The sequence below is a fragment of the Juglans microcarpa x Juglans regia genome, chromosome 3D (genome assembly GCF_004785595.1).
Source record: "Juglans microcarpa x Juglans regia isolate MS1-56 chromosome 3D, Jm3101_v1.0, whole genome shotgun sequence".
NCBI lineage: Eukaryota > Viridiplantae > Streptophyta > Magnoliopsida > Fagales > Juglandaceae > Juglans > Juglans microcarpa x Juglans regia.
In genome coordinates, this window is record NC_054598.1 from 11,702,700 (window position 1) to 11,774,467 (window position 71,768).

A 71,768-nucleotide genomic window follows, 5' to 3' on the forward strand; every position below is an offset into this window, starting at 1 on the left:
TTGCTGGATTTAGATCTTCTTTTGCTGGTTCTAATTTTTGATAATCCGGTAAAACGAGACCAAAATCTCAAGCAATTTCTGGAAGATTCAGTTAAAATAGCTCAGTTTGTTAATCCTGATTTAAAATTGAAAGGACTTTCTACGTCCTCTCAAGTTACCCCCGCTTATTATTCTACTAAGGATGCTGAAACATCCAAAGATAAATCCGTAAAGGAAGAAGCTGATAAAGAAGAAGATACTTCATCTTTATCTCTTACAGCTTCGAATATGGCTGCACCCATTGCACCTATTCATCACAGTCTTACTGTGATAATAGGCCTTTTGAATTTGATTTGGTTGCTCTTGTTAATGAATATAGTTCAAAAGAAAACCACGATAAGAGAAAAACTTATCATGCTTCTTTTTCTGGTTCTGAAAAATTGCGTGTTAAACGAAAATTGAAAGAAAATATGAATGACTTGCAAGGACATATCATTTTCTTCGATTTTGTTGAAAACTATTATGTTCTGAAAAATAGTTTGAATGTTGTTAAAACTGATTTTATCAAGGAAAAAGGTAAAATGGTGATTCAATCTAATCACCCACCTTTGGAGGCAATAGTTGTTTCTCATAAAGGATCTGAAGTAACTGGTTCCCCTTTCAAAGTTCCTGAAACTGTGTCCAAAGACCTAAAAGAAGACAAGATTTTAAAATAAACTAAAAAGATTATTCATCAGAATAATTTTGTAAATCTTGCTCTTCACACTATCGGACAACAGTTAAATAGAATTGAGGAAAAAACAGAAAAACCTGTTTTTACTTCAGTCCCTATTTCAAAAACAATTAAAATCCTTTTGTTTTATCAAAAGATCAGTCAAAGAAGGTTGCAAAACCTATTGAAAAACCTTTGATTATTTTACCACAAGATTGGCCGAAAATTGATTTTCAAAATCCACAGGCCAAGACACTGGATAAGATCAATCAAATGCTTGCTGATCTTAAGAAAGAGTAGCCTTCTACCAGTGCTTTAATCAGCAATGAAAAGGAACTGTTCTTATTGAAACCACGGACGAATCATCTGACAGTGATTCTTCTACTATCCAAAAGATTGATTTACTTGAAAAGAATTTTCAAGATTTTAATTTAAAATCTGAGATAGCTAGATTTTCTTCAAAATGACCCAAACCAATGAGTCTGACGAAGAACTGGTATTCCAGGCCTACTCCTCCTGATTTACAGTTTGAAGAAAAAGTTTTCCAAACCCAATCTTCTTACTTTACTGATAAAATTTACGAATGGAATATCGATGGATTATCTGAACAAGAAATCCTCAATTCCATGAGTAAAATGTCTTTAGTTGCCAATACTTATATCAACAACAATTGCTTCTGCAACGTGTAATAACCCCTTGGTTCTCAGTGGTGATGAATGGAATGGCTAAATGATTATTCAAAAGTGGTAGAGGACTACGGCAGGGGGACCCTTTGTCCCCATATATTTTCATTATCTTAGAAGAAGTTCTGACAAGATTATTGAAAAAGGAGTTTGATCGAGGTAAGATTGGTGCGTTTCGACAAGCCAGAGACACTCCACATATTTCTCATTTGCTATACGCTGATGATATTGTGATATTTTCTAATGGTAGCAGATCGTCTATAAGGAGGATTACGGAAGTCCTAAATATGTATGAGAAGTGGTCCGGACAGGTTGTGAGCAAGAGAAAATCGTGCATCTTTTTCTCTAAATTGATTTCGTCTCAACGAAGAAGGGCAGTGCTACGGCAGTCGAGTTTTAGCCAAGGTAACTTTCCTATTAAATATCTAGGAGCCCTTATTGTGTTTGGAAGAATGAAAATTATTTATTTTGAGGAACTTATTAGCAAAGTAAGGAATAAGATTGGAGTCTAGATGCATAAAATCCTCTCTAAAGGTGCTCGAGTTCTTCTTCTTCGACATGTACTTATGAGCTTACCGATGCACTTGTTAGCATGTTGTAGTATTCCAAAGGTAGTCATCTCTCACTTGAATCGGTTGCTGAGCACATTTTTTTGGGGCGTTTCTGACGGGAGAGAAAAGAAAAAATGGGTAGCTTGGGGGAAGATTTGTAGGCCTACGAAGGAATGGGGTATTGGTATTCAAAGCTTCTAGGAGGTGCAAAAATCTCCTCATATGAAATTAGCATGGAGTCTAATTTCAAGGAAGTCACTTTGGGCGCAATTCTTCAGAGCAAAGTATGTTAAATCAAGGCATGTGTCTTTGGTCGAAGCAAGCCGTGGTACTCATATCTGGAAGATGATTGCTTGGTGTATACCAGATGTCCTGCAGCACTCATGCTGGAGAATTAAGCAAGGTGATGTTTTCTTTTGGAAAGATAAATGGCTGAATTCTGGTGCTTTATGTGAGCAAATGAATATGGTAGGTAGTGCTAATCTGAAAGTGTTGGAAGTGTTGGTGGAGAGTGGATGGGATCAACAAAAAATTGTTCAGCTAGTTGGGGTGGAGAAATTGGAGGAAATATTGGAGATGTTGGGAAGGAAAAAGACAGGGGAGGATTTACTGATATGGGAAGAAACAAACTCTGGAAGGTTCAGCACTAAATCGGCATGGGACTGCATCAGAGTTAAAGCTCTGGAAGTGCCATGGTCAAAATGGGTGTGGCATGTTGCGGTGCCAAAAAAAATCTCAATTGTTATGTGGAAGGTGTTTAATGATTGTTTATGTGTGGATGATTGCTTGAGAAGATTAGGAATTTCCATTGTGTCAAAATGTGAATGCTGTGTTGAGGGGATGTATGAAGACTTTAATCATGTATTGGCCTCAGGTAGTTTTGCAAGAGCCATTTGGAAGAAATGTGCAGATCAGTTGGGTTTGCGATTGAGGTTCAGAAGCTGGCGGGAAATCGTGGAGCAATGGTTTCGCAGAGCAACAAGGAGCTCTCATGTGGGGTCTCTTATAGGTGTTTTGCCAATTATTGTAACATGGGAGTTGTGGAATTGGCGATGTGTTGCTAGAATGGAAGGGAGGTCTGTGTCTGTTAAAGGTACATGGCAATCAATTAAGTTTTGGTTGGGGCGTGCAGCATTGAAGCTGACAGAAGCCAAGAAGCTGTCTGTTGTAGATGAGACTGTTTTGAAGGGGCTGAATATTTGGGTTCGGTTGCTAAAGATTGTGAATGTACATTTGGTGAGTTGGTGTAAACCACAACCACGCTGGTATAAACTGAATGTAGATGGTTGTTGCATTGGAAATCCTGGAAGAATCTGGGCAGGTGGAATTTTGAGAAATCATAAAAGGGAGCTTTGTATGGCTTTTTCACACTCGCTTGGTCAAGGTACAAATAATTCTACAGAAATTCAATCTTTGTTGCATGGACTAGAGAGTTGTCAAAGGATGGGCATGAGTTGGCTGGAAATAGAGATGGACTCAAGGCTAGTTGTTGATTGGATTTCGCAAGCCAGATGTGGTGTCTGGAATTTAGAGGATTTTTGGGAGGAGATCATGCAAATTTTGGCTCAAATTAATTTTTCTATTCGGCATATATATAGAGAAGCGAATGCTGTGGCGGATTTTTTGACCAAAAAGGGTGCGGATGGAGTGTCCCAGGAATGGACGGATTATAGGGGCCTTCTTCATTATTTGAAGGGGCTCATGAAAATTGATAAGGTAGGACTTCTTTATGTAAGGGGAAAGTATGTTCGTAGTTGGGCTATTTGGGGAATTAGCTTCTTTGACAATTTATTGTTTGTAACTGTTGGATAATAAGGTTATTGTAATCAAGGTATTCCTCTGCCAAAAGTGTGGGTTATTCAATAAAGCTTGGACGTGACGTCGTCCTTTAATTAAAAAAAAAAAAAAAAACAACAACAATATCAGACAACCTGATATTGTCATAATTTTAACTAATGGTTTTTTCGGTGTTCTTCATAATTGGTGGGATAAACATCTCAATACTGAAACAAAAAAACCATTCAGAACGCTGTAAAGCGTAATGAAGAAGGGTTACCTATTTTTGATGAAATTGCAAGAATGAAATTTCCTGATGGTATTAATACTTTGATTTACACTATCATTAAACATTTTGTTGGAACAACTTCCAACATTACTAATCGTATTAATGATCAATTGAATAATTTATGCCGTCAAATGTTTGACTATAGATGGTATCAAGATGTTTTCATGTCCAGAGTAATGCTTAGAGACGATAGTCATAAGCCTTACTGGAAGGAAAAATTTATTGATGGATTACCCCGTTTATTTGCTCATAAAGTCAAACAAGAACTTACTGATATCTCGGGATTTCTTAATTATGAAAATTACACTTATGGTGATATTTTCAGTATAATTAAGAAACTTGGTATTAGTATGTGTAATGATAAAAAAAATGCTTCGTGAACATGAAGAATAGTAAGAAAGCCAAATATGAAATGCGAACATTTTGTGAACAATTTATCCTTCCTCCTATTGCTCCATCCAGAAGAAAGCAAAAATATTCCACTAGGTTTTCAAAATTTTCTAAACCTCACGGTGAGAAAATGAGAAAATCATGTGATGATTTTTACAAAAAATTCTTTAAATAATCTTTTCCTAAGAAAAAGAATTTTCAAAATTCTTCAAAAGGAACATGTTTTAATTGTGGTAAATCTAGGCATTTTGCAGATAAATATCCCAAGAATTCAAATAAGTTCAAAAAGAAGCTTAATCAGTTGAACATCAATGTCAATGATCAAGAAGAATTGTTTCGACTCCTAGAAACACAATCTTCATCATCATCTGACAATCATGAGTTTAGTTCTAGTGATTTAGAATATCACTCTAAAACTTAATCTCTTGATTCACCTGGTATTAACCTTGGTTACAATTGCAATGATTCTTGTTGCAAGTCTTTGAGTAAAACAATTAATATTTTAACCAAAGCTGAAGAACAAGAAAATCTTTTATTAATTTTGATTTCTCAAATTACAAATCCTAAGCTTAAAGAAGAATATCTTCATAAACTCAAGAAGACCATGGTTCGCCAAGAATTATAAACTTCTAAGCAAAGGATTAGTTTTCAAGATATTTTGGAAAGATTTCAAAAGAAAAAATACAAAGATGTCACTACCAATGATTTACAACATGAAATTAATTTTATAAAAAAAGAGATCATTGAACTTAAATCTAAGATCAATAATTTTAAATCTGAAAATGTTGTTTTAAGACAATAATTCTTATGTTTTAAAATTAACAAACAACCTGATTAGAATGTTTTTTATAATGAACAAATGAATGATTCTGATTCAAGCCAAAAGGAAAAGACTGTTGATAATCAGATATGCTTGATCTGTCATACTATTACTCCCAAATGGTTTTCAAGAGTTACTATTATTGTTTGTCATGAATTTCAATTTTCTGTTGTTGTCATGATTGATTCTAGATTGGATATGAATTTTATCTAGGAATGATTAATACCTAATAAATATTTTAAAAAATCTACTGAACGACTATTTTCGACAAATGGATCTCAGATGAAGATCAATTATGAGATTAACATTGTTCATGTTTGCCAGGATAATGTTTGTTTAAAAATTCCTTATGTATTTGTTAGAAATATGTCTGACAATGTGATTTTAGGAATACCATTTATTTCATCTTTATATCGATTTCTTTCTGACAATGATGGTATTACTACTGATCCTTTCAGAGAGAAAATCAAGTTTAAATTTGTTTCAATATTTGAAATTGATACTGATAAAAGTCTGAAATATTTGCTTTCTGCAAAACTGAGCATTTGAATTTCCTTCAACAGGAGATCAAATACAAAAAGATTTCAGAACAATTGTCTAGTACTTTACTTCAATCTAAAATTGATGATTTTAACGAACGTTTAATTTCTGATGTTTGTTCTGATTTACCCAATGCTTTTTTGTATAGGAAGAAACATGTTGTTACTCTTCCTTATATCAAAGATTTTAATGAAAAGAATATTCCAACCAAGGCTCGACTTATTCAAATGAATAGTGAGACTTTGAAATTTTGTAAAAAAAAAAAAAAGATCACTGATTTGCTTAATAAAAAATTAATTAGGCATAGTAAGTTTCTTTGGTCTTGTGCAGCTTTTTATGTTCAGAAAAATGTTGAGTTTGAGAGAGGAACTCCCTGCCTTGTCATTAATTACAAACCTTTGAACAAAATCTTAGAGTGGATTAAGTATCATATCTCCAATAAAAATTACTTGATTCATAGGTTAAGTTATGTTGTTGTCTTCTCCAACTTTGACCTAAAGTCAAGATTTTGACTAATCCAGATTGATGAATCAGATAGGTATAAGACTGCTTTTACTACTCCATTTGGTCATTACGAGTGGAATGTGATGCATTTTGGTCTAAAAAATGCCCTTAGTGAATTTCAAAACATCATAAATGATTTTTTCAATTCATTCACCCATTTCACCATTGTTTATATTGATGATGTACTAATATTCTCTAAGTCTATTAATGAACACTGAAAATATTTAAAGTCGTTTTTAGATATCATTAGACTAAATGGTCTTGTTGTTTCAGCCAAGAAAATTAAATTATTTCAAACCAAGATTCGATTCCTTAGTTATGACATCTCTGAAAGCAAAATTAGACCCATAAGTCGGGCTATTAAATTTGGTAACAAATTTTTCGATGACTTCCTTGATAAAAAAAGTTACAGCATTTTCTTGGTTTCCTCAATTTTGTTGCTGATTTCTACCAAGACATGAGGAAACAATGTTGCCCACTCTTTAAAAGGCTATACACTAATCCTCCTCCTTGGATAGAAATTCACACTAATTTGGTCAAACAAATCAAGACGCATGTCAAAACTCTTCTGTGTATTGGTATCTCTACTTCTGATTCTTTTAAAATTGTTGAAATATATGCCTCAGCATTGGTTATGGTAGTATTTTGAAACAAATTGTTTCACCAGACTCATCCGAACAAATTATTCACTTCCATTCTGGAGTCTGAAATTCTGCACAAGATAATTATAGTACTATTAAGAAAGAAATATTATCTATAGTACTATGTATTTCAAAATTTCAAAATGATTTACTTAATAAGAAATTCTTATTATGCATTAATTGCAAAAGTGATAAATATGTTTTAGAAAAATATGTTGAAAATATTGCATCAAAACATATTTTTGCCCAATGACAAGCTATTTTAAGTATTTTTTATTTTGATATTGAGTATATTAAAGGCACTGAAAATTTTATCTCTGATTTCCTTACCCGTGAATTCTTGCAGAAACCCAACTATGAGCAAGAAAAAGGACAAAGAAAAACAAACAGTTGCTCCACCTCCCATTCCTGATAAGAAACTTATCAATAATGAACCTGATTCACCCATTGAAATTGCCAATAGGTTTACTAACCTTGGCAAAATAATTCAACCTGCTTCATTCGCTTCAACTGTTTCAACCCCATATGATCCATATTCTAAAGTCATTGCTTTAGTATCTACTAATACTCAGTATTTGCTTCCAAAATAAAAAAACTAAGTATATTCGAAAACTCTATTCTTGGAATCTATTTTACATAGAATCCAATCATTCTACGTATGCAGATCCCTTCAAAATTGCTTCATCCTATTTTCTCTCTGGATTTCACTGGATCCCGGAGAATTCCACAAAAGCACTCTAATTTTATTCCAGTATTTTAATCCAGACTAGTTCTATTGTCATAAAGCATATTTATGACAAGACTGATAAATCAAAATTAATTTACCACAGTGCCTATATCCTTCAAGTCATTACAGAAGAAGAATGGGGCACCAACCCATTTACTTCTAGGAGACTTGCTAATTCTGAAATTGCTTACAATTATTATGACTATATTGATACTTGGTCCAGATTCATGTTGTTCCAGGTACTCGATATGAGTTATTCATTATTTTTTAATTTTGACAAAAAGTTCAAGGGAAAACTTCATCTCTGGTTTCTCAAATGGTGGAATCAGTTTAATCATATTCTTGAAAACTTCTCTGGCATGCTCCTAAGAGTATTCAAGTGCTTCACTAATGCTGTTGTTTCAAAATTGGACAGACATATGGCTAAGTTTCCCTACTCTCTCCATTTCTGCAAATGGCACAAGATCACTTGGATCGTGAAATGGATCTATGAAAGAAATGGTGATATATTGGTCCGATACTACTTTACAAAATAGTGGGATAGGTTCTCCTATACCCAAGATATCATTAATTATGTGATAAAGGATTTCCCGCAGACTGCTCCAAATCTGTAAAATAAAGAAGAATTCTTTGCAATCACTTATGGTTCTCTTACTTCAACTGGATATCCCCAAATCTAGGCCCCTGCTTCACCACCTACTTCACAGAAAGGAAAGGCAACTGCTTCTTCTACCAAAAGTAATAAATCTTCAAAGACCAAAAAGAAAAGTGATGTTCTTGATTGGCTTACTAAAAAGGATTTAATTCACTTATTCAAGAAGTCTTTAGAAAATGATAATTCTGAAGAAGAAAAATCAGAAGCATCATTTAAAGCTTCAGTTACTGACCCCTACAGTAATATTTTCGGACATGATTCTGAAGGAACCGCTTGGTTATCTGATGATGAATGATCTACAGACACTACAAGACAAAATAAAGACTGCCGTCTCACAGACTGACTAGTCCCATCTGTCAAGATTCCACCACTTTATGTCAACAGCAAGCGCTCACGCAAATTACGCTGACAACATAATGATGATCCTACTTTCACGTGAATAAATAGTATTATTTACTATTCACTTACGGCTTTTATGCTTGTACTGTTTCACTTTAATTATTGTAAACAGGAACTCCTTAGTCTATAAAATAAGAACCTTGCAAATGGAAGATGCAGGCTTTCTTACAGACCTCTCCCTCTTTCTCCCTAATTCACCTTCCTCTTCTTTCCTATCATCTGTATCCCCCTCCACTTGTTTCTCTTATAATCTGTAAGTAAGTTATTTTAACTTGTAATTTTGTAATTTTATATTTCAATGCAAATTGTTATTTTTGCATCAATTTATTTTTTGCATTCTGCATACATACATATGGTCGGTTTTACCGCCTGCTCTTAACTGTGCATACTCTTATTTATATATATCTATATATATATATATATAATCATAAAAGGAAGCCGGTTAATTAGATGTGGAGAAACGAAAATCCTCAGGAGTGTAAACTTTAAAATGTTGGTGGTGGACGACCTGACATGAACTATTGCCATGCATGCATGCTCAAGATCTTGATGTTTCTAAATTGGCCTCTAATGTAATATTAATTGGGATATTATTTGATTTCATTTTGAAGTAATTAAAAAAAAAAAGAAGAAGAAGAAGAAGAAGAAGATGTTAGACGCGTACTTGAGTAGTACTCTTCATAATAAAGATCCAGATGGCCGATCGAGCATATATAAAAATTATACAGACATATAGAATAAGTGGGTCTGAGGTGTTTAGTCACTACCCGGCCCTCTCATGTCTCTACTTACATGTTCCTTTCTTTGTTAGCAAATGAGCATTTTGCGCAATAGAATAACTCATGATCATCTCCATTAATGTGCAGATATATGGTGGAGGAAGATGGCTTTTTTACTTTTTTGTAGTCAAACAGCTTGTTACAAAAGCTCATATATATATATATATAATATATATATATATATATATATATATATATATTCACAAGCGTACATAGTTATGTTTTCTTCATCCCATTCCAATATATGAGTAGTGCCATTTGAAGGCATTTACATCACACACCATTTACATGACATAATTTGATATGTAAGTTTCAAATTTTAAAATTTATCTTCTAAATCAAGTTATGCCATATGGAATATAGTATGTGTTATAAATGCATTCAGATAAGATTATTCATTCAATAAAATCTGAAGAAATTCTGTCCACGAGGTAAATCAGGTATAAAGTTATATGGTCGATTTTCAAAATGCTAGAGCGACGATAATGTTCGCGTTGTATTGCGTTAACATTTTTTTTTTTTTGTTTTTTAGAATAAACAGAAGCAAATATAGAAAGTCATCAAGATCTAACATGTGTAGCAAATAGAATTACATAGCAGAAAGTCCAACAGCATCAACTACAAGACTACTCAAAATAAAATCCGGAGGTTTGTGCCACCATTGGAGAGTGCCATCCACAAAACACGCATGTCGCGCTAAGAGATGTGCTACCTCATTTCCTTGTCTACTAACATAAATAATATAAATATAATAGAAAGAAGATATATAGCAACATTTGAATCTCCTAGATCAAAGGACTATAACTGAACATGAGTTGTTATTGAGTGGAACAAATAGCCTTCATAATAACAAGCGAATCCCCCTCAAGAACCAAATTTGAAATCTCCACATGATAAATCATCCCTAGCCCCTCAAGGCAGCAAGGGCCTCGATATCATCCACTGCATAAATACCCTCTTCTTTCCTAGACATAGTCATGATCATATCACCTCTTGCAACTCTCAAGATTGCACCCACCCCAGATTGATTTAATGAACAGAAAGTAGCCCTATCAAAATTAAGCTTCCACATCCTGCATGGAGGAGATTGCCAGTAAGTGAACTCTCCTTTCTTGGCCTCTTTGCCCCCATCAAAATCTAGCAATCATACATTTAAGTTCTCTACAAAACCCTTTAGGTATCTTAAAATAGCTCGTAATGTATGTGAGAATGGCCTAAACTACAGCTTTAATAAGCATTTCACGTCCGGCTTGTGATAAAAGTTTTTCTTTTCACCCCTTCAATTTAGCCCAAGCTTTGTCTTTTATATGAAAGTATAGTATTTTGACCTGCCAACAGAGAAGGGTAAGCCAATATACTTAGCATGATGATGGATGGATTGCACATCCCAAATTTCCTTAATAGCATTCATTATCTCTTCATCTGTATTTCTTCTAAATAGTAGTTCAAGTTTCTCCCGATTTAACTGTTGTCCCGAGGCTGCCCCATAAACAAATAAGTTATCTTGAATGTTCACATTTACTGAAATAGAAGTTTGATAGAAAATAATAGTATCATCAGCAAAGAATAAGCGGTTAACATGAAGAGCATTATTGCATACACTAATTCCCCTAAAAAGATCCTTAGTTTCAGCTTGCTTTAACATTGAGGATAAAACCTCAACACATCATGTTAACAATTAATCACATATCTTTTGTCTCAACAGAATAAGATTTGGTTTGGATAGTGAGATGAGATGAAATAATCTGTGAATATTAAATAGTAGTGAAATAGTTTGAGTCAACATGTTTTATAGAATTTTGGAAAAAGAAAGAGAAAAGATTAGATAAAAATATTATTAAAATATTATTTTTGTTCTGGTATTTAAAAAAATTGAATTATTTTTTGTGTTTTGTTTGAAAGTTTGAAAAATTTTGTAATGATGAGTAGAGGAGTTAATATCGGTCTGGCCCAAACTGGGTGCCCAAGGCCCATCACCCATAAAGGGCTCAGAGGAGTCGTGTGACTTAACGAACACCTAGCCGATGACCTATTAGGAGGGGATAAATCTCACTTTATGGATATAGACCACGTGTGATTAGTTGATTTCAATACATTAGGGATAAATCCTATAATGGCTGAGTATAGTACAAAGTTAATCAGTTTATGGCATTCATCCTATATTTTCCATGCCTATATATATGAGCAACAAGTAACCTTCGATCTCTCTGATTTTATGCATTCTTGAGTTATTACTTCTCATTACTGACTTAAGCATCGAAGAGGTCACGGGCACACCATGCTGCCCATTCAACGATTTGCAGGTGAGCGATCAAGACCAATGGTGGGACACGTCCTTTACTGTGGGATCTTGTAATCTGTCATTTCAGTTTTTCATTGGACTTCAACGTGGCTCCCCTATGCCGACAGTGACACATTCTTAGGCAACTCATGAACCGGAAGTAGCACCTGCAGATATGGAAACACGGTTAGCAGCAACTGAAGAAAGCTGAAGATGGCATTAGACGCTTTGGAAAACCTAAGGAGAACGAAGAGCTAAAGCACCGTAACATTGAGCTCGGCGATACTACCATACCTAGTCACAACGAACAGGGAGAAAAAGAAGCACATAGCATCGGGGGAGTGAACGTAGAAGATGTGGAAAAAAGAAGCTACATGACGAGCTATGTAGTCTCGCCGGCAAATATGAAAAGATGGTGAAGAAGATGGGAGGATCTTCCTGGGTGGAATAACTATTGAGCCACACAAATTTGCCTTATAGTGCGGAAGTAATGGTCGTGCCGCCCCTGCCGAAGTTTAAAATACCCCAGATAAAGATGCATGATAGGTCCAAGGACACAGTAGATCACCTGGAGAACTTCAAGGTGCATATAACACTCCACTGTTTCCCAAGTGAAATTGCTTGCTGATATTTTCCCTTAACTCTGAGGGGAGTGGCGAGAGGATTGTTTGGAATGCTCTACCCGGGATTGATCGATAGCTTTGAAGAGCTGGCAAGGCAGTTCTTAACACAGTTTATGCCCAATTAGAGACACAGGAGCCTAGTAGCGTCCCTCCTAACCATAAGCAAAGGGAAGAAGAGAGTCTAAAGGCATACCTTACCTGCTTTAGTAAAGAAAGGATGAAGACAAACGACCAAGATGAGAAGATAACATTGGCCGCCCTGTTAAGCAGAATCTGGTCACACAGTGCTTTCATGGTTGAACTGGCAAGAAAGACTCCCTCGACCCTGAGGGAGTTCATGGATAAGGCAACAACTTCGTCAATGCCGAAGATACATTATAGGCTCTTGTAAAGCCAAGAAAAGGGAAGCTAAAGGTAGAATGCAAAAGCAATACGGGAGACAAAAAAGCTACATTGAACCACCAAGAGAAGAGGCACGAAAGGCAACAAGAGCATAGTACCCAACTCATCCACAATAATTTAAATGTACAAGAAAAAAAGGAGTTAGAAAGAGAACACCGACAGCCTAGAACCAGTAGGTGCTACTGCAAATTCCATCAAACAGGCTCACACTAGATAAAGGACTGCACAACTATGAAGAAGAGAGTGACCTAATTGGCGGGCACAGGAAGCTTGGGCGAATGGTGGCAGAGTGACCAAAACCCAAACGACGAAGCAGCCCGGATAGGCGGCGCCCACCAAAAGAGTATGCCTATAATAACGAAAGGGATAGGGTGCCTTAGAATAACGATAGGGACAGGACCCCCTACGCGAAATCAGGACAATAGCAAGTGGATTTGCTTGGGGTGGTGCATCCTTGTCTAGCAAAAAGGCACATACCCGAAGAGCAAGTTATGAAGAAGTTTATGTAGTGGATAGGTTGTCCAAACACCAAAAACTTGACTTCTCAGTAGCTATCACTTTTGAGGAAGAAGATTGTGAAGGAGTATTGTACCCTCATGATGATGCATTGGTGGTAACCTTCCTGGTCGCTAATTACACTACCAGGCACATACTCATTAACAATGGAAGCTCAGTAGATATATTATTTTGGGAGACTTTCGTAAAGATGGGTATAAACGCTACTAAACTAAGACCTTCGCCGACACCATTGAAGGGCTTCTCTAAAGATCTAATCCAACCAGTGGGTGTCATTACACTCCCCAGCATGGCAGAAAAAAGGATGCATATTGCGACCACCATGACCAATTTCTTAGTCGTGAAGGCGCCCTCTTCGTATAATGTTATACTAGGGCGATCAACATTGAACAATCTCAAGGCAATTACGTCAACGTACCATCTCAAGATGAAATTTCCAACTGAAAGCAGAGTAGGGAAGCACGAGGTGAACAAACCCTAGCACGAGTGTTATGTGCAAGAACTAAGGAGCAAAGGGGGAGAAGTATGCACTATTAGGGGCGACAACGACCAGGTGGCCAAGGAGGGAAATCAGAGCACGTTGCCCCCACCCCCACAATCCTTTTGGACAGGAACATGGAAGTGAGGGATGAGCAAAACCTATAGCAAGCAGAGGCGAATGAGCCCTTAGAGATTGTAACATTGTACCTAGATTGCCTCAACACAACGACACGGATTGGAACTAAGATCCCCCTAGAAGATTGAGAGGCCCTAAAGCAACTGTTAGTAAAGCACTGAGATGTGTTCGCCTAGAGCCACAAATATATGCTTGGAATTAACAACAACACTATCGAACACCGACTATACGTAGATCCCATGCACAAGAAGGCATGTCAAAAAAGAAGATTGTTTGGCATAGAGAAATACACAGCCATTGGCAAGAAAGTAGAACGCCTGCTCGTTGCAGGGTTCATCAAGGAAGCACATTACCCTAAATGGTTATCCAATGCCGTCTTGGTAAAAAAAAAAAAAAAAAAAGCAAACGAGAAGTGGAGAATATGTGCAAACTTCACTGACCTAAATAAAGCCTGCCCAAAAGACAGTTTCCCTCAACCACGAATTGATGTCATCGTAGACGCCACTGCAGAGCACAAGATGTTAAGTTTTATGGACGCCTACTCAGGCTACAATCAAATCCGAATGTACCCACCAGATAAAAAGAAAACCTCATTTATCACACACCGTGGGTTATATTGCTACCAAGTCATGCCATTTGGCCTGAAGAACGCAGGGGCAACCCATCAGAGGCTAGTCAACCAGATGTTTAAAAATCAAATAGGACGAACCATGGAGGTTTACTTGGATGACTTGTTAGTTAAAAGTAAAGAGCCCGCCCAACATCTAGCCAACTTAAAGTAGGCATTCACAGTGCTACGACAGTACAAAATGAAGCTGAACTCATCGAAGTGCGCATTTGGAGTAGGATCGGGAAAGTTTCTGGAGTTCATAGTGTCGAAAAGAGGAATTGATGCCTCCAAAGAAAAAATTGAAGCAATCATGAACATGGAGCCGCGAAAGAGCCTAATGACACACAACGGCTTGCGAGGAGAATAACAGCCTTAAACATGTTCGTATCCAAATCCACGGACAAATGCCTCTCCTTCTTTAGGGTATTGCAAAAAGTACACCTCTAGAAGTAGGAATATGACAAAGCTTTCCAAAAGCTGAAGCAGCATTTAACCAATCCGCACATTTAAGGCAATCTATAGAAGGAGAGACATTCTACACATAGTAGTCAACCAAGTGTTGGGAACATACGCCACCAAGGGAGAAAAACTAAAGAAATACCTGAGTTGAGTCTAGGAGGCGCGTGACCAATTTTTGTATTTTAATATATCACAGGTGCCCCGAGAAAGTAACGTAGTGGTGGATGTATAGCCTCAGAGATGGAGGATTTCTCCCTTCCTAGGAAGTCAAGAGAAGGATAATAGAAGTCCCAATAATAGAACCAAAAGTCTACATAATAAGCGACAACGAACCCAAGTGGGCAGGCGACATCATCAAGTATCTAGATATGGGAAAACTCCTCAAGGAGAAAAAGGAGGCAAGAAAGGTAAGAAGAAGCACGACTAGATTTGTAAAAATGGATGGGACCATCTACAAAAAGGGTTTCTCCACCCCCCATACTACAATGTATCTCAACGCAAAAAGCATAATATGTTCTGGCTAAGATGCATGAAGGGATATGTGGAAACCACTCCGAGGGAAAAACATTGGCTAGAAAGGTAGTAAGGTCAGGATTCTACTAGCCAAATACACTCAAGGTCATAAAAGAATTTGCCAAAACATGCGTCAAATGTCAAGCTTACGCACTAGTATCACATGCCCCCCAGAAGAGCTGACTTTCATGATCGCCCCATGGCCATTCGCCCAGTGTGGGGTTGACCTAGTTAGACCCCTCTGGGAAAAGGGGGGTTAAGTTCATGATCGTAGCAGTAGACTACTTCATGAAATGAGCGGAGGCTGAACCCTTGGTGACCATCATAACCAAAGCAGTGACGAAGTTCTTATGGAAGAATATCATTTGCCTGTACGAGATTCCACAAAGCATAGTCTCAGATAATGGGCAATAGTTAGATTTAGAACATTACCATGAGTGGTGCCTCGAGCTAAAGATTTAGGTCAAATATTCATCTCCAGGACACCCACAAGCGAATGGATAGGCAGAGGATACAAACAAAGCATTGCAAGGAATCTTAAAAAAAAAAAAAAAAAAAGCTGGTGGGCAAGAGAGGGGAATGGGCGGAGGAGCTACTAGGAATATTATGGGACTACAGGACCACAGTAAAGACCCTATAGGGGAGACCCTGGCATACGGGAGTGAACCAGTACCCGCCTTGGAAGTTAGTCTGCCTAGTTACAGGACCCACCATTCTTCGGTGTCCAAAAATGATGAAGTTATAGAAAAGCACCTCGACCCCCTAGAGGAAGAGAGAGACGCGGCTGAAGTCAAGATGATACTTGACAAGAAGGCAGAACACTATTTAAACAAAAGAGTCAGACCTAGGACATTCAAGGTAGGGGATCTGGTGCTGAAGATAAGTGGAGTCACCACCAGGGAATAGGGCTCGAACCTCGATAGGAAGGACCATACATCATAGTAGCCAACCACCAGTCTGGGTCGTACTACTTAAAGGATAACCAAGGAAAAGAGCTACAACATCCTTGGAATGCAGAACACTTGAAGAAATTTTATCCTTGATTATGCTAATTTCTTGATTTTATCTGAATTTTATTGTTGAATTCTTGATTATGTTTCATATTAAATAAAGCATCTATTCCAAACCAATGCCACCTCACCCGAGCAAAAGGCCACTCTTAAACACCAATGATGAGTATAAAGACTCACGGTGCTAAGGAAAAAGGGCTCGAAGGTCATTAGACCATGCCGCCCTTAAACACCAATAAAGAATACAAAGACTCACGGTTCCAAGGAAAAAGGGCTTGGAGGTCATCAGACCATGCCGCCCTTAAACACCAGTGACGAGTACAAAAACTCGGGGTGCCAAGTAAAAAGCGCACAGAGATCATCAGACCACGTTGCCCTTAAACACCAATGGCGAGTGCAAAGATTTGGGATGCCAAGTAAAAAGCGCACGAAAGTCATCAAACCACACCGCCCTTAAATACCAATGAAGAGTATAAAGACTCACGGTACCAAGTAAAAAGTGCACAGAGGTTATCAGACCACGCCGTGCTTAAACACCAATGATGAGTACCAAGACTCGTGATGCCAAGTAAAAAGGGCACGCAGGTCATCAGACCTTACTGCCCTTAAACACCAATGATGAGTACAAAGACTCGCAGTGCCAAGTAAAAATGGCACAGAGGTCATCAGATCATGCTGCCCTTTAAACACTAATGACAAGTAACAAGACTTACAGTGCCAAGGAAAAAGGGCACGAAGGTCATCAAACCACACCACCCTTAAATACCAATAGAGAGTACAAAGACTCACGATACCAAGCAAAAAGGGCGTAGAAGTCATCAAACCATGCCGCCCTCAAACATTAACATCAATTACAAAGGTGCACAATTCAAAGGAAAGGGGTGCAAAAGATGACAACAGCGAAATATAACAATAAGCCACGCACGGAGTAGAAAGAAAGAGCCTCACGAAATAAAAGCAAAGGGAAACATGAAAAAGTCAAAACCACCTTAATGTTTTCAATGTACACGACTACGAAAGGGAAATACAAGAATACTTATATTGTTTACAATAAAATTATTACAAGTGTAGCAGAGAGATAACCATTTACAGAGAGCTAAGTACTAGGATTGCCGGAAGGTGGAGTTAAGTGAGGATTGTCGAAGGTATCAGGCATGGTGTCCAGACCAAAGGCATCAACAAATTGACGTGGGGCTGCATTAGGTTTGAACATCCCCAAATATAAACACCTCAAGTCAGTGCGGGGATTGGCCAACAAATGTGATCTAAGTCGAAGCACGTCGGTCCCATGCCCATAACCAAAAGCACGATCCTTAACACCACACGCTGACGCCAACTGAGGATGAAGGCAAACAAGTTCCTCTCTCGCAGCTGCCAAGTTAGACTCCGACGTCTTCATCAACTGTCTTTTTCTTCTATTGTTTATCCTTGTTAATGAGTGTCTCATTAAGCTTCCTTTGTTGTTCGTTTGTGTCAACACGAACTTTCTTGTACTCCTTATGCCGTTTGGTCAACTCTTCTAGAGCGCCGCACGCCTCAGAGAGGTCAAGATTAACTACTTGTTTGCCCTCCTCTAAGGCCACCAATTGCTACTTGAGTTCAGTGCAGCGCCGCTAAGAACTAGATAACTCTTTGTGGACAAACTTGAGTTCCTCCTGGAGGGCAGAGTGTTCAGAGTGAACACAACCCCACTTCGAATCTAACTCCCACCTAGCAAGGGAAAGTTGGGCTCTAGCGGAGTCACGCTCAGACTCCAATAGTCCTAATGAGAAGTTGTCTCGGACCCTCTCCTCCTTGTCACAACAGAGTTCATCGCGAATGTGAAAAACCTTGTTGCCAAGAATATCCAAGTCACCCACCAGAGAGTGTGCATAGCCATATGTTTGCTCAAGTATGATCTCCAACACTGCCCTCTCACCTTTCCATCTCTCAAATTCTTTCTTGGTGTAAAAGGAAAAGACACGCCTAGAGCGGACTTCATCCTCCAAATCGGCACGATCCGCCATGATCCAGGCCGCCAAGTCATCGACACCCTACAAAGAAAAAACTCAAGAATAACGATCGTCTTGGAAAAATGGTAGAGAGGAATGAGAGATGTGGAGTCGGAGTTACCCTAGAAAGAAAATTCCTTAGTCGGTTAACCATGCTGCTGACGACCTCATCTCTTAACAGGACTAGAGGAGGTGGAAGTACCTCCCCATCTTACCTCCCCTCATACCTATAGTAAGGACCAAGGGGGAAAGCCTCAGGAGGCACCCCCTGTGAGTCTACTCCAATCTTAGGGGCCTTAGTCAAATCTCCCATTGGGAAAACCTTGTGGGTAAAAGCAAGTCCAACCTCCCAAGACTGATGTCCTCACTCGTGAGACCACCCAAAGGAATGGCTTCCTCTAAGGAAAAAGACCTAGCGTCATCTCCAAAAGAGGAAGGAGAGGGAGAAGAAATAGAAACGCAGTCGCCTCCAACCCCTAGGTTGGGTGGAGGGGTCTCTCCTCCCGAGATGGTAGTACGCAAAGAGTGGGGTGTTGAACCTTTGTCTTCACTTTCTTCCTCCACTTATTCACAAACAAAAATGTCACCGCCCTTCTCACCGCCCTAGACACCATGGCCGCCTAGGGCACCATCTCCACTACCTTGACTTCCCTCAAGGGCCACCTGGTCAGCAAGACTTAATGAGAAGGTGGCGTCCATATCAACGTTGACCTCACCGTCTTCACTGGGCAAATCAGAGGCTCTAAATGTAGGGAATTCGAAGGTGGGCTAAACTCCAAATAAAAATGTTGGGAGAGAAGATCAAAGTCAAATGCAGTTGCCAAGTCAGAAAGGACTTGGCCCATCAAACCCTTGACGTCATCAAGGCTTGGAGAAGGTGTGCGTGTGGGTGAGCGATGGGGGGTAGAAAGAGAGAAGTACCTTGAGGTTAGTTAGACACAAGAGAGGTGTTGTCGTCTGTGCATGTAGCCCCTCTTTGCTATGGGAGAAGGTGTATCTGAAGTAGGCTAGCGGGAACGTTTCCTCAAAACCTTTGGAGTAGACTCTGAGGGAGACTTGGTAGGGAGAGATGGCGCCACGGCCTTGCTTTGGAAAAGGAAACCTTTGACCTTTGAGAGTCAGGCATCACCAAGAAACAGTCAATATTTGTAGGCATCATGAGATACTCAGTCCAAAGGTCATCTTCATGTTCACTCACCCAAGTGGCAACCATGTCGACACGAGATTGTTCCCATTTGGATAGGTGTTCCAAAGATGGCATTAGGCCTTTATCGTCAGGAATTTTACCCCAGGTGGCCCTAATCAGAAATTCTAGACGCATAGCCACTGAGTTGGGAAATTCCCAACCGGCCCCCGAGACCAAGAAAAACTTTCTCGTCCATTGTTTGGCATTTGAGTGACGACTTTCAAAACGAGTCAACCGTTGTTTCCTAATCCAAAAGCTACAAATGTTACCCGAAGAGCTTCTTAAAGAATAAAATGCCAAGAACTCTCAGGCAGTTAAATCTAGGTATTTTTCCTTAGCAGGTTCCAAAACGAAGCGAAACACAATACAAGAACAAAGAAGAACCTGCCACGCATGAGAATGAAGTTGCGTAGGGGCTAGCCTAAGAAGATCAAGAATGTTGCGTATTGGGCTACAAAAAGGAAATCTCAAACCGTGGGTTAGGGCATAGATAGGAAAGGCAACCTTATCGATGAACCCTTCTTCGTCGACGCATCTACGGTGAGGGAGTTCCAGGAGTATGGAGTCTGAGATACTATAGGTGTTGCGTAGATTCGACAAGTCTCTAGCAATGAGGGTGGAGTGACACTTGAAACCTTCGAAATATGGAACGTCTTTAGCGGAAGAAGATTCCAGGACAACAGGGGTTTGAGATGTATTTTGTTACGCCATGAGGGTAGCAAAGAAGCAGAGGGAAAAAGGAAAATGGGAAGATTGGGGTCGCAGGTAAAGAAGTTGAGACAATGGAGTTTCAAGAACGTAAAGAAGAAAGGAAGAAATTGGGAAAAAGATGAAGAATAAGAAAGAGTAGCAAAATGAAGGTAATAAATGTAAATCATCATTACCTGACTAAATGAAGTGATTGAGGAAAGTGGTGATGGTTACTGGGTAACGTACGCACGTTCCCCCAAGTTTAAAATTCCCGCCTCTTGATAAGCTGAAACAACGAGTAAAATAATAAATGGGCCAACGAGGTAGCCCATAGGTTGTCCCAAATCGCTAGCGGGGTGGTCTAGGGTCTCAAGCATCCTCAACTAAGTGAAGCAAGATATTTATAATTTCTTCATTATGAATTCCCCACGCTTAAATGCTAGAGGAATTAGCGAGATAATTGGAGCAGTTAATATTGGTCTGGCTCAAACTGGAGGCCCAAGGCCTATCACTCATAAAGGGCTCAAATGAGTCATTTGACTTAACAAACACCTAGCCAATGACCTATTAGGAGGGGATAAATCTCACGTTATGGATATAGACCACGTGTGATTAGGTAATTCCGATTCATTAGGGATAAATCTTATAATGGCTGAGCATAATACAAAATTAATCAGTTTACAGTACTCATCTTATATTCTTTATGCCTATATATATTAGCAATAGGTAACCTTTGATTTCGTTGATTTTATGCATTCTTAAATTATTACTTCTTGTTACTGACTTAAGCATCAGAGAGGTCACAGGCAGGCACACCGTCCCACCCACTCAACGATTTGCAGGTGAGCAATCACGACCTTTGGTGGGACATGTACTTTACAATTAAGTAATGATTAGATGAAAAAAAATTAAAATTTAAAATATATTTATATTTATAATATTTAAATATTGAGATAAGATGAAATGAACAAAAAGTATCTTGCCATCGGCCAAAGTTTGTAAAAACACGTTAGTTAGTCGCCCGTGCACTCAACAACAACCAAAAAGGGTGCGTTACACGTCAGCCTACCAGAGACAGCGCGTCTCGGCGTCGTGCCGGGAACGACGAGACAACCCCGGTGACCTGTAGCAAGTGAAGAAATTTTCATGGAAATTTGCGTGTTTACATTGTTTTTGTGATCTCGTGTTGCATTTTCCGAGCCAGAAAAATAAAAATAGAGGAGTCGGTTATTTCGTTTGAAATCACTCAACTGGCTATGGCCTGCACGACCAAGCTGCTTTTAAAACCTTTGCCTCTCACGTGAACTCGATAATTCCCTTGCTTCCTCTTCCGTATTTATATCGTTTTCAATCTGTCTATTCTAACTGGCCTTTCATCGACCTACATTGTTGGGTTTCTCTCAAAATCGTTTTTTTTTTCTTCCCACCACCACCCCCCCCCCCCCCCCCCCCCCCCCCCCAAAAAAAAGAAAATCTGGCCTTCTGTCTTATTTCTGCAAAGCCAGCCAAGTCTCCATTTACAGGTCCTTTTAACCAACCCTTTACTGAATTCTTACAAAAATTGTCTTTTACTCGGATAATGTTGTAGGTTTGGCATAGTGATACGAATTGCAATTGTCTTTTTTATTTTCGCTTTATACCATGAAAGTTTGAATTGTGTTCGAGTGTTTATCCTTTTTTTTTTTTATATTTCTTTTTGGTGTTAATAGTTATCGGGAAGTTTCACGCTAGATATATATCTTAGTACGTTGGAATGTTGTTACGTCAATTGACTTGCCTTTGTTCATCTTGCTGGTTATCATATCCGGCTAAAAAGAAGGTACTGCGTAAGAAATCTGATTTGTAAGTTGCAATGAGTTGAGAACCTCCAACTTCTTTGGTCGTGGATGATAGAAATGACAATTTTTTTATAGGTAATTCTGCAGAAGGAGATTGGAATTGCGAATTGGAAGTTCATACCATCTTCTGTAGTGAATTTCGGGTGTTTTCTGTTTTGTTGGTAATAACTTTTGGAGGCTGAAGAAGCTTAAGAACCGCCAGAAGAAGAATTAGCATGATCGGTACCAGGTACTGAAGAATTATTTTAATCTATGTAAACAGACGAAAATAAGTATAGCTATATATGATCCGTCTTAACATTGATGAAAAAGGTCCTTAGTTCTGGACGTGAAGATTCAAGGCACATCAGGTTTTTAGTTCTGTTTGATGGGTTAGTGCCTTACATTTTCATAAAAGCCCAGAACTTGTTCTGTAATCATTCGCTATTGTGGTTGCAGTAAATCACCAAGAAATGCACAAAGGGCTTCAGTTCACGCATTTGAAGTATGAATCGGGACACAGATTCATGATAAGTACCATTAATTGTTTAATTTCATGAGTCTATAGAAGCACTTATTCTTGGTGCTGTGTAAGACTACGATTATTTTTAAACTTAATCAACTATCCTAACTAACCCTACCCCCACCCCAAAATATAATTAAAGAGAGAAGTACTAATCGGCTGTCACTCTAGGATGGTGCAGTTTATGAACCCTAAGAACTTGAGTTCAAGATGAATCTTCCTTGTCTGTTTCTAACACAATCTCTGCTGATTCCCTCTGCGCTTCTGGTACAGATTTTTTTTTCTTAGATGGACACATGTGTCCGAAGCAGAGTCCTGACCAATCCCAAGGGTACACAGGCTCTTGGCAAGAAGTTTCTTGCAAATGCGCCACGGCTCCTATAAATTATTTGCACCCAAGGATTCAAATGTTAGACTTTTGGAGAGAGGATACGCCAAGACCAAAGCTCTTACCACTTGATCCAACCCCTAGCTAATTCTGCATGCGTGTGGTAAAAAGCATATTGTATTTATTTATTGTTATCAAATGTAAATTACTGCGTTTGGATGTTGAAATGAGTTGAGTAGAATTATGAATAATAGTATTTTGTGGGTCTCATTGAGATAGGTTTAACATTTTTAGCTTGAGATTTATTTAACTTTTTAGGTTGAAATGTATGAAATAGGTTGAGATGAATTTAGCTTTTTTTATTGGAAATTGAAAAAATAGTGGGTCCCATCAATGATTGGTTTAAGATGAATTGAGTTTGGTTCAACAACCAAACACAAAAGTTCACCTATAAGTTTAGAAAGGCAGAGCTGAATGCCAGTAAAAGTTTCCTGGAAGTAGTGAGTGGGTTATCACATTGCTGAGCTGAACATTTAGGCCTGGCTTTAGAGTCTAAGATGTTGAGATGTTGATGACTTGTAATATAGCTAATTCTGACTTGAAACTGGACTGGTTAAATGGATTCCAGTAAATGGTATTGTGAATGGCGAAAAAAGGTCCTCAATGATGAACTAATCATACGATTGGGCTTGTTTGGATACAGAAACCATCTCATCTCACCTTATCTCATCTCTTCTCATTTCATCATTACAATTTTTCTAAATTTTCACACAAAATATAATAAACAAGTCAACTTTTTCAAATCCCAAAACAATAATAATAATATGCATATATGAGATTGTGGCATATATTTTTTGGGGGAGAATTTAACTCTACATATAATTGAAGAAAAGTGATAATCAACTATTTCATCATCACTTGCCCTTTTTTTAAATCAGTTTTTTCTTCAAAGAAAATAAAATTTCAGCAGTGAAGATGAACTTCATGGCAATAATCCACAGTAATAAGGAGACATTTCATGCACCAGAAACAAACTTTGGAAAGTAAAATTAACAACCACATCTGTGTCGGCAGTTTTATTTACAGCATTTACCACTTTTGAATTTGAAGTGTGGTGATTAGAAGTTATAAATAAGACTTGGACGGTAAGATTTCCATATTGACTTGAGGCCGCCTCCACTTTGCTGGTGATTCCACGATCTTGTAGCTGTCCCTCTTTATGCAACTGAGCCATGCTTTCTTTTGGATCGAGTCATATCAAGGATGAAGTAATATTTGGAGTAGTATGTAGCATTTTATCAGGGACGAGTTAGTCTTGCCTGAATTATTCAAGGGAATATTTCTGCATGATTCTATTTTGTCTCCATCAATCAAGTTGTGGGGTGTTGGACAAAGATGTTGTGTTTCATTTGATTCTAGAAATGAGACATCACTTAATGGGGGAATTGACATTTACTGTCTTGGTGGAGTTGCCAATCATCTCTACCACACATAAGCCATGTGATATCTTAGATTATTGTTGTTTACAGCTTATATAGAGTATGGCATAAATGAACCTTAAACCTTGCGTCATCAGTTACCCATTAGACACAGATATTGGTGAAAAGTCCTACTATTGGAAAGTTGAATTACGGTCCACAAACTCTCATTTCTCAAACTTCTGCAACCACTAGACTTCATGTTTCATTTCATGGCAAATATAATATTTGGATCTTGATTGGAGGTGGTCTGGACCATTTAGAAAATTTTATTTTTGCTTATGCTCGGTACAGCAGATGGCCATCAATTTGAATATAGAATTTTGGTGATATGTGGGCCATTTCTGTTGAAGCTAGAGTATCATTCTGCCTAAACTTTGAAAGGTGACATGATTCACAGAGGCTTCCCTAAGATGAAATAACATTAGTTTTTCAATATTGTATATAAAGCATTACTTTTTTCTTATCTTCTTTAAAAAATGGAACTCTTTTTCATACCCAGAGGAGTGGGTATTTTGCTAATGGGATATTGTTGTTTACAATTATTGTAATTATCAGCTTTTTCTTTCTTCTTGTGGTTTTTCTCTCCTCATGTTCACTTGATGTTAATAATTTCCTCTAGACTTAGGCCGGCTCCCTCCCCACAGAAGAATAATGAATGAAGAAACTCCTAAGGAGATCCAAGCAGTTCATTGAAGTATGACCACCCCACCCCAGGACAATGATGGCATACCCAGGTTAATGAGAGATGAGTCTAGTTCTGTAGATGCCTCCATTGGTAATAGTCATGACTATATATAAATGCCATTTATTTTGTTTTTCCTTTATGTGTTCTTCCGCTTTTCCAGGCATTGACATGTAACAATTATATTTGAACTGTCATTTGAATAGAGCATCATATGGTCTTAAGTCTTTCCTTCCTTGAAAGTCTAATTAGATCACTTGCTCAGATTATATGGATGGAGAAGCATATTGATTGGTGACATAATGCTTATGTCATTTTCAGTGACTGTGTTTGACATTAAATTTCTGCAATTAATTACCATTTCAATTATTCTTTGGTGAGATGCTGACAAGTTCCTTTTGTTTCTCTTTTCCTGATTCCTGAGGCCATATTCTTCTCTTCTCATCTTCTTTCCCTGCTTTTGGATTCGTGAGATCTCATCTAATGGGTCCCTTAAAGAATAATAATTGATGAGGCAACTTTGTTTAAATGACTTTGGATTCACCGGACCTTCTCCTACTGACCTAAAAAATACCAGGGGCCATTTGGCATCATCCCAGAATCACCTTTACCTGTTATGGAATATATTAAAGTGAGAAAGTAGCTTCAAGTACAGCAGCTGGTTAAAGAGAAAGGTACTTCAATTACTCTTCCTTTCTTTTCTTGTTTTTCAAACATTCGGGCCACACACCATTAAAACTCATCAATAATTATATTCCTTTCTTTGAATGTGAACTATGAGCTTGCCACTAAGGAAAAATAGTTCAGGACAGAAGAAGCAGATGCTTGCTCAGGAAGCCCCCCCCCCCCCTATAGCATGAAACTGAGCCCACCCTCTTGTTGATCAAGAGAATAACCTTACAATTTATGTTTTGTCCGAGAAATGGTGATGGTAACAGTTTTGATCAAGGGACTTTGTCAATCTGTTATGTTTCTTGACAGTTTACTAACATGTGCATGACCGGTCAACCTATTTGGATAATTAATTGTGTAATAACATACCCAAATACCAGAAAACCATTTGTACTTGTCTTCTAGTTTTGTTCATTAATTAAAAGCGTGTCTCTCATCTAGTTTCCTGGTTAATTTCTCTTTGGTATCTAAAATTTCTGAGTTTTGAATCCTGGGAAATTGTTATCAATGCTGCAGACCAACTGAATGTTTGGTGCTGATATGGCAACACTTGAAGGATCAATCATTGGATTTTGATTCCAGTGATCAAACTCTTGAACGCAACCCAAGAAATCTGAGGATCGATCTGATGCAATTGCCTTTTTTACGATTTGTTGTTGGCCATTTGTGGCCTCCCTTTTTCTTTTCTTCTTTTCTTTTCTTTTCTACCTGAAAATTTCTTTTCTTCATTTCAGCTTGGATATGGATTACAGAATTAAAGCGAACACTCCCTTTGGAATATATTTCTTTATGGGACTTTTATGCGTAGTGTGACTGCTACTGATTTGCTTTCATATTTACAAGAAAAAGTTTGCAGCCCATAAATTATGTGGACCTTCTTTTTTTTTTCATTTCATTATGAATCTGCTTGTCCGAGTTAGAGAAAGAGCTTCAACGACCAAGGGATGTTGGTCCAATGTTAGAACAGGTTGTTAGTTACAATGCTAGAACTTATCACAATATCAGAAGTATCTCCAAGTCCAACTCTATTTTTTAATTCAATCATACAGTAAGTAGCTTGCAAGTAAAGTACGCAAATTTAGTAGCTTTAAAGTTTAATCAAATAGGAGTGTTACAGGGGTCGTTACAGCGTTCTTTGCAGTAAAAAATGTTTTTTTTTTTAATAATGTAATGAAAAATTCTATTTTTAAGTTGGTGTGTAGAGTATACCTTAACATAATTTAATTTAAAAGATAAATTTTAAATTCAAATATTATAAATTAAATCTTATTATTTAAGTGACGTGAATATAATATGAGAGATGAGCCGTCTAGGAATTGCACTTCCTTTGGGGGTATCAGTGCCTTGCGTTAAAGCCAAGTCTGGGAATGGGTGGTACTGTACTGACAGTCTGTATATAAAGCTGAGGGTTAAATCCAAGTCGAGCAATGAATGGAATCGTATTGACAGGCTGTATATAGAACTCAGGGGGCCAGAGATTCCCTCACCTGTTTTAGGATAATCATAGAAATACATGACTACTTTTTAGTTCAATTTTCAGAAAAGAAAAGAAAAATTGTGCTTGTGATAACGTGGGAGCATCACCTTCAAATTCAATAAGATGGTTGATTTGATTCTCTTTCGCTAGAGTACATATTTTGAAGAAAAAATAGAGCAAGTTTGGGTCCTAAAATCTAAGGTGAGATTCTTTGATTCCTCCATCCCTACTACGAACAAAAAGAATCAGCCAATCACACCATACTCTTCACAGGAAAGAAAATTAAAAAATTAAAAATTAAAAAAAAAAGGTGAAAGAAAATTAAAAAAAAAAAAAGAAAAAGAAATAACCCAATTGGTTTTCGCTTTCAGTCACCAAAAAGAAATATCCATTACAGCATCCCCATCAAATTTATTTTTTCTTTTGCTTCAAAGCTTCTCACAGTGCCAGGAAAGTTGCACCCATTATTCATCATGGTGGGGCTACCTAATTCAGTAGGGAATCAAGCACAAAGAGGAAGTGAGAGAGAGAGAGAGAGATTGGAAAACAGCAAGATAAAAACAAACCATACACTTTTTCCTCTTTTCTATCCTTTTAAGACTCAAATTAAACTGTGTTGCTTTCTCTGTTTTTGCTGCACCAGAGAGATTCTCTCCCCCTATTTCAAGTCAAAGAAAAAAGAAAAAAAAAATACTAAAAAATAAAAGTTGATATGAAATGAGAAATGGGAGAAAGGAAGAACCACAGCTCATGGCATATATTCCCCCAGCATAGCCCCACTTATGTTTCCAGATATGGAGTGAGAGAGAGAACATAGGACAGGCCAGCAACTCCAAATTATAAAGAGAACTATAGCTGCTACATATTGACACACAAGAGCTAATCAAAACCCATTTTTTATGTTTCAGCTTTCTTTCTGACTCTCATCTCATCCATAAAATAGAAACTGGCAATATGCAAAATCAGAACATGAATTTGGTTTTGTCCACTGATGCAAAGCCCAGGTTAAAATGGACTCCAGAACTTCATCAGAGATTTACGGAAGCAGTGGATCAACTTGGAGGGGCAGACAGTGAGTCTAGAAGCTTGTTTATCCGTTACAATATTCTGATTACACTCTTGCTTTCTAATATCTTTTATATGACCAGAGGCAACACCAAAGAGTCTGATGAGGGTGATGGGAATTCCTGGATTGACTTTGTACCACCTGAAGAGTCATTTACAGGTACTTTCCTTCACAATGATTCTATCAATCTTTGTTTCTCATATAACCAAAAGGGAAAGCTGAACTCTAAAACTGTATGTTCGTGTTTCTTGTTGCAGAAATATAGGCTGGGGAAAAGCCAGCTGTCAGAATCCTGCACTGACAATAAGGAAGAAGGTAACTGGAGTGCCTCCGATTAATCAATCATAGCCATTTATTTTCTTCTCATTTTGGTTTTCATCTTTCTTGTTATTGGTGCAGATCACAGAGAGATTAAGACCAACGATGGGCATTTGAGTAGGGACGTCAGTGATGCATCCAAAAACCAGATTAACGAGTAATAGTCAGAGATTGATCACATCGTTTGATAATTTGGATGGAAAATGATAATAACCCCCAAAAGCTCCTATTGATTTAGTGTTGTGTTTCTCAGAAACTTGCAGATTGCTCAGGCTCTCCAATTGCAAATGGAAGTACAAAGGAAGCTGCATGAGCAGATTGAGGTAGGACCAATAAACCAATTCCATTACAAGTATGTTAATTTCGAGTTTTATGTACCAACACATGCCGGTTATATTAGAATTCTGTTTCCAGGTACAGAGACATCTGCAGCTGAGAATTGAAGCCCAAGGGAAGTATTTACAATCGGTACTGAAGAAAGCTCAGGAAACACTTTCTGGGTATAATTCTTCTCCTCTGGGAGTAGAACTTGCAAAAGCTGAACTCTCCCAGTTAGTCTCAATGGTCAACACTGGCTGCCCGAGCTCTTCGGTCTCAGAATTAACAGAAACAGGAGATCTGAGTCTAAAAGACGTGGAGAGGAAACAAGTTAGAGGCACGATATGCTCCATGGAAAGCTCCTTGACATCATCCGAAAGCTCGGGGAGAAAGGAAGAGAAGAGACCGATGAAGGACAGTGGTGACCCCCAAATGTCTAATACAACTGCTCTGGAACTTTCGTTAATGGATCTTCACCCAGAAGACAAGCCAAGGAGCACTGATGCAAGCAATCAAGGAAGTGGGAGGAAGAGAAGCGCAAGTGCTATTTCTGATGGTATTTGCGCAGAACAACCAGTTTCAAAAAGATCACCAACGCTCAGAGACAAAAGTGGTAATCCACCGAGAAAATCTGGATTATTGGAGAAACTAGATCTCAACAGCCACTATCAGCATGATATTGAATCAGGTCCAAAAGCAATAGACTTGAACAGCAAGGGAATAGAATTATGCAACGGTTGGAATCTTGATAATACAGATCGGTTTTAGTCTACGCAGCAAACTTAATTCTTAGAGTTAATCCTTTGTTTATAGACTGTATATTGTTGCATGTAAGGACCCTCAAGAACTTTTGAAAGTATATTAAGTATATTCATATAAAAAGAAGGTATTATAATATATATTTTTGTGGATAGATCTCTGCCTCATAATTTTATCCAAAACTTGTAGAACTGTACGATACCCATTAATAGTTAAAGTTGTGAAATAATGAAAATTAATCAATCAAAACTAGACCAACATGTTTCCTGCCATCTTGGAATAAATAGAACTATTAAGGAAGCGCCGGCATTGGCATTTTGATCTTTAATTTGGTTACATGGACTTCGCTTGACTGGAGAGAGGGACTAACCCCTTTATAGAATATGCCGAAGTAACTCAACCTATCAAGAACCATAACTTAAGCTCTTTATCTTCCTCTAAAATTAAAACGGCATAAGTTAGAGAAAACTAAAAATATATGCCTTCGAAAACTATTCAATTAATGATCGGAAAGGTAGAAGGTTATTTAATATCATGGCAGAGAAGTCGACGTAAATAAATAGAAGCTAAGCTCCCTAAATGGTAGCAATTTCAAAAAATATATATATATATATATATATATATATATATATATAATGCAGATGACGTTTGTGGGAGTCAAAGCTACTAATGGCAGGGTTTCAAAAATGGACTCAAGCTTAGGTTTTGGGTGATTATTGTAAGTAAAGTTCTTAAAGAATGTTAGTTGTATACCTTTTCTGTTGCTGCGCCTGCATGTCTCATCTCTCTAACCTAATCTGTTAATCAGTGCGAACACTAGCCAGTACAGTTCTTGAATTCTTTTTCCTACACTTGTCAAACAGACAGTGAAGTAGGGTATATTTAGGTATGATATTATACCATAAATCCCAAGTAAAAAGCTAAGATGTGGTTGTAAATCATCATGGCAGAAACATCATAAGTTATCCAACTAACAAAAACAGAATCATTGTCCAAACCATGCGTATGCTTTAATATGACTGAACATAAGGATCTACAATAAATTTATGCCTTAGCACTAAGAGACTGAGTAATTATGCTGCCTGCGCACAAGGCCAATATATACTGCCCTCTGATCCAGGGACGTGGAGACACAAAACATGGAGCTTTCACGAACAACTCATGGCCACGGACTTCTCATAGCATCTGTGTTCTTACTATTTAACTTGTCCGTAGCTTCTTCACCGCCTCAAGGTATGAACTCCCGACGATTGTTTTCTTGATTTTTCAATTCATACAGGTTGACTGAGTGGAGTTTGATCTCATTCTTCATCTCTGTAGAAAAAGGACTCCCCTACATGACTTCAGATGTCAAAGAAGTGTCAGGCAAACATTTTGATTACATTGTTGTTGGGGGAGGCACCGCTGGCTGCTCCCTAGCTGCGACCTTATCCGAGAGATTCTCCGTGCTATTGGTGGAACGAGGTGGCTCACCCTATGGAAATCCGTTGGTACTGGATAAGAAGTACTACGGGTTGGCGTTGATCCAAACCGATGAGTACACATCGGTAGCGCAAAGCTTCATCTCCAAGGATGGGATTATGAATCACAGAGGAAGAGTTCTTGGAGGATCATCGGCTATAAATTTTGGGTTTTATAGTAGAGCAAGTGAGAATTTTATCGAAAAAGTGGGGTTGGATAAGGAACTAGTAAGACAAGCTTATGAATGGGTGGAATCTAGAATTGTATTTAAACCTGAGTTGACCATGTGGCAGATTGTTGCTGAGTTTGGCCTTCTTGAAGCAGGAATTCTACCTTACAATGGTTTTAGTTTGGAACATATCGAAGGAACAAAGGTGGGTGCGACCGTCTTTGATCAATTTGGAACAAGACACACCTCAGCTGATCTTCTGAAGTCAGGAAATCCCGAAAATATAACAGTTCTTTTGAATGCAACTGTAAAGAATGTCATCTTCCATAATGGTAAGCAAGAGAGTTTATTATAAATAGTTCTTAGTAATAGGGTGCGTAAGATATCTTTATTCATCTTTTGGATTGAGTAGCAAATTTAGCTTGCATTCTATCATAGAATTATCCCATTCTATAACCTCACTTTTTTCAAATGATGTAGAAAATAGGAACGAAACCAGAGCATATGGTATAAGGTTCATCGAGAGTAACGGCTGTACTGATCAAGCCCACGAAGCTTATATCAAACAAAATAATGATTCCAGTTCATGGGGAGATGTAATATTATCAGCAGGGGCTTTAGGCAGCCCCCAAATTTTATTACTAAGTGGGATTGGACCTAATGAACACCTGAGGAACTTTAGCATCCCACTTGTGCTGGACTTGAAAGGGGTCGGATGGGCAATGAAAGACAACCCTGGCATCGCCCTCTTGGTGGACAATAAGCCACAAAAGAGGCTACCAGACACCCCCCAAGTTGCAGGTATAGCAGATGACTTTAACATCATAGTTGAAGCAGGAATCATACCTGTAAGTTTGAATGCAACGAGAATGACAGTTGCTGCCAAAGTGGCATTCCCAGAATCAAAAGGTAAGCTCGAATTAAATGGAACAGACCCCAGGAGAAACCCTTCAGTTCAATTCAACTATCTAGCGAAGGAAAAGGACTTGGAGGAATGTGTAAAGATGAGCAAACTGCTTGAGCGAGTTGCTGGGTCTCACTCAATCGCCGCGTTCCTGGAGAAGGAGAACAAAAATAACCTCATGTCTAGTGAGGAGGAGCTGAGAAAATCTTGCAAGAAAAATGTGAGGACCTTTTATCACTTTCATGGCGGTTGTACAGTTGGGTCGGTTGTGGACAAGGATTACAGGGTTTATGGGGTCCAGGGATTGAGAGTAGTGGACGGCTCAACATTCCTGGAATCGCCAGGAACAAATCCAATGGCCACACTCTTAATGCTAGGAAGATACCAAGGGATCAGGATTCTCAAAGAAAGAGAAGATGCTTGTGCATTTAGTACCCAGAAAAACAGATAGGATCTCTGAAGGGCTCCTAGTTTGTATCAGATGACTGAGAACTCAAAAGTATATATCCAATGATTAAAAAAAAAATCAGTTCATAGAATGAATCAACAACTTCATAGATTCCTGTCGCATCTAGCTGGGGCTTAACCATTTGACAAATATGCCATTTAAAGTTTAAGATATGTTTGATCATGGGTGCTGCTGTTGTTCTTACAATTGCAGTTTTAATTACAAAAAAATACAAGAAAATAAAATGGAAATCCTATATTTCTCCAAGGAAAACACAATCAAGCTCTAATTTTTTCACATGTACACGTTGTTTCCCCAAAAGAAACGGAGGAAAAAAAAAAAAAAAAGGAAAAGAAAGCCTTATAGAATTTCACAAAATTTGTCTAAACCTCCGTTCCATGATCAGGTCTAGAACTCGAGGAAGAATCGTCGGAATCAGTAGTGGTCGGAGAATGAGTGGAATCCCCACTTCTCCTACCACTATTCAAAGAGAAACTGATCCAAATCTCCCTCTCGATCCTCCTCCTGCTTTCTCTCCCTTCCTCGTCCCTCTTCTTCCCCACCTCCTCCTCCTCCTCAACAGGCATCTTATACCTGCAAACAGGGCAAGACCCATGGATCCCCAGCCACCTCTCTATGCAATTCCCGTGGAATCTATGGTTACAGGGCATTTCTTTTGCCACTCCACCAACCTCCCACTCGTCCAAGCATATCGCACACTCCCCAACATCTTCACCAACCTCCACGTTCGGCATGGCCTCTATGGAAGCCTTCGAGGCCGGTGGCTGTGCATCCTTGACAACCGCTTCGCGCAGCAGGTTCTCCAAGCTCGTAGATCCTTCAATCACCACCATGCCTTGCGTAAAGGGGTTAACGAGGATGAATCTGTCGCGCGGAGTTGTGGGTGCATCGTCAGATTCTTGATCCGGGAGCTCCTGCGCTTGTGAGTCTCTTACTGGGCTGGTGAATCCCAGGATCAAGGGTATAAACAAAGAGTGGTCTCGGCTCCTCACGAGCCTATCGAACACGGAAGAAACATCCAACACCTCGGGCTCAGAAGCCATGGGATTAAGAACACAACCACAACCCAAAAACACCAAAATACAGAGTCAAGATTTCGAAGAGCGTGAGAGGGAGACTTGGATAAGCAGAAGCTGCTGAATAATGGAGATGAAAAGAGGTGGAATTGGGAATATAAAAAGTTAGGGGAGGAGGTGGGCGACCACAGGAACCGGAAGGTTGTGGAATGATCTGGAACTTGTTAGCACTGAAGAGAAGTTAGGGGAGGAGGCGAGCCTTCTTTTGGAAGTAAAATTTATTTTAATTCGTCTCAATTTATTATTATAATTTTTTTAAATTTTAATATAAAATATAATAAATAATTTAATTTTTTTAAATATTAAAATAATAATAATATTAAAATATAATATTTTAATAATATTTTATTATCTCAGTTCAATTCAGTTCAATTTAATATTTAAATACAGTCTCGTTCATTATTATATTCGAAGCTTTTTGTTTTGAAAAGTTCTACCAACCTCTAATTATTCACACAATTTTTACGTATCACATTTTTTTAATTTCTTTTTTATTTATTTAAAAATTTAATAAATATGATGAGCGAAGGTGGAGGAAGTTACGTAGCATTGCTCGTTTGTTTTATGTTAATCTTGTAAGAAATCCTTTTAGGTGGGGAAGAGTCGAAGACTAGATATTAAGGGAGGCTATCATGTACTGACGGGCGTATTGTAGTATCCGTTGACGCCTTTTGGAATCCAGAACGATGTCACGATGATAGTCTTATTTTCCGCTGAATCGCTTTCTCAAAATATATTCTATAATTATAATTATTTATATAGATATAGTTTTAAAATGAATACTACTTTTTTATTTTATATCTTTCATTTCAATCGTGTTCTTATAACACGTTTCATATAATTATTTATATTAAAAAAAATGCTATAGCCAAATTTTATAATATAACGTATCATATCAAACTATATTAGTTTATGAATTAATTTCTATAAAATTTCTTTATAATTAAAATATTTCTCTTTTATCAATATAATTACTTAAAAATGTGTCATGTTACAAATGTGGTAGAAGTTGATAAAATGAAAAAGTGTATTATTTTTATATTAATTGATATGACCACCTATAATAGAATATAAGTATCACATATACGCTGGAGGGGATAAAATATTGAAAAACTCTACTTGCACTCGGGGTTGAGAACCCCCCGCGTACACGTCCATCCACATGTAAAAATGAAACGCATCGTTTCGTTGAATTCATTTAGGTTGGAACGCAGCAAGCTTCGAAAACCCATGGAGATTGATTTCATCTTCTTCTTCTTGTACCCCACAGAGAACCACGAAGATCAGGTACCTCTCATCTTCTTCTTCCCATCTTCATTTTTTTTTTTATGCATCTTCTTCTCATCTGAAACCCATGGAACATATTCGGCTTTTTGGAGCAAGCTTCCCCACAGACGACCACGAAGACGAAACGCGAAGACAAGTTCTTCTCATCTACTAGTTCACACCTTCTTCTTATCTTCTAAAATCTTCTTCGTGCTCCATTTCTTTGCATGCCCTAAACTGAAGAAGAAATCTACCATTTTATGTTCTAGCTAACATATGTAGAACAAGATGAGAAGGAGATGGAGAATGTTTGATTATTGGTTTGTTTGATGGGAACAGAGTGATGCGAGGGATTCATGATCATGGTCACCACCCTGTTCATTATTCATAATGGAATTTGCCCACCAACTATTTGGGAAAAGTAAAAAATATTGAATATTTTGTTTTGCTGCAGATCAGAAAAACCTAGAAAGATGCAAAAATTGTATGCTCTACTACCTTTCCTTTTTTGGGGCCATGGCTTTCAAATGGGGAACTTGATACTCGTTGCTCAGATGGCCAAGAATGAAGACAAGTTGTTGCAGGTACGTTTCTTCTGAGATGCAATATCAGGAATGAGTTTGCCGCTAGGTGAGATGAGTTTGCGTGAGTTTTTGAAATCTATTTGTTTTTTTTTTTTTTTAATATAGGCTGATGTGGCATTAACCACGTCAGTCGATTCCCCAAAAGGTACCCCCGGCGGGTACCTATAGCAGTTCTGTAAAATATTCAAGGCCCACATCCGAAACCCAACCCAAGGTAAAAGATCTCGTGATCTCATTAGAAAGAAGCAATAGAGAAGATGAGAAAAGACAAAAAGCTAAGGAATAAAAATAGTATCAGGAGGAAAAATTAAAATGTGACGTAAAGAATAGAAGAAGAGATATAAAGCAAGAAATGAGCAAAAAATAAATAGGGCTTCCTCAGACAATTTTGGGGAGACTGGACTACTCCATCAACTTCTTCAACCTCACAACAAGGACTGTAGTGACAAGATCTCTACTAGAAGATAGAGCTCCAATCTTCATTGTACAGTAAAGATGAGAGACCATTAGAGATTGTAAAATAATCACATTATAGTAGATTCTCTCCTTCTCAAAACTCTTGTGGATGTAGGCATTATACTAAATCACACAAATCTGTGCGTTCTCGTCTTTTTATTTTCTCTGCATTTATATATTGCTAACTACTATGAATGTATGTGCAGACAATGTATAGCCGCACCGAACAACCGTTGGGGGCACCACACAACACCGATTGAGGCTCGATTAGTCTCAATGAATCAAGAATGACTATTTCTTTCCTTCATTTTGGCCTGTTGTACTATTTTTAGGCGTTAACATATGTGCTATGGATATATCTACCAATTATTCATTGTTGTCTAGATTTTAACATTACAATTGTAAGCATATAAATATATAACATAAAAACTTATAATATTTATTTATTTAAAAAGAATATTACAATAAATTGTTTTGATTATATTTATTTATTTAAAACGACTATTACTATAAATTGTTTTGATTACTTGACTTATAATTATAATTATTTTTTAAAACACTATAATAAGAAGTTCTATATTCATTTTAGGCCTTAGGGTTCCTATAAAAGTTTCAAAATTTAAGTTTCTAACATCTCGTTTGTATATTGAGTTAATTTGAGATGAGTTAAATTCTTTTATGAATAGTAATGAGTTGATATGGTAGAGTGAGTTTTGTGAGATTTATCTAAGATGAGTTTAAATGTGTTTAAATATATTTATGGAAAGTTAGATCTCGCGTGAAAAAAGTATTGAATTGAAAAAATTTATAGATCCTACGTGTAAAGAGATTTTGAATTGAGATGAATTTAATAATTTAAAAATTAAATATTTAAATGTTAAATTTAATTTAAAATTAAATTAAATTGAGTTAAATCAAAATTCAGACGTGGCCTAACCATTAACTTACAAATACTCAACCATCTGTACTAGTTATAGTTGACTTTTGAGGCGCACTCTCTTTTTATAATTTATTTTACAGCAGATTGTTTTATTAATATTTTAATAATCTTATGAAAGAAAAAAAAAAAACCATAACAATTTTTGATAAGGATACAAATAATCAACTCTTACAAATATTTTTTATAATAGGTTTTGCTACTTTTTACAAATTTCCACATTTCCGTTAAAAACATATCTAAAATAAAATAAAATCAATTTCACAAAATAAAAAAATGAATAACTTATCTGAAAAAACTTTCCCACTAAAATCTGGAATTTAGAAAATAAATATTCCAAACTTATCATATAAAGACGTCACATACAAGGTTTTATTGTTTCAAGTGATATGATTCATCTTGGTGTTTTTATTCGTGGCTTTCATCATTGCGTTTAATACATTATCTTTTTATTTGTTAACAACCGTTATCTTTTACTCAATGGGATTGAACTGTAAAGTAAATTGGGGTCCCTTTCATAACAATGATAATAATAAATAAATAAAGAAATAAAGACTCTTTTGAATCATAAAAATGTTAAATATGGTAAAAAATTTCAGATTTTGTCTTTTATTTCAAGTTATTTCAAGTAGTAATGAGTTGATGACGGCATTGGGGAATTTCAGATTAGAATGCTGTAGCAAATGGAAATTTAGTTGGGAATGGTGGGTTAGTAGACGCCAACCCTTATATTCTTATAGTATTATAAAATTTCATCTCTTTAAAATTACTTCTATATACACTAATATTTAAGAATATATTCATTTCCGTATTTTAAAACTGAAAATTTTCATAATTTATATTCTCATCTTATTTTTATTCTAGATGACATAGCCCATCAATTTTTGAATTTTTCTTTTAAAAGTATAAAAAATAATTCAATGGTGTTGAAAAGTAATACATTTTATATAATACGATGAAAGTGCGATAGGAGTATAGCTTCTACCATTACTCTTCTAAAACTAGAGTTATTCTATTCTCTTCCAAATCAAATTATGTTATGTATAAACACTTTTACTAGATTTGTTATTTACTCTAACTTAAAAACAGAATTTTTCCTAAAACTATATACTCTTTAATTTTAATTCTATTGCATTTTCGTGTCATTATTGAAAGGATAAAATTTTCCCCTAAATTGGGTTGGAGGAAGTTTTACCCGATGTATTTTAAAAAAAAAAAAATAACATATTCATTGAGCATGTGAGAAGCATATGTTTTTTTTAATGAATGAATACATAAAAGTTTTTAAATTAAATTTTTTAAAAATATGTACGTGTTACATAGTCAATGAATACTTATCGTATTAATAGACTGATTTGGAATGATTTTCTACAATCTAATTGAAAAGAAAACTTTGTCCAATGTCCACCACCAAAATAATCTATTCAAAACGTGAAGAATTATGAGGAACAAATAGAAATGAAATTTTGACAATATGGTGATTCTCGTGAAGGTCTTTGTCCTACAAGTTGGTGATAGATAAAGAGAATTGAGTGAGTACAATTGTGCACCAATGACCCATATTTATAAGTCATCATGCACCGGTTGGTAAATGGTACAACCATTGGTAACTCAATGGTTGACAAATGACACAATTTTAAGAAGTTTTATAACCTTTTGACTAAATCAAAATATTATGTCTTTTGACACTTCCTTAACCATCACCCCCCATAGGAACCATCACCATGAAGAGAGTGTTATTCTAAGGGGTACACCATTTGGTAATCACACTCCTTATAATTATATCTCTCACTTGATCACACAAAATGGTGATGATCCAGTTGAGTATTTTACCTCAGTACCAATATAAGTTTTTCATTACTCAACTCTCATCTGCATATTTTTGTAAATCGACGTTAGAGCATGACAAGTCTTTATGTGCACACGCTTTTATCATTACCTTATCTAACAACACCTTTTACCATATGTGCTCCTACTGATCACATATTATGTGTGACTTCATTTCACTAAAAACTTAATGAATGACATTAATTCTCCGTGACTAGATCAATAATAGATATCTCTATCACAATTGACGACTTCAGCCAAATACATAACACATGTGTCGACATGTGCTGAATTTTTATTAAGTACTTACCCTAAGGTCATTCCTGAGATTTTCCTTAATTACCTTATCAGTAACTTTACAAATGATGAAAATTTTCATTTGGATATTACCATAACTCCAATTTCTGGGCGTCTCTAAAATTTTCTGAGTTATGCATGTCAACCATGAGGCTGCTTCGCTTAGGTTTCTCTCAACCCCATTCTAGTCACATTTACTCTGAATTTCTCTAAAGATAATCATTTTATCATCGGATCTGCTACCATATCGGTCGAGAAAATAAAATTAACCTTTACCTCACATCTTTCCACTATATCTAAAATATAGTGATAATGCATATCGATGTGTTTTTCCTTAGAACTCTATGTTCCACTTTTTATCAATGAGATGACAGACTGATTATTACAATACACATTGATTGGTTTTATGGATGTACCCAAATTTAAGTTTTCAATAAAGCATTTCATCTACACCACATTACTCATTGCAGTACTACAAGTAATATATTCTGCTTCCATAGTAGATTTAGCAACATAGCCTTGTTTCTTACTTAACTAAGAAACTATTATTCCAGCAAATAGAAATATATATTTAGTCGTAGATTTTCTATAATCTACATTACTTCTAAAATCAGTATCATTATAGTCAATTAATTCTATATCACTGTTCTTGGAGGGCTTAATAAAAAGGATTTGATTTATTTGTTAAAGAAGTCCCTTGAAAAAGATAATTCTGATGAACCTAATAACAAGTCGGAAGCCTCATCCGAAACTTTAGTTGCTGACCCATATAACAATATATTTGAACATGATTCAAAAGATACCCCAAGGTTATTTGAAGATGAATGATCAGTCAGCACAAGTCGACAAGAACTATTGAAGGCTACAATCCTAAAGACTGATTGGTCTCCTTACTTGATTCAACATTGGCAGAAGACAGACTACCGTCCTCCCAAGACTGATTAGTCTCCAACTGCCACATTCCTGCTACTTTTAATGCTTAGAGATGACTCTCCCGCAATTTACGATGAGAAAGTCATCCCCTACAAAAGCATTCTTGTCTCTAAGTGAATATATAATAAAAGTAAAAATACTATTCACTATTCATTTTATTGCTTTAATAATTGTAATTGGTACCCCATTCATCTATAAAATGGGAATCTTGTTTCAGAAGAATGCATCACTTTTTGTTTAGGATTAATTTTCTTCGGAATACATTCTTCTCTTCTTTCCTTTCTCAAAAAATCCTTACGCCTTTTGAGTTTTCCTTGTAAGTTATTTCACCATGAATAAATATCCTTACTCTTCCTAAGTGTTTTCAATTTATTTTCATTATTACGAGTTCCAGTTATCTGGTCCTGCATTACTTTCACTATCTTTTGAGCCATCCTGCTTTCATATTGAGTTATCTGATCCTGCTTTCATCCACTTGCCTGTTTAATAGAAAATCAAAGATTTTCTAGTAAAATGTTACAAATTTTTTAACCAAACTCTCCATGTTAACCAACCATTGCCAACTATTGAGTTACTAATGATTGTGCCATTTACCAACTGGTTCATGATAGCCTATAAATAGGGATCATTGGTGCACAATTGCACTTACTCAATTCCCTTTGTCCATCACTAACTTATGGGACAAATATCCTCACGGGTGTGTGACCATATTGCTAAAATTTCGTTTCTCTTTGTTCTTCATAATTCTACAGTGGTATCAAGAGCATGTCATGTCAGAGAGAATTTTTTCGCGCATTGAGAAGGTGATAAATAGACAAGTGTTTAGTTTGACAACCACACTTACATATTATAATCAACTTATGAGGCTTTCAAATCCAAGAAAGAAACTCTTTCAAATCATAGTAGGAGGTCTAGAGTATATTGAGAATCTTCAAAATCTTGTTAATTGTTATTATGTTGAAGACAATTATTGGAATATTTTTACACAAAAAAATAGTGCATTTTCTAATTTTTCAAAACGAACTTAGAGAATCTTATTTAGTGTAGCTAAATGTCATATCAATCTAAAATTTGGCTAAGAATACCTTAGTCCACCCAACCAAAAAATAGGGGTGCTACTCGCTCATGCGGGGGCAAGGTCAACCCTTCCCCGCACCCCACCCTCGAGATGCAAGGGCTAGGTCCCTCGTCCAGGTGCCGGGAGGTAGGGGTGGACCCCTTATCCAAGGCAACATAAGAGTCTCATATTATTTAATTGAGACTCTTGTATTGCCTTGGTCTCCTATGGAAATGCCTATTGTAACTTTTACAAAGAATTAAGTAAAAACTATACTTAATACATTTTACTATATTTATATATAGTAAAACTAATAACATTTATTATTAAATATAAATATATATAATATATATATAAGTAGCGAGGTGGGGGCCCGCCTCCGCATGTGCGGAACAGACAGGGATGGGGGTTGCAAGGTCCTGCCAAAACAGAGAAAATATATTATTAATTACAAACCCAAAACGTGCGTTTTGATTACTTCGACCAACCACCACCAATTGGAAAACACTATAGACACAAAAAGATTACACAAAGAAATCCCACACACTGATGTGCCACGTCTCCCCCTATTTTTTTTTCTTTTCCTTTCTCCCCCTCCCCCCCATTCCCGCCCCTGCCCTCTCTTTGTGCCTGCTCCCCGCGCCACCTTTTGGTGGACAGAAGATGCTGGTGGTCCAAGCGGTATCGCCGGCGTGGAGCGCCGATAAGGAGGTTATCGAGAGAGGGAAGCACTTTACGGAGAGACGAAGGCACTGCTCGAGGAGAAGGGAGAGAGAGAAGGGCTCTGGTGGCTGGGGGAGAAGCTTAAGTTGTCGAAGGTTTTGGTGTGGTAGCGCAGTTGGGTTGCAACGGTGATGGTGGCTGCGACGAGAGGGAGAAGCCATGTGAGAGGGGCTCGATTTCAAGAGAAATAGAGGGAGAGGGGCTGCACTGTGGGGGCTAGGTCTAGTAGGGAGGTCACTGGTGACATGGAACGATAGCTAGTAGTGGCTAGCGACAAGCTGCAGCGACGTTGTTGTGGTTGGGAAATAGAGTCGGGTGAGGCGCGCGGCTAAAGGGGAAAGAGGAGAGAGGAAAAGTGGGGGAATGAAGGGCTAGGGAAAATGGACACATAGAACATCAGTGTGTGGGATCTCTTTGTGTCTCTAGCAGCCCTCCCACCAATTTACCCGTTGCTTCCAGTTACTCTCTTCACCCTTCATCATCTGTTCCTTCCCCCCTCCCCCCAAAAAAAAAAAAAAAAACTATAACCCATCCTTCCCCTGCCTCTAGTCTCAGTGATATCGAGGAGATGCTGCCACATTCAATTCCCGCCCATTACTCCTCCGTCTTATAAGTTATAACCAAATATCCTCAAATAGAAGACTCACTAAAATCCTCAATCTCTTTTGTCTCTTGTTCACACACTCTCTCTGGGAGTGTAAATTTATACCGAAAAATCGGTCCGGACCGGATCGGACCTATTTTTCTGGTTTTGATTGGGTCCGGTCTGGGACCTGTTAGTATATTAGGAAAACCGACCGAAATCGGTTCGGTTTCGATTTTACGATTTTCCGGACTGGACCAATTGGGGAAATATATATATATATATATTAATATTTTATATATAAATTTTATACAAAATTAATATTATACAAAACATTTTTTATATATAAGTTTTATATATAATATATAATTATATGTGAAAGTTGTATACATATCATATATGAAATAATTTCATATTATAATTTATAAATTATAACATAAAATGTTAATATTAAATATGAACATTTGTAATTTGTTTGATCATATGTTATTAATATAATTATATATAAGATAATATTATATAATTTATAAAATAAAATTTTAATATTAAAGATGAAAATTTAATTGATCATATACTTTAAACATAAAAAAAATGGTTGTACTTGGTTTTTGACACTGAATGAAGTAAAATATAGTAATTGGACAGGTTGCTGCATTAAGCTCCCCACTTTTAGTTTAGTTATTAATAATTATATAGTTATAGCTACTTTTATTACGATGTTTATTTTTATTACTATATATATAAATTGAAAAATCGGATTAGATTGGAACAGAAATCGATAAAATTGAAAATATCGATTTAAGAGGATAATTGATATGTAATCAATTTTAAAAAATACAAAATCGATACGTACTGATTTAATTTTAAATTTTATCTAAAATCAAACCGGACCGGATCCGTTACATCCCTAACTCTCTCTCTCTCTCACTCTGCAACAACGCCTCATCACACACCACACCACACCACACCGTCGCACGCTACCTTTGGTTGGTATTCGGCAAGCTCTACGTATCTCTCTCTATCTCTTTCCCTTTTTTTCTCTGTTTTTTTTTTTTACTCCGCCAACGCCACTTTGCCACCATCCCCAAGCTTTGCCTCGCCTATACCACCTCACTGTGAAGCTCGCTTCACAGCCGCCCCAATGTGCTGCCACAACACCACTGCCTATCCTCAAATTGAGTTTCCTCACCAACAGACCGCAAGTAATATCTCGTTCACTGTTGCAGCAGTAATTGAATTTGGGATTTTCGATATTGTCAAATTACGAAATCTGACGGTTATGGTTCAATGGGGATGGTTTTTATTCCCGGAATTTTGATGAAATTTGATTGAATTTGGTTTTTGTTTTGGAGAATTGAATTATACGAATGCCTCGGTTGGAGGTCGATCTGTGTGATTTCATTGTTTGGACAATTGAGTGTTTGGACTTTGGTGAAAGTCTGAGCAAATTAGTTTGTATTGTTGTAATGAATTGAATATTTTAGCGTTTGTTGTGGGTGTGTACGGTTCGTCATGGTGGAAGGTTGAATTTTTTATTAAGTTTTCTACTTTCAGTATGTATAGGCGGGGTCGGAGAATATTTGGGAAGCGGGTATTTACCGAAAAGTGAAATTGGTATATGTTATATATTGTCCATTTCACCTTATTCAAGGACAGGACTTAATAAGAGCAATGACAATCTGATTGAACAAGACCCCCACTTTTGAAGAAAATTAATAGCCTAATATGTGATGTGCCATACCAATCCAAACCAACCCAAAATCATCTAACAAAATCCTTTAACAGATTCATGCTAGATTGTAAGAATTTTATTATTTTATTTTTGGGCAGCAAGGGATCGTATTTTTCCTGCTGCTTGGTTTGGAGACTATTAGTTTAATTTAATTGAAGATATACCATCTTGAGTTTAGCTTTATTGTCCATGAGGCGGAAAATGATACGGAAGTTAATAAATTACTCAAGTATTTGTCTAGGTGTGTAGCGACACCACTACCAATTTGGTGGATCAATTCACCTTGTTAGGGAACTAAGGTAATCAGTGTATCTATGCTAGACTTTTCAAAGCTATTAGTCGGGGATGACTTTTTGGGTAAAACGTGTTTTTGCTATGAAAAAAACTACCCCGGTTACTTTTCTGCACTATTCTTGGTATCTGTACATCAACTGAATTTTTGTCATGAATGGTGTAGATATTAGCGAACTGAATTTTTATGATATGAGCAATTTTGACAGTTCAAAGTTGTTTTTGAGGTTCCATATTGTTATCTTGTAGTTTTAGAAAAGTTTCACCTTCTAACCCCCTTGGGGTATAGGGTGTGCCAAGTACGGTGCCCCCCATCTATTTTGCTGCAAAACCTAGAACAGAATTTACGTATAGGATTAGTACACCTAGTACACCTATTAAGGTGAACCTAACTGTTTTGTGTTCGACATAGATTGTGAACCGGGATTTGCGCATAACATGTTTGGTAAAATTCCTCAACGGTTTTTTGTTGTGTTGTGTTTTGAGTTTTTCACTGGCATTATGGGTTTTATAGGTAACCAGCTTTTTGCAGGGTAAGGTGGCCTGTACAAGTCATTCCCAAAGCTTCTTCTCACTTCTGGGCACTTTGGTTTTTTTTAAATGACCACACAGTATTATATGGATCTTGTGAATGCTCCTGTACTCCAATTTAGGTCTTCTTCTACTTTTGGGATCTGTTCGAAACCCCTGAAATTCCTTCCCGTGCAGAGTAAAAGTAAGTACAACCAAACTTTCATTCCTGATTTCCCCCCTTATTGTAGCCAAAATGTGTTTTGTTCAGTTTTGTGTGCAAAATGTGGAAGATGCTTGCAGTACAACGTGATAGATTCATGCTGACTGTGTTTTTCTGCGTGTGTGTTCTTCTGTGTGCCCATGTTTATGTGCGGTGCTGCAAAATCCAAACCAGGCAGCGTATACCTATAAGGGTATTTACTGTTTCTACTTCTATCAGTCTTGATTGACTTAATTGCTTGATTTGTCATAGTTTTCTTTGTGAAGCCATTGATCGTTGAAGCAAGGGCAAATGCTAGAAAAGAAAGTGCAAAGATACGAAATAGGAGGATGCGAAAGAAGGTATGGCATCTCTCTGTTTCTAGAGCATATGAGAATGTGATGCATGGTGCATTTTTTCCTTTGGGGTGCCTGTGAAGAGAGAGAGAGAGAGAGAGAGAGAGAGAGAGGGGGGGGGGGGTCTCCTGTTTAAGATCGCTGCTTTATGGTGCGTTATTTCTCGAAGAAACTTTCATCTGCATTCCAAGGAGAACAGATAATTCCTCTGTGAGAGTAGTCTGTTCTTTTAGGGAATTTTGCTGTCGCATTTAAGATCATTTAAGCATGACATGTGGCTTTTAAACTTGGCTATGATTATGGAGGAACAGAGAAGTTGCTGATCTTAGTGAATTTCTTTTCTTTATACGATTTTAATTGACCATATTACTTGGAGTTCTTTTTATTCGGCATAAATCTATCAACTAATCTTTTGGTGGGTACTCCTTAGGCTCCTTTTCTTTTGCTAAATAATTAGTAGGTGAGGGTTTTGTAATAGACTAGGGGTTATTCATGCCGGGGTCCACTATTTCATTTTTATTTGAAAGTACACCCTCGTGATCTTGTCTTTTAGTTCTGCAAATAATATTCTGGGTTTAATTTTCAATTATAAAAAGCCAGGATGTAATTCCATTAACTTCCATTATTATGTACAAGTCATGGAACAAAATCTATTAGATAAATCTTTTTTTTTCCTCCCTTCTTTTGGGTATCAATAAATTTTTTTATTCGCTTACCTTTTAACAAGGAACACAACTGTAACAAGACAGGACAAGAGCATATGAGTCTTTTGAGATACTACTCATCGTATTTCTTTGGTTAGGTATGGCACAAAGCTGGAATAAGCTTATGTCCCTCAATCTTTTGGTTTATATCTTGCCTTGTATTAGGGAACTGCTTCTCTGTCATTGATTATTATCGAAAAGTAATTTATTATTAGCTATTGTTTATTTCTTGATCTATTGAAATCATCATTTCTAATTTTTGACCAGTTTAATGGTACACCTACAAGACCAAGGCTTTCAGTATTTTGTTCGGACAAGCAGTTGTATGCCATGCTGGTCGATGACCAAAATAAGAAGTGTTTGTTTTATGGAAGCACTTTGCAGAAATCTATTCGACAATGTTCCCCTTGTAGCACCATAGTAAGTACTCCATCTAAAAAAAAAACTTTCCTTTTTCTTAGCGGTGGTTATTGTGATGCCACCTGATCTTGACTTTGTTTTGTTCTGACTTTTGATGGTGCCAGGAAGCTGCGAAACGTGTTGGCGAGGAGCTTATCAAGGCTTGTAATGATCTGAACATAAATGAAGTATCATCTTATGATCGCAATGGCTTTGCTTGTGGGGAAAGAATGCAAGCTTTTGAAATTGCAGTTTCTCATCATGGGTTCTTGCATAGAAATGTATGTATTTTTATGGACTGTCTATAATTTTTAGAACTAAAGTTGTGCGTTATGTGTAGAACTTGGTCTGCATCTTGCTAGGAAACTCAAACTGCTACAAGTGGTAGTAGCTTTAATTGTCACAGTGCTCTAATTAAGGCTACATTGTATGCTATGCTCGCAAATTTATTCAACAAAACTAGGGGAAATGAAGAAACGAGAATTAATTGTATTCAATATTTTGCTGATCCCCTTCACCACCAGTTTCGATTAGTATAATCCCACCAAGAAATTATTCCATTGAACGTATTCCTCTGTCCAAGTCTTCAATGCCCTTTCGGCATTCCCTTGTCCAGAACCGAGGTTGTTCCTTCTCTATAGACAAACATAACACTGAAATTAATTTTCCCAGACATACTTGTCCCGTAATTTGTAGCCTTGGAAAGTATAATGGCCAACCCCTGCCCTGTTTTTACTGGATTGAGATATTTCACCGTTTATGGTCCGTGGGGGAGACCCGATATGGCCGTACTTCTTTTTCACGAGGGATATATTGAAGGGGAAGTCGATTTCGATCTTTGAAGGACCCAGCTCAACTGTGGGATGTTGAGCGGATAATTTAAAAAAAAAAAAAAAAGGATAAAATAATTTCTTCAATTCATAATGAGCAGCCTTCGTATCCTCGCAATTTTATGGAAAAAGAAAAAGAATTTTCTGGCACTTATCCCTTGCCAAGCTCACGGTCTTCTGGTCCGTTGTGTTCCTGGGCTTGATCTTTCTCTTCTTCTTTCGATCCCCATCTTCTTCACCTCTACCCTCCGATCCTTTTTGCCGTTTTCTCAAGACCAACAACTAAGGTTGACTCGCCTGAGAAAAATCGAGTCTGCTCATCCATCCGAGTTTGCTCACTTAAGTACGGCATGTCGGTGCTCATAATAGGAGCTGCTAGCTTCTTTAGAACGCGTGTATCCACCGCTGTCAAGCGCCACGAAGGAGGAGACATCAACGATTCAACACCATTGAGTAAGCGTTTCGAAGTCGTTGCATTTACCCATGTGATGCATTTGGTTGCTCAAGCAGGAGTAAGAGCACTGGCATCAGTCTCTTCAAAATGAATGGATGTTCAAAATTTGAAGAGGTTTGGGGTTAAAACGCTGGCATTGGGTTCGGTAAACCACAAAGTTGTAACTTTTAGCTACAATATATTTACTTTCTTCTTCATATTTGAAGACCCACTGTTCACAATCTATCCTATTATTTTATTACAAAATCCTTCCTCCAACCGCCTTCTCCCTTTTCACCCGTGATTCCGTTTCTTCCCCTAGACCCTTTCTCTTCTTCTCCCTTTCTTTCCTCCCAGCAGTCCATGAATCCGTTTTAACATTTTTCCTTTTTCTTTTAATCTGATTCCTTTCCTTCCCCATTTCTATCTCTCATCTCTTCTCGACTTGGGCTGTTGAACAAGTAGGCGAAACCATATCTCCTGCCTAGTTCAAGGTCCATTTTCGTCGAACATGACCCAAGACATAGAGACGAAGGAGCTCCCAACTCCCTCTAATTCAGCTTCTTCCTCTCCTCCGTCAACTCTCCACCATAAGATCATCATTTACATTCCAATAAAGTATATTATTTGTATTTTCAATTTTGGGTCTAAATCTCTGTTCTTCTTGTTAAATTTCTAAATTGGTTAGTTGGGGTTTGATTGTGTTTTTCATACTCGAAATTTGGTATTGAAGTTTGAATGTCTGATTTAGATTGGGCGAAATCTGTATTTTATGGGAATGCTTCAGATTTGAATGAGATTGCGTCTCTCATTGAGACTAGTGCATATGCCCAGGAGGTCCGATGAGTTGTGCGTATGTCGAGGAAATCTGTTATCTTCTGAAGGTAACATTGGAGGCCTTGTGATTTTGGTTCTTCTTGAAGTTCCTGTTCTCGATAAAATGGTTGCTTTCCTTTTTTTTTAAGCACTTCAACTATTGTAGATTGGTTATAGGACGATGTACATGACATGGAGCATCCACACTTGCATTATATGGATCCAATGTATGACTAACTTAGATGCACTTGCATTAACAATAACCTTCTTACTTATAAAAAAAAAAAAAAAAAAAAAACAAAAATGCATATCCTTTGTAGTTTTGATAGGCTTAAAGTGATTCTACTAGTTTTCTTTGGGCCATTTCTTTATTTTTTTCCCTTCTCCTTAAGTACTTGCTTGTTTATGATTATGACATGTTTCTACATGCTATTATGATTTCTCATCCTTCAGGTATATTCTTGTTGGTATATTCTGTGTTTCATCAAAAATCGTTTCCATTAAAAAGAAAACATGATAACAACATTATTGGATTTGTTACTTTAATTAGTTTTCTTCATGAATAATGAGAGGGAACAATTTACTCATGGAGGAAATCTCATTTTGATGCATAACATGATATTGAGACTGCCTTCTTATGAAGAAAAAGAATATTAAGATTGGATTAAGAAACTTTCCTTTTATCTTCACTTATTCATTAAATTTGGTGCAAAAAATAAAGCCAACTTGTTCTGGTACAAATGCTGCTAATTTCCCCTGAGATAGATCCATTATTTTGCTTTGCTTCTGTTTGATGGGAAACTAGTAGTTTTCTAAGACATTGAGATGTTCATGAACCATAATAGGCAGGTATACGAGATAAACTGCTACAAGAGGCTGATGAGTTGGGGTACTATTAACAAATGAATTAATGGGAGCGTTATATACATATATCCATAAGCTTCAAAGATTTATATTCAACATAGAATAAAATAGATGCTTGTTGTTGGGTATATTTAGATGCTTCCTATTTATTTTGTGTGATGGCCTAATTTTGTGTGATGATAGTAGCTTGATGTTGAGTTAGATTAATTTGAGTTAATTCTTGAGCTTGTTGTGAAAATCTTCTTGCTGTCATGCAGTTGCTTTGTCCTTCTCTTGCTCTCCACTACCCTCCCACCCTCCCTTTTGATTAATAATATGCATTTTGATCTGCCAAACCTATCTGGCATTTTGAACATTTTCTTTGTTACTGTTTTTTATTCTATTCAATGTTGGAACTAGAGCAGTCCCAGGAAAGAAGCAAGATCCCTCAAACTACATCAACGAAAAATATTTAGATAGAGAGGTCCATGCACATGACTACGGTTTGCCAAAGTTAACTATGTACATAAAAACACATTGTTGTCTAGGCTCCTTGGTGCTCATCTGTCAAACACCAGTGAAGATCAAAGGAGGCTTCAATATCTAATTAGAGCACATCCACCTTAGTTTATGGATAGAATCTCCATGCTTGTTAACTTCACCAACTTTGCTTTTGTATTGGCATCTGTCATATTATTTTCACTAAAATTATATGGTAGGATGGCAAAATTATACGGGATATAGAGACAAAGTTCCAATTTTATGCATTGGTCAATGACAGCGAGGCAGGAATAATCCTTAGAGATATTTGGCAGTTAAATTAACAATTTGTTCATTATATCAGTGTTAGATTGTAATTAAGGTCATAACATAAAAACAAGAGAAAGCAAGGACACCCATGGGTAAATCTACATATATACAAGCAGAATATTTGATGTGGATGCCAACAATAGTGAAAATAGATGTGAATCAAACTACACAGGGAAGAGATAGATTTTCAAAAGGGAAATCTTAAATAATGAACAATAAAAAAGGATTGCAAAACATGAAAGAAAAAATTAAAAATATTATTATTAAAAAAATAATATTATATTATTATTTTGATGAATCCAATGGTTAATCCAATGTGGAGTTATGGATAAGAAGGTATTAGATATATGGAAAATATGTACTTTTCATCAAAATTTGAAGATAAATTTAATGAGTCCAATGTTAGTGCTCTAAGGTATGGAAAATCCTGGCTTGTAACATCGTTGGTATTGTCAAATCTTTTTAGAGTTTTGTAAATTTGCGAATCCACAACCTGCAATTGTGTGGGCATCTTCCAGTTCAGTTTATGGACTTAATTACTAAGGTAACCTTTTCGGAAAGGATAATTGTAAATAGGTGTTTCGTAACTTCCGGTTCTGAACCGCACCCTGAACTTGCAAAAAGAATAAAAGGGAGTGGTGGGGTGTGTCTGGGACACCTCTGATGTCCAGGTCAGAAGATGGTTTCCGCTGGAGAACTAAAGAGAAAAAGAGAGTTAGGAATGCATACAGAGTCATTAACTCTTCATTTGTCAGCTTTTCGCTACTTATACCCTCATTGTAGGGGTCTTGTCAACTCAGATTGTCATATGGACGTATTAAACGCGACAGTTCTTTATCGACAACAGGTTCTTAGTCGGGATCTCCCAGTCGCACTCCATGTTGATGCATTTAATGCGGCATAGTCTTTTTCCCATTACTTGGAAGCGGATTTGCCGTCCCTTGTACCTATCCGAGCCTTCTTCCCATGGTCATGGGCCAGGTTCAATTATCCTGATTCCTGGGCCTTGAAGCATTACAGAAATAAGCTTGGTCCATTGAAGGGGGAGGGGGGAAAATATTCCATTCAACTAATGATATACCTACAATTTCTTTACATTTATTTTACAACTCATTTTAAATCAACCAATTAAAAATAAAGAAAATATTATCTTGCCCAATAGAATAATAAAAAAAAGATAGCAAAAATGGTCTATCGGTCACTGCTAGCGCTCCCTATAGCAGGACTCAAAAAACAATTTAATTTTACATAATTACCCTTAACTTTAAGTGGAGTTATAAAATAGTTATAAACTAATTATAAGTTTATCATTTTTCCTTTCGGAAAGAGACTGGAGTAACCAACCTGCTAGCTTGCATGAGGCTACTAAGAATGCCAATGATGAAATTGCAAATACTTATGACTATATATACGACCTTTCACTTAAGTGTTTATTTGGGATTGCAATAGGAAATTTAACTTTTTATAGCAGTGTGTTTAATTGTAGAACTTTAGTATAAAGTTCTATAATTAAAAAACTATTTGGTGAACATACATGTATCTAAAATACTTTTAAAGTTAGTTATGGTATTTTTTAAAAATGTAAAATTATCTACCGGAGCTTTTCAATAAAATTAGTTTTAATTTGGTTTTTTTTAAGGAAAAATTCTATGTATCAACCATTATTCATTATCCCACACCCCACTCTTTGAAAAACACCCCCCACATCCTATGAAAAAAAAAGCTATAGGTGTGGAGTGTGAAAGTAAATAGTAGCTGATACATAAAATTACTTTTTTTAAGAAGATAGACCATCAGCTTTTTGTAAGTGCTTAAAATACTTTTTATAAAAAAACAAAAATTCTACTCATCATCCTTATACTACAAACTACACGTGATTTTTTTTATTTTTTCCTTACCAAATGTGTTGAATATGGATAATGAGTAGAAGAATTCTTTTAGTTTAGCAAAAATTAAAAAAAAATTAAAAAAAATAAATAAAAAATAAGTATAGTGTGGTGTAGAAATGATGAGTAGAATGACTCTTTATAAAATTACCAAATATATTATTTTTTCTTTAAAAAAACTTTTAGGCCGTTAAAAATATTTATTAATTTTCAAACCGATCCGAACAGTCACTATGTATTTCCATTCCCGTTTCCTAGTGAAAAAGTGCGAGTCGCCATGGTTGGTTGATAGTTAATAACTGTTCGTCAGTTCAAAATCTCAAATGTCAAGTCAACTATTGCAACCCTTAAAACTATATAAAAAGAAAAAAAATAAAAGGATCCCGTAAGAACATCTTACAATCACTCTCTTCCACAATTCCAAATTCCCTTGAAATCTTCATTGTCTTTTCTTCATTTCTGCTATTCACAAAACTCGTTAATGCAGCAATGGAACCCAACCCTGAAGGCATTGGAATCAAAATCTACACTACTACTCCACCAGAAGAACCTACCCAAATCCCTTCCTCCCCACATGCAGCTCCTCAAGTTGGGAAGAAAAGGCGAGCAGTTGCCAAGGGAGTGCAAAAAACCATATCCAAAACGTCAATGCTTGTTAACTTCCTTCCAACCAGAACCCTTCTCACGTTTGAGATGGTCCTCCCCTCCGTTTCCGGCAATGGCTAGTGCACGCCTATTGGCACCCAAATGATCAATGCCCTTTTAGGCCTCTGCACCCTCTCCTACTTCTTCTTTCACTTTACCGATAGTTTTCGAGGTCCCGATGGGAAAGTCTACTACGGGTTCATGACCCCGTAAGGTTTGGCGGTGTTCAAGGCCGGGCTTGGCGTTGAAGTTCCAAAGGACGATAAGTACAGAGTTGGGTTATCGGATTTTGTCCATGCAATCATGTCAATGTTGGTTTTCGTGGCGATTGCTTTCTCGGATCATCGAGTTACGAATTGTCTTTTTCCTAGGCATGCTAAGGATATGGATGAAGTTATGGAGGGCTTCCCTCTAATGGTTGGGATTATCTGTAGTGCCCTTTTCTTGGTGTTTCCAAATACTCGATTTGGCATCGACTGCATGGCTTCCTAACTTTTATTATTGGGTTTGATCTGTTGTGATGGATATTGTTTGTGATCCCTTGTGTGTTTTTGTTATGGATCCTTAGTTCATATGTATATGTGTTCGTGTATCAACTTTTGTAGACCACAATATTAGCAAATTAATCAAGATTTGTGTAATCTTTTTGTTTTTCTTTTGTTACTCATATCTGAAACATTGCGATCTTTTGTACTAATGAAATTATTTCGGTGTTTTGTCTTTTTTCCAAATATGGGAAGAGCAATTTGAATTTAACTTAATATTGTTCTATGACTTTGTCCCACATTTGTGGCATAGAAAATGATTTACACACAATATTTTTCACAACACTTTACATAACTATGTTTTAAATTAGTAATATTTTTGTAAAACACCTTATAAAAGTAACATCATTTTATAAAAATACCCTCATTTGTTAACATTGTTGTGCAATGTGTTGTGTAATATGTTGTGTGTATATCATTATTCTTGTGGCATATCGTAGGAAGGAAGCACATAGTCAGGAGTCAAGACTCAGGAGTACTCAGGACTAGTGGTTCTCCTTGTAGTGCCATAAGGAAATCATATGATTATGATCCGTTTGGATACAAAAATAGTTTCATTTTATTTCATCTCATCATTACAAGTTTTTCAAATTTTCACACAAAATATAATATATAATCCAACATTTTTAAATCCCAAAACAATAATAATATTAAAAAAATAATATTTTAGCAATATTTTATTCAACTTTCAACTTTCATCTAAAACTTTCTCATCTTATCCCACTATACAAACGAAGCCTAGAAAACACTTTTTGATAAAATTATAATGAGAAATAGTTTGTCAAAAAAAGTATAGAACACCTTTTATTTCCCAAAATTAAATTGCTTAGAGCACTAGCATTGGTTTTTTTATATGTATCTTTAAAATTACATCTTTTGAAGATTACTTTTGTATATCAAGAAAAACCCTTACATTGGATTATGCATCTTAAAACTAAATAATAATAAAATATTATTATTTTTAATTTTTTCTTAAAATTATTATTATTTATATATTTTACAATTAGCACCATGTGTTCAAAAATACAAATTCTATATATCTAAATATTACCAATTTCATATATCAAAATGACCAATTTTATCAATAAATATTAGTATGTACTAAAAAATACTTTGTATCATCAACTTAAAACTAATTTCATATATTAAAACTATCTTAATACAAATTCCACAAAGTTGATTTTAATGGGTAGGAGGGAGAAAAAACATTAAAAATAATGTTTGGAGAATGAATAATGACATAACTCATAGCTATGTAAAAATTTAGAGATGCATAAGTCAATGTAGATGAATTTAAAGAAATATTATGTAAATATAAAGATGAAGATAAAGATGAATAAGTCATTGCTAGTGCTCTAATATTCCCAAATTAATATACTTGAAAACACCTTTTATCTCACCTTAGTTTTTCACACATAAATAGTGGGATTCACTATTAAAAAATTAATTTTTTTTTCATGTGGGTCTCATGTTTTATTCACTTTTTTCAAAGTAATTACGCGGTGGTTACACAATTCACGGTTACAAATATATTTTCTCATATATATATTTGTTTCGAAAAATGATACTAGCCTCCATGATTTTGCCTCTTCAAAGTTGTCGTTCGGTTATTTTAATTTTTCTGCTTTTTTTAATAGTTAAGAAAGTGACTATTAGTGAAGTGATGTAGTTTTATTTTTTAAATGTTTAAAGATATTTTAAAATGTTTGAAAGAAAAATAGAACTTGCCTTTTATACTACATGATCATTTTACACGTAAAAATTAATTCATCTCACAAATCTGTTACAAGTGTTTTTAATGACAATGATACACATCCAACTATATTACAGCTCAACTACTACTACACATTAAAATATTAATATTTTTAATTTTAATTCAAAGTTATTGTACTCGCATCAATTCAAAATAAATAAAATAATCATTTTTTTTTGTACTTAGTTGTAAACTAATTGTAGTATAGTTATATATATATATATATATATATATATATATATATATATAGATATTCACACACACACTAGTAGTAGAGAAACATCTAAGGGACATTTGCCTAGTTGAGAGAAAATAACATAACAATATATATAAACTATATATATGGCAAAATAAAATAATGCACACATCAATCATAGCATATTATTATACGCATCCAATATAGTAATATACATAGCAAAATAAAATAAGCTGACTGTATATCTCAACTAAACTTCTAGAAATAATATCATATATGTATCAACAATAGTAATATACATCCTAAAGAAGTTTGATACAAGTTTACAAAACAAAGCAATATACATGCTTAATATTAATTGATTGTAGTTTGATAAAAGTTTCCAAAATGAAGTCATATAGGCAATATATATGAAAGGATAAATTAGGTAGTAAATAAGCTAATCAACATGTTTCATATTTTTCCACAATATCAATTGAGAGGATATTGTATTTTTGTGATGTTATTATTTGAGTTGATCTATGTCTGAAACAAGTTAAATTATCCACTCTTTTTGTGAAGTTTCTTTGGCGATATTTTCCAAGAATGAGAGATGCTCCTGGATGATATGAGTTTGGTATTTATATGTTGTTATTAAATAAATAAAAAATCTAAATGTACAAAATTGAAGGTTCAAAAGATTTTAAATGGAAACATCTGATTATCAAAATTGTTTTGATTTATATTATTTTTGCAAATTAGAATAATTGAAATGTGATGGTATAAAGAAAAAAGATTCTATGATTTGAATTGAAGGAGCTAAAAAAATATAATATTATTTTACCTCATTAGTATGATTCATAAAATCAATTGTTGAACAACCTAATGCTTCCTCTACAATTGCACCAAATATCATTGTAGCTAATTGTCATAAACCATCATCGACTTCAACATATGCTCAACAACTATTAGTAATAAAAATATAGTTGTGTTAGAATGAATAGAAAGTATATGTTAAATTTTTTAAGTGAGTGATGAAAACTAAAAGTTTATAGAAAAAGTACATATCGTGATTGTGCAATACTTGTATGTTTACAATAATAACACAGAAATATTTCATTATATTCATAGCCTAATCCTTTGTTACATCCAATGCAGGATATGTAAAGAGGAGTTGGTAGAGATCTAGCACATTTATCTTTCCTTTTACCCAGAATTTTGATTTCTACATCATATTTATAACAAATATTAAAATCAGGTTGTTCTAAATATTGTGTAGTTAGGAAAGTATTGTCATATACTTATAAGAAAATGGATGAAATTTTTTTTTATGATTACATTATAAAAATGCGAATTTGTTGGTAAGAATATGATTTTACTGTCATGGATTGTGAAGTTTTGAGTAGTTCTGCAACATAAAAAATGTTGGTTAATGGATGGACATTACGAGTAGAGGCAGAAGCATGTGTCTGATCCAAGCATTTTATAATTATGTCTTCAAGTAATGATTCATTGAGTGTTGTTCTGAAATTTTTTTTTTTAAAAAAAAATTTAAAATTAATACATACTTAATAGAATTAGAAATAAATTAATATTGAAAATTAAATAAGATAAATAGATAATTTAAAAAACATATTTACCTTTGATCAATCACATATATTTCTTGGAGTATTGTGGGACCATTTGTTGTGTTTACTTCTCTAGCTGGCTTAATATATAATGCAATCGCCAATAGATCTAATATATCATATTCAAACTTTTTAACTTGTTAATAAATATAGTTAAGAAAGAATTTGAAAATTTTGAACAGAGATTTACCAATTTCTGCAATTGAATCTTTGTAATTATTGAGTTCACTTAACAGAATGATATTGTAATTTGGTGGCTGCAATGCTTCTTCATCTTCTGGAATTTTTTCAATGATTATCCTTGAGTTTAAGATCCATTCATATTAATGGGTTTCAATTCAATATTTAGGATTTAACGTCTTCACATAAGCATTACTGATGTAGTATGACTGGAACATATGCAAAGTGTTATCACACAAATGCAAATCGATATCTCTATCAAACATAGTAGCTAGTAGTCGATTGTCCTGTAGAATATTAAAATAATATCTTTTTAGTAAAGACTAATATATGATTATTATTATTATTATTAAAATAATGTTTTATACTATGAAACATAAGGTTACAAGTTTTTATAAATATAAAAAATAACAAGCACTATACCTCGGGATTAATCAAGGTCAGATTTTGATATTTTATTGGTAAATGATGTGCTGTACGTTTTGGAGATTTGTTTGCTACAAGTATTTTGACTTTACAATTTCTTGTGCTCGGTGTGATATCTTTAATAAATGAATAAACCTTTCGCATCTTAGATACTGATCATGTAAGAAAAATGAATTAGTATTTTAAGTTTGACTTTTATAAAATAATGACAATAGGAATGTAGACAATTAAAACAACTTACTTGTATAATGTTAAGATGAAGATGCCAAGCTTAATAATTCTTTATACACACTATCTTTTGTGTAATTTTGTTGAGATCTATTAGTTGATGTTGGCCTCATTAGAATTTTTACTAAAACAACAATCTTAGCTCTTGATAATGCTACATATAATTGTCCATGAGAAAATACAGGTTGTGCAAAATATATCCCAATAAATCCAATTTTGCCTTTATGATTTGTTGATTGTCATTGCAAAGCTTACCAATGATAGGAAATTGAATTCACTTGAATGGAAACCCACTGTTTTCATTAGGTTTTGGTTAGAATGGAATTCTTCATATAAAAATCATTTTACCACTATGATGACCAACTGTAATTTCTGCATCAATAACGTTACCTTCAAAGTTACAACATATAAAGGGAGTTTCATTGTATAAACATTCTGAAGGATTAATATTTCTAAGCAACAAGATTGAACAATTTTTCTTAAGTAATAATTCATAAGGTGGAAGCCCATTTGATGTCAAAGTATTTAAGAAGTTCTCCATAATGCCTTATTCAAATGTATCTATTGTTTCATCAAAGCTATAATACTGCTTAACTTCACCACGAAACTTTTGTTTAAGTGTAGCATTTATTTCTCATCGGTGTAGCACTTAATTGTTCCAAGTGTTAATATAGCTCGATTTAACATTCGAAAGAATGAAATCACAGCCCAAATTTCCTAAAAGAAGCAAACCAACGAAGTGCATCAATTAAAAAAGAAAAAAACAACGTGATGACATCCAAACAAAAAAATAAAAAGGAACTATGAGCAAGTGGATCGAAGTTAAATCAAGCAAAATTGAAAAATCAAAAACTTAAAAAATTTATACATGGTACAATTCAACTTTAAATTTGTTTCAAACATGACATTAATCGGAGGTACATTTTATATAACATACTTTGAAAAAAATTTATTTATACCAAGAAAAATAAATTTTATAGTAAAAATGCAAATATAAAATTGAAACTATAAATTTGATTCAAATATGTCATTAATTTGACGTTAATATATAAATTATTGAAAATTGAATCACAAAAAAAAAAAAAAAAAAAACTTTACATTTACAAACTAAACAACCTATAAACATAAATGAAAAAGCAAAGATACACACAACTAACATAGACGAACTGACACAAGTTACATCTCCCATCACACACGAGACTGACACAGACACCCTGACACAAGTTACATCTCCCATCGAAGAAAATAAAAAACAACTTAACATAAAAAAAAAAAAATCTAGCTTTTCACAAATTTTAAAATTACACGAGAAAATAAAAATTGTCTAAAAGAAGAGAGAATACACAATGGATCTATTTATTCACAAATATGCAAATCACAAAACCAAAAATAGCTACCACCTAGATGATCAACACAAAATAAGAAAAAATTCTACACAATGAAAAGAAAAAAAAAAAAAAAAACAGCACCACATGAAAAAAAATTCTATTATGTCACAAATCCGAAAATCACCCAACCAAAAAATGCTACAATCCAGTTGATTGAAAAAAAAAAAACCCTGGACAAAATGAAAAGAAAAAAAAAACAACACATCAAACAACCCAAAAAAATCTATTTTTTCACAATTTGCCAATAACAAGAAAAAAAAAATCACAACATAGACAAGGAAAAGTTATACTTTTTAATACATCTGCAAATCACACAACCAAAAAAACCTGTAATCCAGTCGATGAACAAAAATCGAAAATAACAAATGTGAAGATTAGAACATCTACATCAAAGAAGGAAAAATAAATTGAGTTTGGATTTACCACAACATGAAAATGAAAAAGAAACAAATTCACAACATGCAAACGCAGAACATGCAAACAAAAAAAAAAGTTATTTTTACACAAATCTGCAAATCGAAAGCGAGAAAGCCAACAAACGAAAACAAAATACAAAAAAGCCACAACATGCAAATAAAGAAAAAAAAATCTATTTTCCCACAAATCTCCAAAGTTGAAGAGAGAAAACGAATACAGGAAAACCAAATCAATAGAGAAGATGAAGAGAAGAGAGGGGAGGAAGAGAACAAACTACAACCCTTGAAAAAAAATTAGCCTAAATGAGATGTGAAAAAAAACACTTCCAAAAATAAACTTGAGGAGAGAAAACTAAGACAAAAATGAAAAGAAGAGAGACACTGCAGAGAAGATGCAAAGAAAAGAGAAGACGAAGAGAAGAACTAAAAAGAAAAGATAAATTGTAAACAATAAAAAAATTTGACATTTACCCATGAAAAAAAAAACCCTAATTCCGCAAAAACATAAATTCAAAAATACAGAAGAGTGAGGAAAGAAACGATAAAAAAATAGATATCAAAAGACACACATAACTAACATAGACAGACTGACACAAGTTACATCTCCCAACAAATCCAAGACTGACATAGATGCATTGACACAAGTTACATCTCTCATCAGCTAAACCTACGAAGATAAAAAAATAATATAAATTTATGAGAAGATAAAAATATAAAATTATAAACTGTAAATTTTCTTCAAATATGCTTTTGTAAACAAAAAACCCGGAAATCCAAATTCTGATTTTAAATCAACGACGACAAAATGCAAAAAAAAAAAAAAAAAACTATAACCCAATTGATCAACAAAATATAGAAGATTCAATGAAATCAAAGGAAAAAAACAACACAACAAGGAAAAAAAAATTCTAGCTTTTCACAAATCTTGAAGTCACACACAAAAGAAAAAAAAAGCAAAGACAACAAAATGCCCTAAAGAAGAGAGAACACACAAATCTTGAAATTATAGATTTTGTATCACCCACGACAAAATGAAAGGGAAAAAAAAAAACTGCATGAAAAAAAATTGTATTTTGTGACTTTGTCACAAATCTAAAAAGCACACAACAAAAAAAAATCTTCAACGCAGCCGATCTATTCATCCACAAATTTGTAAATCACACAGCCAAAAAAGCTACAACTCAATTGATAAAAAAAAAATCAACGAAATGAAAAGAAAAAAAAAACACATCAAACAACGAAAAAAAATTATTTTTTCACAAATATGTAAATAACGAAAATAAAAAACAGAAATCCACAACATGCAAACTTACAACATACAAACAAACAACATACAAAATAAAATAAAATAATTCTATTTTTTTGCAGATATGCAAGCCACACAACAGCAACAAAAAAAGCTTTACGACAAAACGAAAGGAAAAAAAAAACATTGCATGAAAAAAAAAATTGTATTTTGTCACAAATCTGAAAATCACACAACCCAAAAAAAATCTTCAACATAGTCGATCTATTTCTCCACAAATTTGTAAATCACACAACTAAAAAAAGCTATAACCCAGTTGATCTATTTCTCCACAAATTTGTAAATAACACAACCAAAGAAAGCTACAACCCAATTAATAAAAAAAATTGACGAAATGAAAAGAAAAAAAGAAACACACATCAAACAACGAAAAAAAAATCTATTTTTTCACAAATCTACAAATAACGAAAATAAAAATAGAAAATTCACAACATGCAAACCCACAACATACAAACAAACAACATACAAAAGAAAAAATTCTATTTTTTCACAGATCTACAAACCACAACAACAAAAAAAAGCTTTATCCCAGTCGATCAACAAAAGTTGAAGACGACAAATCTGAAAATTAGAACATCGTTATCAAAGAAGGAAAAAAATCGAGCTTGGATTTACCACAACATGAAAACGAAAAAGAAAAAAGCCACAATATGAAAACCCAGAACATGCAAACAAAGAAAAAAAAATCTATGTTTACACATCTGCAAATCGGAATAGAGAAAGCCAACAAATGAAAACAAAAAATAAAAAATCCACAACATGCAAACAAAGAAAAACCATTACATGCAAAGAAAAAAAAAACTCATCTATTTTGTTCAGAAATCTAGAGACCAAAAACCAATTTAGAATCCTCAAACCAGGTTCAACGACATGAAAAAAAACCCAACATTGCACAAAATAAACCTAAAGAGAGAAGACGATAGAAAATAGTTTGGTTTTGGAGAAAGAAAATGACGAGGAAAGAGAATATGCAGACTAAAGAGAAGAGACTGAAAGAGAAAAAAAGAAAAAGAAAAGATAAAGCTGACCATCAGCTGACCCTCTGGCGCTCTTGTACCAAAAGACCAAAACACCATCACTTAAATGGACACAAAAGAAGAAAACAAAAGGATAGAAAAGACACAACACGCCAAACACGGACTACACACGCAGGACGACAAAAAAACTGTTCAAAACTATCCACACTTATTATTATAAAATAGATATACCATTTTCCGTTTTTAAATGTTGATGTGTCATTTACTAGCATATTGTAGTTTTTTTTTTATGTCTGTTTTATTTTCTGAATTATATTTTGGTTTAGTTTTATGATAGAGAAAATTCAACCCAAAAAAAATGTGAAACTCATTCTAAAAGGCTGGGTTATGGATAGGGTTGCAAATTAACAGAGTAGCTCATGAACAGTTCAAACTTAGCTCGTGTACATTCAGTTTGAACTCAACTCGTGTATACTCGATTCGAATTTAGTTCATTTAATAAATGATATGTTCGTAAACATTAATGTGTTCAAATATTAAACGAGCAAAACTTGTATAAACTCGGCTCGACTCGGTTTAAGCTTGTGAACAAAAATAAGCTTAACATGACTCATTTGAACTCGTTTTGAATCTCGTAATATGTGTTATACTTATTAGATGTTATTTATATTTTATATACTTAATTATATATTATTAACTTATTTATAATTTACGTTATTTTATATATTTAGTATGTTCCCAAAATGTGTATAGGATAATTTGTATAATAATATATCATCCAACTTGAACTTTTGATTCGGCTTTATTAATTGTTTCTATGTTGACTGTGTGGGGCATAGTGGGGGGGTTATCTATGTTGTGGAAGAAGGAAATTTCTGTTTCGATTAGTTCTTTCTCCCTATACCATATAGATGCTTGTATTCAAGAATCTAACTTGGCTGATTGGCATTTTACGGGAGTTTATGGGCACCCTGATGCTAGTAGTAGATATCTTACTTGGAATCTCTTGAGAACACTATGTTCATCTGCTAGTGGTCCGTGGCTAGTTGGGGGGGGGGATTTCAATGAGGTCTTATATTTGCATGAGAAAAGAGGGGGAAGGTTATAACCCTATGCTTAACTTGAGAACTTTAGAACTGTGATGGAAGATTGTGCATTGCAGAATTTGGGCTTTCAGGGACCAAGATTTACATGGTGTAATGGAAGGAGTGGCCTGCAGAGAGTTAGTGAAAGACTATATAGGTTTGTGGGTAACCAACAATTGTGGGAAGTCTTTCCTCAAGCAAGGGTTAGGCATGGTGTTATTGCCCATTCAGATCACCTGCCAATTTTCTTTGAGACCGAGTTACCTTTAGTTAGGGGAAAACACCTAAGAAAGTTTAGATTTGAGGCAATGTGGGTTGGAGAGGAAAAATGTAAACAGATTATTAATAGGGAATGGGGCAGTGTTCGGAATAGTAACAAGATGGAGGATGTCTCAAGGCTGATTAAAGGATGTGGGAGGGAACTAGTAGTGTGAAATAGGTCTTCTTTTGGATATTAGCATGAAAAATTGGCTGAAGCAAGAAGGAGATTGGAGGACCTGCAACACTCAGAAGCTATCTGTCCTGATTCAGTTGGAGTTAATGAAACAAGAAAGGAAGTTCATGTATGGCTGGAAAGGGAGGAGGTTATGTGGAGGCAAAGGTCTCGGGTTCAATGGCTAAAAGATGGAGACCAAAACACACGATTTTTTCATGCACAAGCAAGTCAAAGGAGGAAGAGAAACCTGATTCGGAGTTAAAAGATGAGAGAGGAGTTTGGCTTGAGGGGGAGGAAAGGGATTCTCTAGTCACTAATTTTTTCAAAGGCTTATTTACTTCTTCTTTGCATGGTGGTCAAGATGAAGTTTTAAGATGTATTGATCAAAGAGTCACTGCTGAAATGAATGCACAGCTTACTAGACCTTATGTAGCAGAGGAGGTCAAGTTGGCTTTAGATCAAATGCACCTAACAAAGGCTCCAGGCTCTGATGGCATGTCCGCCCTGTTCTACCAATCCTATTGGCATATTGTGGGAGATTCTATTACTGCGGCAGTTTTGGATTCACTACCCCGAGATGTTAATCATACTTTAATTAGTTTGATTCCTAAGAAAAAAGCTTGCAAGCAAGTTTCTGACTTATAAGTTGGTCTCTAAAGTCATTGTGAATAGATTGAAAGTCTTCTTGCCTTCTGTTATATCAGAATCTCAGTGTGCATTTGTGAAGGGTCGTTTGATCACTGATAATGTATTGTTAGCCTATGAATTGGTTAATTATTTGAGGACTAAAAGATATGGTCAGAAGGGGTATATGTCTCTGAAGTTAGATATGAGCAAGGCATACGATAGAGTGAAGTGGATTTTCTTGGAGAAGATAATGAAGAAAATGGGCTTTGCTAACACTTTTGTGGACTTGGTTCTGACTTGTGTTAAAACTGTCTCATTTTCTGTCTTGATCAATGGTGCTACTCATGGTCCTACAATTCCTAGTAGGGGACTAAGGCAAGGAGATCCACTATCTCTTTACCTATTTCTTCTATGTACTGAGGGATTAATTGCTCTTCTCAAGGAGACTGAATGTGAGCAGTTGTTAAGAGGGATTAGAGTGTGTAGAGGAGCTCCCATGATTACACACTTACTTTTTACAGATGATAGTATCATTTTCTGCAAAGCTGATGGTGGCACTACTAAGGCATTAGCAACGTGTTTTGGAAAAATATGAGGTAGCTTCTGGATAGAAAATTAATAGAGACAAAATAGTTATGGTTTTTTTCAAAGAATGTAGCCGCTACTAAGCAAAGAGTGCTGCTGGATTTATGGGGGGTGCGAAGATACCAGCAGTATAATACATATTTGGGTTTGTCTAATCTTGTTGGGAGGTCAAAAACCAAAGTTTTTGAAAGTATTAAAAAAGGAGTTTGGACTAAGCTTCAGAGTTGGAAAGAAAAACTACTCTCACAAGGAGGGAGAGAAATTCTGATTAAGGCAGTAGCCCTTTTTATTCCCACTTATGCTATGAGTTAATTCATGCTTCCGTTGAGATTATGCCATGATCTTGAAGGGATGATGGTTAGGTTCTGGTGGGGTCAACGAAATGATGAGAAAAAAGTCAATTGGTTGAGTTGGCAAAAGCTATGTGTCTAAATTCAGAGGGGGGATGGGATTCAAGGAGTTGTATGCTTTTAATATGTCACTATTAGCTAAACAAGGATGTAGACTGTTACAGGGTGGAAATTCTTTACTGCAGAAAACTTTCAAGGCAAAATACTATCCAAATGAGTCTTTTTTGGAGTCAAGATTGGGAGTTAACCCTTCATATGTATGGAGGGGGATTTATGCAGGTAAGAAATGGCTCAAAGAGGGATGCAGATTCAGAGTAGGGTCGGGTTAGCAGATTCAGATTTGGAAAGATCCTTGGGTTCCAGGTTTCAATATTTTACAATCTGAGATTCATGGGAATAGGCAGGTGGATGTTGATGAGGATGTTACAGTTGATACTATTGTGGATTTCTCTACTAATTCTTGGAAAAGTCAATCTATCTGAGCTCTCTTCAATCCAATTGTGGCTGATAATATCCTCAAGATCAGATTATCAGCGCTGCCAGCCAATGATAGGTGGATATGGGGTGTGGAATCTAGTGGAAGGTTTTCTGTTAGGAGTGCGTATAGGCTGATTCAGTCGCAGAATGCTAACATGTGTGGTGAAAGTTCAGCCATGATGCAAGATAAAAAGTTATGGAAGTGGCTGTGGCAGATGCAAATACCTAGAAAAATTAAACATTTGCTTGGAAGGCTTGCAAAGATATACTTCCAACACTTACTAACCTGAGAAAGAAAAAAGTAGTGGTGGCAGATGGATGTTGTTTATGTCAGGAACCTGATGAAGATGTTACTCATGCATTATTGCACTGCCCCTTTATCCAAGCAAAATGAAATAGGTACCTTCCCTTTCTGTAGAACTGTTTAGTGCCTATGGAATTTTTGGGTACAGTCAGATCTGTTATGCAATTTGGTACTAACTCTGATTTCACTTTGTTGTTTGTATTAAGTTGGGGTATTTGGTTTCGACATAATAAAATGCAAATGGAACAGCTAGTGTTAGATCCTATGGATAGTGCAAGCCAGGCTTTATCTTTATATACGGCCTATTCTGAGGTTCGAAGGGTTACCTCTACTGATGTGAGGAAATCTTATAGATGGCAACCTCCTCCTACTGGGTGTTTTAAGGTCAATATTGATGGTGCAATTTTCAGAGACAAGAGAAAGGCTGGTGTTGGTGTAGTGCTGAGGGACACTCATGGTGAGTCCGATTGTTTGCCTCTAGTTCAGCAACTCCAAGCTATTGCAGGTGGAAAGGATTCCTATGCACCAGATGGAAACTTGATTGCAAAGGCTAGGCAATTGCTGTCTCGGTTTCAACAAATTCAAGTTGTACATGTCTCTAGATGGGGAAATGGGGTGGCCCACGCTTTGGCAAGATATGCTTAGAATGTATCTAATATTAATGTGTGGTGGGAGCATGTTCCTGCTTTTGTTTATCAAGTCTTATGGTTTGATAAGACTTCATTGTAATGTATTTCTAATGAAAGTTTGTTTATCAAAAAAAAAAACTTGAACTTTTGATTTATTATATTATCTAAATATATTAAATAGTTAAGTTTATTACATTTATCTTATGTATCATTATTTTTAATTATAACCATAAGTTAATTTACTTTTATAAGAAGTTAGCATAAGAATTTTTTAATCAAAACTATTTGTCTGAATAGTTAAATGGTTAGTGAATTTTTTTGGTAAATTTTTTTTTTTTTTTATTAATCAAAAGATAAGATTCAGAATTTAAAAAAAAATTAAGTTCAAGTTTGAGTCGTTTGTTTATTTTTAATTAAACTCGAATCAAATTAATATCGAATCAAATTCGAACAATATTAATGATTAACAAGCCGAATTCAAACAAGGATATTCAACGAGTAAACATGCTAATCAAGATCAAGTCCCCTTATTCAAATTCAACTGGACTCGTCCAGTTATGGACGGTCTATACTAGGCGAGTTAGCGATTTGAGACCCCGTAAACCCCTTCCGAAATTTAGAGATCATTTCGGATAAAACGTGTCTATCGGCACCCTAGAATACAGACAAACTTCTTTTAAGGCTGACACAGTTTTCAAGCCCAGTGAAAACTCTAGGCTTGAAAACTTTTTCCTAGCTCCGACGTTGCAGATTTACTAAAACCGTTTCCAGGCTCTTTGCTGATGAACCAGTTAACGCTCTTTGGTTGATTCAAATCATTCGAGTTCTATTACTCATCTCATGGATTTGTCAGGCAGGCTGGCAAAACTAATTGCACAAGCATGTCCCTATATGAAGTAAGATACAATGATTGAAATAGAAGGAGAGAACTGTGCGTGGATTCGTACAAAAATGGGATCAACATTACAGAGTAGTAGTACATATGATCCTAAAACCGAGTGGACTCTGTACAAGGCGCTCTCTCTCTCTCTCTCCACATAATAAAGATCCTCTGGTTCATGCGAAATGCACATCTCTACAAACTCTAGACTTCTAAGAATTTCTAGTTTACAGCCATGGTAACGCCCCTCTCCTACCCTCCTCCCCAAATCAAAAAATGGATAAATAATTTTCTTCTTTCTTACCCTCCGTGGATATGTTGAATCTCCATAAAATCTCTCTACGGCTATTGTCTCTGGCATCATTAGAGACATCAACTAATGATGCTCATGGATCACCACAGCACCTAGCACCATTTCCTTCCTGAATTTTTTGCCACAAACAGAGCATCTCCCTGGGACCTTGGTAATGCGCCACAACATAACCATCTTTGCACCCCTCGTTATGGATCCTCTCTTCGTTCTCATACCGAACTTTCAAAATGTCCTTCATCTCTGCAATCCAGATGCCCATTGCCACATCCTCTAGCTTAAACATCTGCAACGTCACACTCGTTTTGATCAGATTGTGAACAAATGTTAAAACTACATGTCACGTAAACAACTAGCGAGTCCAGTTTTAACAAACTCCCCGCTTGAAAAAGGTGCTGCAAAATGGTAGATTATCTTTACCATACCTTTAAATTTCCGTTTTGGTATCTCCAATAGATTTCTTTTGCAATGTCATGTGACACCACATAACCAGGACCGTGCGCCCAAGCAGGATACCTCTCTCCAGGCCATTCCTTCAGAAGTGTAGACAATGGAAATAGACAGAAATGAGAAGCAAGAGGCTGACATCCAAACAATGTATATACTTCTAAAATCCCAAGTAAATTAAACTTAATCCCTATTTGTAAGCCTTTTAAAATAAAGGCCAGCCAAGAGAAATCTGATTATTTAGTAAAGTTGGTAAATAATTGCAGAAAAATATGATTGATAAATTCTTCACATCAAGGAATAGGAGTTATGACACTAACTCGCACACAAAAGATATAGAATAATGCTTCTTGCAACCGGCCTGTGCAACCGGCAGGGAGTCTCCACGTCATTAAATGAAACGCTGTGTTTCATTTTACATTACAGTAGGTAGGGAGAAGAAAATCTAACTCACACACGGGCAGGATTTCATGTTTAATGAATCGGTGTGTTTCATTTAAAGTCAAAACACACCGTTTCATTCCTCCTGCGAATTGCAACAAGGCATTCTCCGGTCTCCCCTCCCTTCTCGAACAACCCTTCTCCTTTGAAGTGGGTCTTCCTTCCCGCAGGCATTCTCCTTTCTCCCCTCCCTTCTTGTCTTCCTTCCCATGCCTTCGCTCTTTTGCATTCGTTGACAATTAGAAGGGGACGATGTGTTGTCATCGATGTTAATGATGAAGCCTTGGCCCATAAATTCATTGCACCAATTGAGCGTGATCAAGAGCTGCTTTTGGGTCGAGAGTTTGGCTTTGTATATACATCTCACTGCATTTGGAATCGAAGGAATCATCTTTGTTGAGAGATTAAGCTGGTTTGAAGGGCCCGAGCAATACAAATCGGACACCTTAACGGCATGTTCGCTGTAACAAGATGCTATACTCCTCATCGTGGAGCAAGTCACAGAAAGGAAATGAATGGGAGATAAAAAGAGGAGACTTAGAACGTATTTTTGGACAGAGAGAGAGAGATGGAGATGGGTGACTCTTCCTTGTCTTAGTTGTCTATACTAGAAGAAGATGAAAAGATTGAAGGTGACAAAAGATGGGTTGCTTCCACTCTGTTGTCTTTTCCATGGTCTTCTTCCTTTCCTTTGAAATGGGTTTTGGCATGGCTTCAGCACCACCTTTCCATCGAAATGCCCTCACTCGAACAACATTCTTCTTCCCAGATGATTGAAATGCTTACAGTGTAAATTCTCTGTGCGATCTGTGCGAAATGCTTTCACTCAAATATGAAACTTTTCACAAATCTTCTTCCCAAGGTTCTACTTCTTCTCAGATGTTTACAGTCCAATGGATTATCTTCTTCCTGAGGCTCTACTTTTCTCAAATTTCTCTCTGTTTTTTTTTTTTAAGTTTTTCTGACAGATGCTGATGTGGTAGTCAACCGGTTACACAGCGGTTGCACAAGCTGGTTGTACGTAGCAGTTTTGAAAGATATATAATGCTAATTGTTCCCTTCCCCCCTAACCAAGTGAGCAAGAGCTTACATGATACTAATGCTCTTACTTTTTCTTTATTACCTATGTGCTTATAATAAGAAAAATTCTAGAATGCCAAGAAGTTCTGCACACCCAGCAAGATCAAATAGCAAAGATGAAACCACCAGAAGTAAATTACTAAAGCAAACATGAGCTTTTCAGACTTAAGATTTACCTCGGGACTGATATACCACTTGCTTTCAGGATTGCGATGTGGCCGGGAATCCGAGTTTATGAGCCCATAAAGCAACCCTTTAGTCACATTGATCCTATCTAGAGAAGCCAGCACTTCATCTACACGTATGAACGCATCATCATCTGTCTTCATGACAAACTTTGCTGAAACAACCTCAGTCTGTTGAAGAGATGAGATCAAAATGAGGTAAAAATAAGATTATCCTTTCTTAAGAAAAGACAGACTTTACCCCAAAGATGCAGATTCCTAAAGTTTTCCATGTGATGAGGCTGTAGTAGTCAACAAAAGGCATCAACTGAATGTCTCCATATGTCCGTGCCTCATCCCATAGTTCCTCATTCACTATTTGGTTTTTATGCTGCAACCCAAGTCAAACTTAATTAAAATTCAGCAATAGGAAGGTTAAAAACTTATTTTTCTGTAAAAGGATCAGGAGGAAGGGAGGGAGAGAGAGAGGCAATGAGAAGCTACAATTTTCATTGCAACATGCAACAATGGCAATTTAACAGTGCCCAAGGATAGTAACAACACATTGGAATCGAGTTTGTAGACCTTTATGAGGCACCTAACTTGTTTCAGGACTAAGCATTATGAGCAACCTGTTAATGCATGGCGTTTTACCCAAATATCAAGATCTATTCATAGAAGAACCATCCTTCACATAAGAGATCATTTTTTGAAGCAAGTAATCACCAAGCTCTTTCAGGCAGAAGACTTGTCACACTGAAAATGTTGTACTGATCATGAAAGTAAGTTCAGATGTGAAGCTCACCAAACCAACAAAAAATCGCACAGCAGCTGCCCCTGACCGCACTGCAGGATACTGCATCCACGTCCTTCGAACAGCCATCCTACGCTTAAAATTGTTTGCAGTAGAGAAAACCCCAATCAAGAGATCCAATGGTTTTTGTGAAGAGAGGGGAGCTGATTTGAGTGCTTCTAAATCAACTACATGCTCAGAATCCTCTGATGTAGGTAAACCACTGGCGAGGACAGAAATTAACTTCAGGTCTCCAGAAATTCGTATTTCACTTACAAGCCATGGTTCCAATGTCTGGAAAGATAACCGGCCAAGACAGCAAGTAAATTAAAAGAAACATGCATCTATCCAAATCCAAAATGCAACTGGAGCAAGTATGTAATGAAGAAAATAGGAAAGGAGAGGAGAAGAAGAAGAAGATTACTTCTCGGACAGCAAAAGATGTTATGTGTTTCCCATCAACAGTCATCTGGATCCCCTCTGATCCCACTCTAAGTGTTGCAACAAATGGATAATTTTGCTTGAAAGGGAAGTATTTTTTGGTCTTAGATCCTTCTTGCACAGTTGATGACTGTCTTGAAGTATTAGAATGCCGGCTAGCCATGAGGAGATGGTTATCATCTTTCCCTATCATCTTGTTGCACTGATCCAAATCATCCACTGGCATAACAAGCTAATAGAGTTTAGCATACAATGAAAAATACTAATAATGTAAAATGTTAAATATTCCTCATGAAAGTAAAATGGAAATAAAAAGTAAAGCATTCAGATATGATTGCAGACTATAACATTCCAAGAAAAACTACACACACAAGCATTGCTATAACTGAAGCTGAATGAAAGGTATAGATTGCCATAGTGAGCTGCAATCATTTTATACAGCACTATGATGAAAAGAAAAGCACTGGAGTAAAAGAAAAACAGATCAAGTCGTTATTAACAGGTTGAATTTCCATTTGTTGCAAACAAGTTAAACAAGAAATCTAATTTTTGAAGATATAGCTATTATATCAATGGTTTTTATGAATAAAACCAATGTTAAATCAATGTTACCTAAAAAAAAATATTAAATCAAAGTTGCATTCAATAAGTGGAACAATTCAACAGGTATCTGTACCTTTCTTTATTTTTTCAGGGGCAGGGGATGGACAACGCT

At 35.9% G+C, this 71,768-nt stretch overlaps 5 protein-coding genes, 1 long non-coding RNA gene and 1 pseudogene across 10 annotated transcripts in view; 5 read left to right on the top strand and 2 right to left on the bottom strand.

The window, feature by feature from the left end:
• The first annotated feature begins 21,802 nt into the window (after positions 1–21,802).
• LOC121254695 lies at positions 21,803–26,646 on the top strand. 2 transcript variants are annotated; one of them, XR_005938694.1, is made up of 6 exons: positions 21,803–21,865; positions 22,052–22,161; positions 22,256–22,409; positions 22,971–23,173; positions 25,111–25,847; positions 26,362–26,646. It is a non-coding gene; the product is annotated as an uncharacterized LOC121254695 (long non-coding RNA). The 2 variants fall into 2 exon arrangements; XR_005938693.1 differs by lacking the exon at positions 21,803–21,865 and having other exon boundaries at positions 21,872–22,161.
• A 1,395-nt stretch (positions 26,647–28,041) lies between these two features.
• Positions 28,042–29,935, top strand: LOC121254697 (myb family transcription factor PHL8-like). The gene is made up of 6 exons (XM_041154829.1): positions 28,042–28,394; positions 28,471–28,547; positions 28,646–28,703; positions 28,788–28,863; positions 28,960–29,029; positions 29,121–29,935. Exons 1-6 carry the CDS (start codon positions 28,277–28,279, stop codon positions 29,790–29,792), a joined length of 1,071 nt encoding a protein of 356 aa, XP_041010763.1. The 5' UTR covers positions 28,042–28,276; the 3' UTR covers positions 29,793–29,935.
• A 940-nt stretch (positions 29,936–30,875) lies between these two features.
• On the top strand, positions 30,876–32,832 carry LOC121254696 ((R)-mandelonitrile lyase-like). Its single transcript, XM_041154828.1, has 3 exons — positions 30,876–31,016; positions 31,104–31,745; positions 31,894–32,832. Exons 1-3 carry the CDS (start codon positions 30,923–30,925, stop codon positions 32,766–32,768), a joined length of 1,611 nt encoding a protein of 536 aa, XP_041010762.1. The 5' UTR covers positions 30,876–30,922; the 3' UTR covers positions 32,769–32,832.
• A 167-nt stretch (positions 32,833–32,999) lies between these two features.
• Positions 33,000–34,038, bottom strand: LOC121254698 (E3 ubiquitin-protein ligase MPSR1-like). The gene has a single exon (XM_041154830.1). The coding sequence runs from the start codon at positions 33,827–33,829 to the stop codon at positions 33,149–33,151; it is 681 nt and encodes a 226-aa protein (XP_041010764.1). The 5' UTR covers positions 33,830–34,038; the 3' UTR covers positions 33,000–33,148.
• Positions 34,039–44,204: 10,166 nt separating this feature from the next.
• On the top strand, positions 44,205–47,216 carry LOC121254699 (50S ribosomal protein L18). 3 transcript variants are annotated; one of them, XM_041154834.1, is made up of 5 exons: positions 44,205–44,324; positions 45,081–45,263; positions 45,534–45,622; positions 46,588–46,740; positions 46,845–47,216. In XM_041154834.1, the coding sequence occupies exons 2-5, from the start codon at positions 45,149–45,151 to the stop codon at positions 47,025–47,027; spliced, it is 540 nt and encodes a 179-aa protein (XP_041010768.1). In that variant the 5' UTR covers positions 44,205–44,324; positions 45,081–45,148; the 3' UTR covers positions 47,028–47,216. The 3 variants fall into 3 exon arrangements, with proteins under 3 accessions (XP_041010768.1, XP_041010766.1, XP_041010767.1); XM_041154832.1 differs by lacking the exon at positions 44,205–44,324 and adding an exon at positions 44,338–44,556; XM_041154833.1 differs by lacking the exon at positions 44,205–44,324 and adding an exon at positions 44,589–44,993.
• A 5,610-nt stretch (positions 47,217–52,826) lies between these two features.
• Positions 52,827–53,474, top strand: LOC121254700 (annotated as a pseudogene).
• A 13,933-nt stretch (positions 53,475–67,407) lies between these two features.
• The window catches only part of LOC121254701 (beta-1,3-galactosyltransferase GALT1-like), a 10,180-nt gene continuing 5,819 nt past the window's right edge, over positions 67,408–71,768 (bottom strand). The window contains exons 2-8 of one of the 2 annotated variants that reach the window (XM_041154835.1): positions 71,730–71,768; positions 71,037–71,272; positions 70,625–70,906; positions 70,082–70,210; positions 69,832–70,011; positions 68,113–68,220; positions 67,408–67,973 (exon numbers count right to left, since the gene is read on the bottom strand). The exon at positions 71,730–71,768 is cut by the window's right edge and continues 1,085 nt beyond it. In XM_041154835.1, the coding sequence (XP_041010769.1) occupies positions 67,764–67,973; positions 68,113–68,220; positions 69,832–70,011; positions 70,082–70,210; positions 70,625–70,906; positions 71,037–71,272; positions 71,730–71,768 (1,184 nt within the window). In that variant the 3' untranslated portion in view covers positions 67,408–67,763. Of the gene's footprint in view, positions 67,974–68,112; positions 68,221–68,454; positions 69,742–69,831; positions 70,012–70,081; positions 70,211–70,624; positions 70,907–71,036; positions 71,273–71,729 lie in introns of those variants that run through there. The other variant, XR_005938695.1, reaches the window with a different exon arrangement.

Bases quoted from the DNA above. Each gene is read 5' to 3' on its own strand.
- LOC121254696 (XM_041154828.1), top strand. From the start codon at position 30,923: ATGGAGCTTTCACGAACAACTCATGGCCACGGACTTCTCATAGCATCT. The intron at 31,017-31,103 runs GTATGAACTCCC...TCATCTCTGTAG, and splicing joins AGCTTCTTCACCGCCTCAAG to AAAAAGGACTCCCCTACATG. The intron at 31,746-31,893 runs GTAAGCAAGAGA...CAAATGATGTAG, and splicing joins GAATGTCATCTTCCATAATG to AAAATAGGAACGAAACCAGA.
- LOC121254699 (XM_041154834.1), top strand. From the start codon at position 45,149: ATGACCACACAGTATTATATGGATCTTGTGAATGCTCCTGTACTCCAA. The intron at 45,623-46,587 runs GTATGGCATCTC...ATTTTTGACCAG, and splicing joins ATAGGAGGATGCGAAAGAAG to TTTAATGGTACACCTACAAG. The intron at 46,741-46,844 runs GTAAGTACTCCA...TGATGGTGCCAG, and splicing joins GTTCCCCTTGTAGCACCATA to GAAGCTGCGAAACGTGTTGG.
- LOC121254697 (XM_041154829.1), top strand. From the start codon at position 28,277: ATGCAAAATCAGAACATGAATTTGGTTTTGTCCACTGATGCAAAGCCC. The intron at 28,548-28,645 runs GTACTTTCCTTC...TTCTTGTTGCAG, and splicing joins ACCTGAAGAGTCATTTACAG to AAATATAGGCTGGGGAAAAG. The intron at 29,030-29,120 runs GTAGGACCAATA...TTCTGTTTCCAG, and splicing joins AGCTGCATGAGCAGATTGAG to GTACAGAGACATCTGCAGCT.
- LOC121254698 (XM_041154830.1), bottom strand. From the start codon at position 33,829: ATGGCTTCTGAGCCCGAGGTGTTGGATGTTTCTTCCGTGTTCGATAGG.